The 70561-nt window shown below is 38.5% G+C and overlaps 6 protein-coding genes, 1 long non-coding RNA gene, 1 other non-coding gene and 2 pseudogenes across 18 annotated transcripts in view; 6 read left to right on the forward strand and 4 right to left on the reverse strand.

Annotated features, from left to right (window-relative positions):
- The first annotated feature begins 10612 nt into the window (after window positions 1-10612).
- On the forward strand, window positions 10613-21026 carry LOC121331153 (testis-expressed protein 2-like). The gene is made up of 10 exons (XM_041278366.1): window positions 10613-12005; window positions 12365-12407; window positions 13155-13396; window positions 14527-14676; window positions 15428-15527; window positions 16137-16269; window positions 17715-17849; window positions 18078-18290; window positions 18648-18768; window positions 20252-21026. The coding sequence occupies exons 1-10, from the start codon at window positions 10629-10631 to the stop codon at window positions 20342-20344; spliced, it is 2607 nt and encodes an 868-aa protein (XP_041134300.1). The 5' UTR covers window positions 10613-10628; the 3' UTR covers window positions 20345-21026.
- Window positions 21027-23308: 2282 nt separating this feature from the next.
- LOC121294099 (40S ribosomal protein S2-like) lies at window positions 23309-26150 on the reverse strand. The gene is made up of 7 exons (XM_041217666.1): window positions 25999-26150; window positions 25739-25828; window positions 24606-24713; window positions 24347-24520; window positions 24086-24245; window positions 23724-23815; window positions 23309-23423 (listed from the first exon to the last, which is right to left on the reverse strand). Exons 1-7 carry the CDS (start codon window positions 26128-26130, stop codon window positions 23343-23345), a joined length of 837 nt encoding a protein of 278 aa, XP_041073600.1. The 5' UTR covers window positions 26131-26150; the 3' UTR covers window positions 23309-23342.
- A 1216-nt stretch (window positions 26151-27366) lies between these two features.
- Window positions 27367-27494, forward strand: LOC121294208. Its single transcript, XR_005946724.1, has one exon. It is a non-coding gene; the product is annotated as a small nucleolar RNA ACA64 (small nucleolar RNA).
- A 1083-nt stretch (window positions 27495-28577) lies between these two features.
- On the reverse strand, window positions 28578-29660 carry LOC121331109 (RING finger protein 151-like). Its single transcript, XM_041278313.1, has 3 exons — window positions 29460-29660; window positions 29159-29255; window positions 28578-28897 (listed from the first exon to the last, which is right to left on the reverse strand). The coding sequence occupies exons 1-3, from the start codon at window positions 29507-29509 to the stop codon at window positions 28598-28600; spliced, it is 447 nt and encodes a 148-aa protein (XP_041134247.1). The 5' UTR covers window positions 29510-29660; the 3' UTR covers window positions 28578-28597.
- A 2450-nt stretch (window positions 29661-32110) lies between these two features.
- Window positions 32111-44711, forward strand: LOC121330586 (annotated as a pseudogene).
- Window positions 44712-45870: 1159 nt separating this feature from the next.
- On the reverse strand, window positions 45871-49622 carry LOC121331154 (NADPH oxidase organizer 1-like; the record flags this gene model as incomplete). Its single annotated transcript, XM_041278367.1, has 7 exons — window positions 45871-47109; window positions 47227-47344; window positions 47460-47576; window positions 47781-47986; window positions 48462-48642; window positions 49272-49347; window positions 49470-49622. Coding segments are annotated over 7 exons (1524 nt in total), but the record flags the coding sequence as incomplete, so codon positions are not given.
- A 10429-nt stretch (window positions 49623-60051) lies between these two features.
- Window positions 60052-65661, reverse strand: LOC121294115 (glucose-induced degradation protein 4 homolog). Of its 2 annotated transcripts, none has more exons than XM_041217691.1 (6): window positions 65285-65661; window positions 64419-64478; window positions 63370-63477; window positions 63126-63227; window positions 62513-62585; window positions 60052-62215 (listed from the first exon to the last, which is right to left on the reverse strand). In XM_041217691.1, exons 1-6 carry the CDS (start codon window positions 65471-65473, stop codon window positions 62202-62204), a joined length of 546 nt encoding a protein of 181 aa, XP_041073625.1. In that variant the 5' UTR covers window positions 65474-65661; the 3' UTR covers window positions 60052-62201. The 2 variants fall into 2 exon arrangements, with proteins under 2 accessions (XP_041073625.1, XP_041073624.1); XM_041217690.1 differs by having other exon boundaries at window positions 62513-62643; window positions 65285-65660.
- A 582-nt stretch (window positions 65662-66243) lies between these two features.
- On the forward strand, window positions 66244-67220 carry LOC121331157 (annotated as a pseudogene).
- LOC121330844 lies at window positions 67221-68565 on the forward strand. 2 transcript variants are annotated; one of them, XR_005951906.1, is made up of 4 exons: window positions 67221-67401; window positions 67565-67676; window positions 68079-68315; window positions 68484-68565. It is a non-coding gene; the product is annotated as an uncharacterized LOC121330844 (long non-coding RNA). The 2 variants fall into 2 exon arrangements; XR_005951905.1 differs by having other exon boundaries at window positions 68079-68488.
- A 1661-nt stretch (window positions 68566-70226) lies between these two features.
- Window positions 70227-70561, forward strand: part of LOC121330843 (TOM1-like protein 2) — a 20108-nt gene continuing 19773 nt past the window's right edge. For 7 of the 9 annotated variants that reach the window (XM_041277693.1, XM_041277695.1, XM_041277699.1 and 4 more), the window contains exon 1: window positions 70227-70325. In XM_041277693.1, coding sequence (XP_041133627.1) covers window positions 70232-70325 — 94 coding nt within the window. In that variant the 5' untranslated portion in view covers window positions 70227-70231. Of the gene's footprint in view, window positions 70326-70395 lie in introns of those variants that run through there. The other 2 variants (XM_041277701.1, XM_041277702.1) reach the window with 2 other exon arrangements.

A 70561-nucleotide genomic window follows, 5' to 3' on the forward strand; every position in this document is an offset into this window, starting at 1 on the left:
ATGCATCAATGCCTCTTCATTAGCATTGACCATTTGCTCAGAGGGGAAGAGGATACATTAACTAGCTAGTTAGGGATTAACCCAGATTTACCCTCCACCCGAAGGACAGTTTGAATGTTTGTAGTAACTGGTTTTAATAGGCCTTTTTATTGGAGCGTGAAAACAGTACTTTTAAAAGAAAACAACTTTTTAAGTTAAACGTGCAAAGCAACAGTAATTTTTTTTTTTTTTTAAACCAGTGGGATACAGAACTGCACCATGGGCCCTGTCCCTTGTTAGCCAAAGCAGTGATTGATTTACATTAGCTTGTGTTCAGGTCAGGAATGTTTCAAATAAGGGAATGTGCACAGTGTTCATTTTAAAACTACATTTAAAGTTAATTTTACCTCGGTAATGATGTGAACCCCTGCCCTACAGTTCCAAAGATACTATTGCCAAAAACTGAAGCCAAATGTTTAGCTAGCAAACAGGTTACACAAAAAAACCAAAAAAAAAAAAAAAAACAATGTGTACCAAGCCTGGTTAAGATTAGATTAAAACTGCAGGTCAACACAAAGTACTGGTCAGATCCTCAAACTCCAGTGCATGAAGAGAGTCATTGTGATAAATTAAGTGAAAGTCCAGAGCGACTATGTAATCTCAATCCATGCTAGCAGCCTAATAAGCACCAAGTGCCTTTTAAGTGAAGCCCTCTTTCTTCCAGAGCACAGAAAACGCTTTCCAGCTGAACTGTGACGTGGAGCCACAGGTGATCCCATTAATCAAAAAAAACCCTGAAGTTCCAAACACAGAGGCTGTTTACATGAGTCTGACATGTGTCAACCAGGCAACAGCACAAGAGGGAAGATGGGATAGGTGCAGCTTGAGAGAGACAGAGCGTCAGAGCACTGTCTACAGAAAGGGCTGGAATGAATTCATTTTACAAGCCTGTGACAGGGTATCCCCGCCCCTCTGCGTATTTTGCATTAACCCACACCACTGTAGGATGAATGAACAATTCAAAGGCTTACACTAGAAACCGGACATGATCCAATTTTTTGGTTTGTTTTAATACATAGTATCTTATTAGTGCTTTGGCTCCACCGCAGCCTGCTTGCCCATAATCCCAAAAGCAAGGTGAATGACACATTATATTTATTTAGATGTGGTGCATGGTTTATGGACTACCCTGTACTTTAACTCCAGATAAAATAATCATACAACTAAAGTCCTTTTTAAAGCAATCTATCAGTTACTTGGAACCTGACTTGGGATTCATAAATGTAGCTAACACTGCCATCTAATGGAAAAACTGAGAACTACAGTAAAATTACATAATTTACGAATTACAGGTGGTGTAACAGTATGTTAGATTCCCAGGTATAGATTTACAACACCCAGTGTAAACTTACTATAGCCCTACTACAGTATATAACACATATAACAACAAATCAGTCACTTGTTTTTTTAATCAGAGGAGTAAGTATACAGAAGATATAGCGTAGTTTTACTTCAGTGTTTTAGAATGAATACATTCAGATCACTGCAAAACTCAAGCCAGTTTTACATATTTAGAGTGTTCCATGATTTTCTCAAATGCATTTACTTTGGTGATACAAATGCATGGCTATAATGTAATCCTTCCCCTGGTTTTCTAAAGAGAAAGGGTCACTGCTAGAATCTGAGCTTCAGCCATCACATTGTTTAGTTAATAATTAAGAACTCTGAGCCTTTGTTTTTTGCTAGTACTACAATAACTAAAGGATAGACAAAAGTATTCGGTGTGCACATTTTCCCTTTTTTTAATTGCTTAAATAAAGCTGTTTATTTTTTAATTATGAAAGATAGATATATTTACTTTAAACTGCAAGACAGAAACAAATACACACATTTCCAAATTCCCTCCATATTTTTATTCCCAATAAATTTATAACAGCATGTCGTCGTTTATTAGTCTGTTTTATTATGCATAGCTATTGTTGCTAATGTTGACATGATTTTAGTCAATAAAAGGAGTTTCCCCGAGTTACTGAACAGTTAAAAACCCAAAGTGTAGAACACTTACAGCCAGGGGTAAAAAAAACTGTGTCACAAATAAAAAAAATAACAATAAAAATTAACTCTTAGATGATTTTCTAAAGGTGAGAACTTTTTGTATCCACTTTTCCCATGCAGAGATTTTGTGCGTTAAATCCAAGCTGAACAAAAATTGTTTGATCTGCATATGTTAGGTCAAGAAAATCTTGTACTCACTGAGTCTAAGCAATCCTTCATCCATACCCTAGCTGACCTTAACAGGGTTTAACCAGATTACTTCATATACTGACCAAACACTTTAAAAGCACATGACTGTCATTCATGTTCTTGTTGATGTTACTTCCCATCTGGGTACCAGCGCTTGCCTCACTGCCTTAAGACTTTGTCTAAAGAAGAGAAACAAAACAACAAACAAGGTGTTTCAGTAAAACCCCCAGCCCAAGGAGAAGAAAAAAAAAAAAAAACATCACATTTGTGATGAAAGTTTTCTGATGAACGGCAGACTATTGTTTCAATATCTGTGTAAACGCTCACAAGTTTTTTTTTTTTTGTTTGTTTTTTTTTTTTTACCTTTGGGGACAAACTTCAACGAGCTGCTGAATTTTCAGAAGCGTGACTGCCCATGCTGGGGCCCATCACTGAGAAACCCATGGCCCAGACCATTCCCACACTTTCCACAGGAAACCTGGAGAGCAGGAAAACAGAACCGGGTACTGCTTGCAGAATAGACAAGGATGTACATTGGAACAACAACACACACTCAGAACCCTTACACAACACCTTCCGACAATCAGTGTAAACTATGCGTTGTCCTTATTATCCCCTCTTGTCAGATAGGTGCACATTAATTTCAATATGCCTTCCTGGGACATTAAAAGATCCTGGTTTTTAATGTTATCCTTCCACATCCATATAGATTATACAGCAACACCGCAATGCTAGCACTGTAAGTCAAGCACAATAATATTGCTGCAATAGACACACAATATTAATTGGTTGTCAATTCTACTATAGTAATATTATCAATGCTACCTATTGGATGACTGTAAGATTTCTAGATTTTAAACTTTCCATTCCGATCTCCCAGTTTTTTGTACCCCAGAGGTCTGTCTTTCGTTTTCTTTTATTTAAAACAGTCCCAGTTCTCACTAGATGTCTGATAACCCTACGCATGTCAATACCCTACCGGTGACAATGTGTTAAACTGTGACGTGTCTTCTCGCTACACTCACACAGAACATACTGTAAAAGAAACAAAGTCCTCAAGGTACCCTAAGTGCATCCGTCATTTCTTCATAATTGGACACGCTGCCTTCGTGGACAGTCTCTGTGAAGGCTGGCCACGGGGAGGAATGCTCAAATTTGCATCTACTGGAAAACAGCTCGTAGCCACATTTTGCACACACGTATATACCTGGAGAAAACAATATTGTACCCAAACCATTTCAGTACTTTTAAAGACAAAAAAAAAAAAAAAAAAAAAAAAAAAACACTCAACAAGATGTATTTGTCTGTAACAGTAGTCTTGCAGTCCTAATCTGGGAAAAAACAATATTTTATTACACAGTAACATTCACCCGAAAATGGATCAGGCGGCCAAACAACAGATCACATGATCTGTCTTCAGTGGAAGTTGTAATACACAGGTTTCCCGCTGGAGGGCAACAACGTCTCATATTTATTCTTGCACTGTATAGACTCAGAGTTAGCAACGTTTGTTTCAGGGAAAAACAGTTTAATCAATCTGCCTTAAAATACAGTATATAGTAATACAACTTGCAGATTTAGTTCAAATACAGTATTTTGTTTGTCAAGAAATTCGGGAATGAAAAGATATATTACCATACCAATAAATTCACAGTTTATGCTTATGTTCAAAGCACCAGTGACAAGAATCAGTAGATTTGTGCACTCTGCCACACACCAGCACTGTCTTCCAGGATCTGTGTTCTGGGATATTTCATGCCTATACTATCACATACTCACATGCACCCTGTAAAACTAAAGCAGCTAGAAGGAATTAAAAATCCAAGTTGCCATCTGTCTTTACAGTAATCCCATGTGCCAGATAGCGAAGGCCCAGACAGCTTCCTGAACTCAGTGATTTCCATTGGCACAAGAATGAAACGAGGTTACCAAGATAGATCTCCTGATGATGCTGTCCTAATTAATCCTGCTTGAGGCTTTAAAAAACCTGTCAAAGGACCTTGACAAGTTACCTCTTTTACTAAAAAAAGATCAACATAAAAGTGTCTCTAGGAAACCATTTCTCTTGAGCTGTCTGAGATTTTAATAAATATTTGTTGTCATGTTTGAATAACATTATTCTGATCACAGTTACATTATGGAACCTCAATATATAAGGCTTTGTATTATATGAATTGAATGTGGAATGCAATTTTCAATAAATAATGCAGGTCATTCTAGCAACCATTGATTCTATTAACCAGTGAGGCTATTAATAGGGGTTCACAGTAACACACTTCAGTGTAAACCCACAGCTTCACATATGAGGGCTTATAAAGGAGTTGTACCTGTTATCTCAGTCTAATCAGATATCTATTAAATACACCAAGCCTCAGAATATGCAAGAGAGCTATTCACACAACAGGCCGATCAGACCAGGCTGTTTCCCATGTCATGCTCCAAAGCTGAGAGACCCTTCTAGCCCCTAACACTAAAAATGCCGTATTGTAAAATATACAGTCCTTTTAAGACTAGGTCTGGAAAGACTAGTAAAACACTTTCAAATGTTTTGTCCATACCCTTGTGAAACTGTAGGCCTCTTAAAATAATTGGTCCCGCTGGATTACCGTCAAATTTTGTCCTGGGGCTCTGTTCCTTCTTTCTATGACAAAACAATTGCATTAGCAAACTGAAATATAAGTTTAAATTATTAAAACAAAGCTGGGGGTCCCTTCTAGATCTAGTCTTTCAGGGACTTTAAATAATATCTATGATATAGATAATCCTATGGCAATATTATGTGTCTCTCCATGCACAGACAATGCTGATTTGAAATCGACGCATAGAAAAGAATGGAAAACAATTTTCACTCGCACACAGTACACTTTTTTTTTTCAATGACAGTACAAAAATATTCTTTCAGACAATTGTCAGGTTTCTCTGGGAAGGAGCCAGTGTTATACATCCCTCATGCCCCCACGATCATAGATTACTATTACCATGTTATTAGAAATAATATCAATCTATAAAATGAATAAAACTGCTTCCTAAATAATAAAAAACAACTTCCATGTCTCTTACCTGAGTGTTTCCCCTCACGTTCAATTTGCTTCAGTAAATGGTATGCACTTCTATTCATGTTACTTTGTACTGTTTATTGTAAATGTCATTTATTGCACAGCGGCTTGATTATAAACATGAGCTTTCCATGACATTGCATCTGTTAGGTCTGTGTTTGGATTTTAAGAGCCCCTAAGCGGGAGATGAATAAAACATGATCTAGGTAACAGTGCAATTGCATTCTTGCGGGTTTACAGCAAACTATTTTCTCTATAGCACCTGCATCTGATGTAGGGCCACTGTGTTGTGCAAGGGAACACATGCATTTTGTACCTTTCTTACAGCTATCTAGAGTGACAATTTAACAAAGTGACAGACACCAGAGTTCAAGTCCCCCGTGGATATTCTGATGAAGGAATGCTTTAGCGCAATGAATATCATGTTTACTTCTGACCTGTTTAACAATTTTGACCTGTGAGAAGGTGCTTATTTATGCTTATTAACATGAAAAAAGAGACATTGTGTCTTTAAGAGACTGTTTAATCTTCTGTTAAATTAAAGGGATTGGCTTTAAGGGGAGGTGGTGGGTTGAGAAGAGAGGGTGGAGGGTGGCAGTGCAGGGGGGAGTGATGCAGGGGTTATCATCATTTAATCTGGATTAGACAGACAGGCAACCATCAGGGGCTGGAATAATCTGATGGGAGTAGCATGCAAGCGCAGCAGCTGCAGAGAAAGAGAGAGAGAGAGAGAGAGAGAGAGAGAGAGAGAGAGAGAGAGAGAGAGAGAGAGAGAGAGAGAGAGAGAGAGAGAGAGAGAGAGAGAGAGAGAGAGAGAGAGAGAGAGAGAGAGAGAGAACTGGTCCGATGTTCAACCTCGTCGTTCAGTGATTCACACCACATTGGGATGGGAAAGAAGGAAAGTGTGCTGCAACTGTGATGAACCAGTACAATATCAGTCAGTAAGAACTGACTCTTATGAATTTACTGGACTGAACTGACTGATGATAAACTGGATGAGAGGAAACGGAGATTAGCTTGCAGCTGTTTAACAGGATGGGACCAGACAAGTACTCCTGCTGCTGCAGCTAGGAGTGGAAAGCCAGAAATATAGCTGCTGTTATATTGTGGCAGGGGGAACGGACACAATTCATTTTGCTGCACTGAATTTCGCTGCTCTGTGTGTGTGTGTGTGTGTGTGTGTGTGTGTGTGTGTCAGTGGAGCAGGTTACGTGGTAGATGATGTTTGCAGTGAGAGGTTCTCAGTATAGCTGATACTGCAGTACAGTTGGACTACTCTAAGCAGATAGGGAGTTATCCTTGCAATCCCAGCAAGGGTGCAAACAGAGTTCATGCACCTCACCTGTAACTGGGGAATCTACTGCAAAAAAAGGACACGCGTCTTGTGGTAAAGTTAGCAAGATTCATAACTAATTCTGAGCAAAGGGTATGTATAACTTGTATTATGGATTAACAGTCTGTGCACACAATGAAAAATGATTTGATCACGTATGAGTAATGGTGCTTTAACATAGCCTCTCCTGAAGGGGGCAGCATGCTGTATTCCAGAAACAGGATGACCTGTTTCATGTAGTGTGAAGTAGCTGAAGAATAAATGTTTTTTTTTTTTGTTTTGTTTTGTTTTTGTCTGGTTTCAAGACTAGATGCGCAGTGGGCAGCTTCATTGCAGTGTCAATCCCTTGCTGTTTGTGATACATGGCTTTCTAGTCAGGCTCACGCTTTTTAATAAAGAGATGTGGTAAATGACATGGGTCAGATCATTTTGGGTTGCAAGTTAGGATAAGGGGAATTTCTCCAAAGTCCTGCTTTTGGGTAAGGAAAACCATTTACTTAAAAAAAAAGATCTACAAACAATGTTTATTAGAGACTCAAAAGTGTGTTAAATAATTTGCAGGGGGGGGGGGGGGTTTGTATCTTCTTAGATACACAGTGGGCAGCAGTCTTTTCTAAAGAATATTCTGTAATACTCAAAGGAACTAAGTTAAGATAGAGAAACAAGAATCTGGAGCCAATGATAAAACCACTGCTACTTTACTATTTTTTTTTCTAATACTACAAGATATATTATAATACATTTTTTAGGCACAAAGGATATCCTTCAGAATTACGACTGGAGTGAATGATTCTTTGTATATTTACTTAACAGACAAAAGCCAATACAGACCGTTAAACTATTACTCCTGAGGTTACAGTCATTAGATTAACTTTCACACTGTAGCCTCAGTTTACCTACCTGCCTTCCCTGGGCTTTTTTTGTCAAATCTGGCAATACAGTAACCTCCTGTGAACCATGGCTTATGACCACGCAACACTTAAATGTGAAAAGCCTCTATCACATATATGTACGGTTTTAATGCTGAGCTTTGCAAGTTGATATTAACTGAGCTTTGCAAGCTTATGTAAACCAAACCTGTTCAACATCTTCATCTCATGTAATCATCTGTCCGATTGCCCTTCTTTTACCATACTGATCTGTATCAGCAATGAAAGATGATGCAGTCATACCCACCTTGAATACACTTGCATTCGGTATGTTTTGGGATTCAGGTTCTGACTTCAGGCATATACCTAACAAAAGTATTTACTGCAGAAGCTTCAAAAGGCTTTTAAGTCAAGTAAGGCACTGATTACCTTGCATGCTTGAGCATTTATAAAACCAAAATTTCCTTTTTAAAACATCTCAACTAGCAAATGATTGTAAATGTGTGTTTGAGTTTACATAAATGTAATTTCCACTTCTCCCTCATGTCTCCATGCTGCTGAACTGTTCTAACTCTCTGAGAGCTTGTCATTTAGAATTAGCACAGCCAGCCCTGCTTATCCGTTATTATAAAGGTTTCTAAAGTAAACCAAGTTCTGGCACTATAATAAACATTGCAGATCTTTTTGCATTTCCGAATGCATGTAACAGAGTGAAGAATTGCAACTCTCACTGCTTCTGTGCATGGAAAGGATGAACTTTAAAAATAATAATAATAATAATAATAATAATAATAATAATAATAATAATAATAATAATAATATTTGTGTAAGATCAGGGGTCATTAAATTAGAAAACCATCAAAGGTTTATTTATAGCTAAAACAGGATGAAAGTTTGACAGGGCTGAGTTTTAAAAGTATGCCTCCGTTAATTTAGTTATTGTATTTGTGTATAAGGGCAGCAGCAGATCTACGGGTTATGTAACAAGCAATACTCTGGACAGGAGTCTCCCACCCTGAAAGGCTGATGGTGACACACAGTCAAGCTGTTTGTTATAATAAGAGACAGAGACTGCCCGTGGCAAGTGCATAACGAGGACGCAGCAAAGGATTTGGCTTCTTGTTTGTTGTTGTGAATTAGTGCTGGTGAAAAGTGTCGGAATGACAGTGTTATTGATCTGATTATCAACAAATCAATAGAGATCTCACCAGATCCAACCCAATGAAATATAGATTGTTCTACTGGGAACCAATTCAAGCAGCAAGCTATTTTGTGAAAAAAAAACAAAAAACAACAAAATCAGATCCAGCTTTTAAGGAATCTGCTTTATTAATGGAAAAAAAGGGAATTGGGTTCAGATCCTTTTAAGAGAAAAAATTGGCTAAAATATATGAACATCTTAAAGGGTAAGTGGTTTTAGCCATACAATTGTGGGTGGAGGCACATCTGTTTGGGATCTCACAGGAGTGTAATAACTCTAAAATCTGAAAATCAAACAAAAATGTTTACATTGACCTTGCAAATAACTCTCAACACACCCATTTTGCCGATCTATAATACCCATGATGCACAAATCTAGATATGTGAACTAAAATGTTTACAATTCTCAATATCCCGAGACAGCTTGTGCACACACATATATGTTTGCACTGCTGTCTTTCTGGGGGACATTACATTGCCCCAGTTATGCCCTTGTGCCAGAGCTGTTGATTAGGGAAATAATATAATAAAACAAAGATGCAATTTTTAAACATAAATTTTTTCAGTGCTTGTTAAAATGGGCAGATTTGTTTATTGTGTTTGGAAGGACAATAACATTCTGTAGCTGTGAACTGCTTGGGGACAGCTTGCCATTAAATTTTGGCTTTATTTGAAGAGATTACATTACATTACTGCTGCGGTAGATATTGGTCTAAATGGACTGTGGAGCAAATTGAAAACAATAAGGCCAGCCGCAGCTCAGCAGATTAGTCCTGCTGCAGGCTTCTTGACTCTGCTGCAGCAGGTCATCCTAGTCACTGCTTTGTCACTTTTTCATTTTGACAGCAAGCCATCATGGAAATCACGTATTGTTTTCTGACATCAAATGTTTATCAGCTGCAGGGAACAGGGTGATTCTACTCTATCAGTCACTCAATGGATGATCAAACATTGTTCGAGGCTTTACTGTCTCCGTTCTAACCTGTACAAACAACAGCTTGAAGGTGGTAATACTGTGGGGTTTGTTGTAATAATCCAAACTGCAGCAGATCTAATTAACAGCAGACTAGATTTATTGATTTGTTATTGAAACCTTCCTTAACATAAATGCAATAAGCATTGTATTAGTGCGACTTAAATCTTTCACTGTTTAAATTCAAATAGACCCCTTAAGTCTTGTTTGCTTGTATGTCTCTGCAATTATGGTTTGTGCTGATATTGCATCCTCTACTGTGACCTTTTATCGCTGTTTGTCTCCCCCCCCCCCCCACCCACAGCCCGTACCCAGTTATTCCAAGCTCTTGACATTATATAGGAGATGACATTTCTTTAAAGCAGTCTTATAGTGTGTATGTTTATATCCCAATGGAGAGCTGCAATGTATTGATGAAGAAGTGCACTACCATGGTCACAATGCAATATCAGCTGGTCTTCTCCTAGCAATTAATAAAAATAAATAACTATGCAGAGGCATCAGTAAGCTTTGAAAATTAGAGCACAGCAGGGTTTGTAATGCTGCATAACTCTGGATGATAAAGAAAAAACACAAACTAATAAAGGAAAGCAGCTTTTTTGCCAATCGTACTGGTTCATCCTAGCTTGCTCGCTATCCTATTTCATTTACATGTTCCTCTGGCCTCTGGAGAATCATGTTTGCCCAGATTCTGATCACAGGCAACTGCAGTCAAAACTAAATTAGATTTGTTTCATTTCCAGGTCATACCAGTTTGCTCATGTATAATTCCATCAGCTGTTCTGGCACATCAGACTCATTTTGTTACTCTTTCTCCAATACAACCAAGTGAATAGCATCCTTTTGAGCTATAAATATATGTTACAAGTGATTTTGGTACCAAACACAAACAATAAAAGAACACATCTTATTGTCCCTTCTGTTTTTTAATTTTTTTTTATTTTCAGGAATAGCCTGGGATGGGAATGTAACCAATGGCCAAGTCTGCTGAAGACAAGCAAGTCTTAGGACTTTCCTTTGACCTTAATAACCAGTCACTCCTCCCCACACAGCAAGAACCGCCAGCCACCACCAACCAGGGCACTGTCATACAGCTGACCATGGCTGGCAAAGAGGAGGACTGGGACAGCCTGGAGGACAATGAGCTAATCTTCTCACTGGACAAAGACGAGGATGGGGGGGAAGTCATCTTCACCAAGGAAAAAGCACCTTCAGAAAGTGGAAAGAATTTTGAAGATGGCCTGGGTTCCACCTTCCACATACCAACCTCTCCGTCCTCCTCTTCTCTTTCGGGGTCACTCTGGGACATTTCCTACTCCACTGGCTTCTTTTCTCCAGAAACGTCTCCAGGCAACATCTATAGTTCCTCGGTGCCCAAACTGTACATGAAACTTGTCAAGTCTCTTTCCACTGAGCTTGAGTCCAAGGAGACCACCTCGCTCAAACCCCGGCCTCTGCTCAGTCTTGTGAAGTCTATATCCACAGAAATCTCCCGGCATGAGCCTGAAATCACCCAGTCCAAGTCCGACTCCAAACTTAACACCCACCTTTGGAGGCAGCTAACCCAGCCCAAAGGCAGGAATGGAGATTTTAAGACTGCTCCTTCCTCCCCCAGCATCTCGCCATCCAAGAGCAAAGGAAGATTCTTCAAAGTGCTGGAAGTTGAGGCCAAACTTGAAGACACCAAGAGGAAGTTCTCAGAGGCCATGCAGGAGCCCCTCAGCATGCTGAGCAAGATCATTGGCGAAGAGAACTCAAAACAGAAGCTAGGTGCCAGCGATTCTCCTGGTGTCGGCAGTCAGACCAACAGGGATTCAGGAGGGGACCTAGCTAGGAGCAAAAACGCCAGAAGAGGAGGGGAGTGCGACAGGCTGTCTGTTTGGGAGACTCCCGTCAGGCATGCCAAAAAGAGCCTGTCAGAGTCATGTTTGTCACCATATCCAAAATGCAAACTGGGTAACGGTGGTAGCAAGTATGAAATTTGCACCTATGGGGACGTCATGCAGGTAGTAGAAATCAAACCCAGTACTGAAAGCACAGGGGTAGAAAGTGGAGAATTGTCTCCCAAGATGAGCAGAGAACTTGGTTCCTTACAGACTTCTCAACCTGTGCCAAGTAAATGTTTGTTCTGCATCGCCACACTGGCCTACGGTTACTTTGTCCTGCCTTTGCCCTCTTACATGTCAGGCCTCTGCCTGGGCCTGGCCTGCGGGGTTATGGTGGGCTTGGTGGTTATCTTGCTTCTAGTTCCTAGGAACTCAGTACACTTTGCCAGAAAGCTGCCATCAGCTCATGATTGTCTGCAGTCAGAGCTTCTTATAAAGGAACACAAGCAGCCTGATGTATTGAAGGTACGTTCATAGAACCAAGGAGGTGTATCGGGTTTAAGGGAGGTTGCCATTACTTGGTTGTCATCTTTGACACTCTCTTCGTTGGAACGTGCACTCTTTGATTTGATTAACAGATAACTGGTTTCTCTTTCGGATCTCACGTTTCATTTCCGTTGATTTATGCCACTACTATGGAAATCAATGTTTATCACAACTGCTAAAAAAAAAAAAGATCCAAGGTATTTTTCATTACAGTCATACACTCAGCAATACTGTCATTCAAACTGCTTTTTAGCTGCAATCCAATGGCATGTTTGTACCAGATACCAGCCTATTTCAGGAAACTAGTTATTCTGTATTCTCTGTTGGTTTTTTTTCAGTTCACTTGCATCCCCAGTGGAGTTGAAAGCAAGATTACACAGAGTAATGCTTTGCATATCCAGCCCAGTTACAATTTATAAAATTAAATGCTTGTCTGTTGTCTAACTGATTTTAGTCAGGATGCTGTGATTCTGTCTCCACAGGCTTCAGTGGTCCTTCAAAGCCCCTTAAGTCATTTAAATTTCAAACTGCCTGGCCACCGTGTCGTTCATTGGATGATAACAGTAATTAGTAACATTAAGCTGATGAAAGCTGATGAGAGCAGGAACTCAGGCCACTATATCATGGTCTGGATTGATTCAGTGCAAGACAGTTGAGCCATCATGAGAATTAGAGAAGGGAAGGCTGAAAGCATCTATGTGGCTGACCTTACCAAGATGGCTACCATAAACCAGCCATAGACACTGGTCTGTTCCATTCTGGCAAGGGAAGGATTAATGGCTTTAGCACTTACGTCTAAACTAAATGTCCCTCACCCTGTCACACAAAATGTGGTGCAAAATGATGAGGCCACAGTTAAGTTTCCACATTCTTATTCTATTTTAGAATTCTAGTTCTATTTCGTCGCAGGGGTTTCCCTCAGAGTGGCATTATTAAGGACAAAATGTGGGCCACAAGATTAAACTTGTATTGTATAACTGTACATTCTTGGCAATGTATGCCAGTTTCCCCCTCCTATATCCTATCTAGACTTGTTTCCCTCTATATAGAGTCAGATGTTGTTTCTTGTTTAGTCTGACTGAAAATCCACTTGTGTTATTAATATGCAATGCTGTGTGTGTATGACAGGTGTGTCAGTGAGCCACAGCTCCAGCTCCTCAGGTCAAGTCTTGTACAGTGGTGGCTCCAGCAGGGGGGGCACTGAGGATATCGCCTCCCTGTTCGGACTCAGGGACCTAGCTGGGAGTGTGCGCCAGAAGATAATTCTGGACTACAATACCTCTATGGCCCACTTCATCATGTCAGAGAGTTCCAGCCCACTGCTCAGCCCCTGCCACAGTGCAGCCAGCAGCCCCAGAGTCAAGACGAAGGTACTGAGCACGGCTTCACACAGGAAACTGTCTTTAGATTTGTTATTATGAACTGTTTCTAATAGGCGTTGCACTAATAGAGGGGTCATTGTTGTTTGCCATTGTCTGTGATCTATGATACAGGTGGATGTCTAGTTACTAGTATATCCTTAAAAAAAACAGTGGAATTGGACTTGGGTTCAACTTTGTAAGTTAGGTCTAATTTTGTATTTATATTAACCAGTCAGCCTACAGAACTGTTGGCAAAACATGAGATTTTTTTAAATTTATTTTTTTATGATCAATTATTAATATCCATGGTCAGGCTGTTCAGTCATTACTTAGGAGAATGAAATTGATAACACTATGTAACACAATTTTTGTTCCTGGGTAGTAAGTGTTATTTCCTAATTGCTTATGCCTCATAAGTATAGAAAATGGCTATTATTCCCCACAAACTTTGCTTTTGTGACCAGGACAGTGATATTTCAAAATATCACTATTTCCAATGGGAAAACGGGCAAATGTGTGTCTTTTCGTTCACATAAAGTCAGAAAAAAACAACATATGAATCCAAATTAACATGAGTTTATACTAAAGTAATATAAAAATGACTACAAAAAATTTAGAAGTGAGTAGTTTTTCGAGATTTACGATTATACTGTATTTACATAGATCGATTCAGATGAAAACCTTATCAGCAGTCTGGAGTATTAAATTACAGGGGACAATAATTCGCTGTCTGTTTGTCACGTTGAGTGGTGATATACTAGAATTTGCTTCATCATCACCAGACTGTTAATTTGAAAGCATGTATTGGATGCCAGCTTGAGGTGACTCCAAAGTTTTCTCATTGTTTACGAGCTGTCTCTGACCTGTGACTGGATGTTTGCCTATTCAGAATCAGGCACACAAGTTTTCTGGCCAGTCATTCAACTAAACAGGCTTACTCCAGCTACTACCATTAACAGAGGATGTGTAAAACAATACCAACAAACAATCTGAACCCTTGGTATTGTCATTGCAGGAGATGCATGTATTGATTTTAACTTCTTGAAACTTCTTTTACTTGGTCCCTGTGCAACTCTGCAGGAAATTGTTGGATTATTTTTACAATAGTGACCTCTGACCTATGTTTATCTCGCCCACAGTTCCCCAGTGACCCGCTAGGAGGCAGCAGCAAGGCTCACCCAGCCTGGATCAATGCATTGATTGGAAGGATCCTCTGGGACTTTCTGAGGGAGAAGTACTGGGCAGATCAAGTGGCATGCAAGATCCAGAAGAAGTTGAGCAAAATCTGGGTGAGATAAGGGGCAGACCTCCCTATGCCTTATCCTCAGGCTCATATAGTTATAAAATAGTTTAATTTTGTGCTATACCCTATATTTCAAATATAGGCTATAGCACTTTAGTATAGTATTCTCAGGAGTCTTTTTATCTTTTAAAACAGTAAAAAAAATCATGTTTACTCTGTCCATCTATAAAATATCTACAGAGCAAAAAAACTAAAATATTGTAACTAAAATAAGTTTAAGGAGTTATTATTGATTTTACATTTTGCCACATGGTGGCTGAATTGTGTTATTATTTTAGCATTAAAATATATTTTTAAAAAGCATTGTAAAATACAAATCTGTTTTTTTGGGGAGTTGTTCTTTAACTAAATAACTCTGTGCTGTACCACGGCTAATGTACCACCTAATGTCTATCTGTTTATCAATGCAGTCAGGAGATCAACCAAGCCCAAAAGCTGTTTTAGCAGCTTCAGCCTTGTACAACCCGGCTTGTTGTAGTTTGTTAGACTAAACAAGCTGTTAGCAGGTTGCAGAGGTTTGTTCTGGGCTGTGATCTGCACAGACCACCTGTAAATGAGTTGCAGACAGTTACAGACACGAACCCAGAGAGTCTGAAGGGAGATCCACTGGTCTTGTCAAGCTTTCAAAGCTGTCAACTTATCTAACAGCTCTGTATCTTGTCCTTACATTCTTCAAAATAATTATAGTAAAGTCATAAAATCCTTATATACTATGTTTATTTTTTGTTGCCCTGCAGTTACCTTACTTTATGAACGAGCTGACTCTAACAGGACTGGACATGGGAACATCTTTGCCTCAGATCCTGAGTACCTCAAAGCCCTCCATCAACCACAGGGGTAAGGCTAGAAAATATTTCGAGAGCACAAAGAAAGAAAAACAATCAAGTAGCCTGAGAGACTCATGCAGCGTTTAAATTTGTCTGGAACCTGATGAAAACGTCTCATGCCTGCTTGGCCCCCAGTTGGGAGCTGTTTCGTGCCTCATCTCCGCCCCCTTCGTGATTTCTATTCCTGTTCTGCTGTTCAGTTTAGTGTAATTATGCGTGCCTCAGGCTCTGAGGAAGCTTTCTGTATCTTCGGATACTCAGTCTTCTGTTGTGTCGAACACCTTCAGTCATGTTTCAGTTTGAATGTCTCAACACTGAATAAAAATGGAATTGCTGTGAGTGTCAGCCGGCTGTATTGAAGAAGCTTTAATTCATGAGGTATAAGATTTAAAGCATGTTCTGATGAATTAAATCTGACTGTTCTTCAAAAACAGAATATCAGTCAGAATTTAGGTAATAAAAATAGGCTTCAAGAAACAGCTCATGAGCTAAATTCAAACGTAACTTTCCTTAATGCACTTACAATGCAGTGCTACTTCTTCTTTGTCCAGAGGTATGCATATTTAGTACTGTATATTTTCTATTTTGTAATAGAATAGATGACCTTATGCTGTTTCAGGTCTGTGGCTGGACCTGGAGGTGACCTATAACGGATTACTGCAGATGACTCTGGAGACCAAGATGAACTTGTGCAAGCTGGGGAAAAAAGCCATGGGGGACAAAGACAGCCTGCTGGAACCTGGGAGGGAGGGGTAGGGATCGGAGCATTTTAGTACCACACTAGCATCCATTGGAACTGCAACATCCATCTGTGAATAACATCTGTGATTGTACACACATGTAACCTCTGTGTGATTTACTTGACATTCCTATGGGTGATCCTGCCTCCAGAGACTTTGAAACTGGTTACTTGGATGCTTTTTTTTTTTTTTTTAAAAGCATAGAATCTTTAAGAAGGAATTTTCTGATTTATTTTAAGCATACCAAATCATACACAATTCTGATGTGAACTTATTTCCACTGGAGGTTGGGAACACTGATTTGAACCCAGGTCTAATACAAGGTATTAGATTAGCCTGCTGCGCCACCATTACCTAATCCTGGTTAATGCATCATCTTATTCCACTTGGCCCTCTGCAGCATATGGTAATGGAGAGGCATGCTGTGTGTTCTATGAATGGTAGCTGACTGTCTGCTTGGGTTAGTGTTGCCCAGAGAACAGGACAGAGGCATCATGGGCTAGTATGGGCTGCTGGTGAAGATAAAAGCTGTGTCAGTATGCATTAATCGCTCAGAGAGATTTAGAGACTGTGGTATTCAACAGTATTTAACCTTTGTTATACTATAACGATTGTCCCCAACTTTGTATAGGTTTATGTAACATTTCTGATCACATGGCTAAGGGTACGATTTTGTGTATAAGATACATTTGATGAGGGCTATAGGGAAAATATGATGTCAGGCACAATTTGAAACATTTGCTATCCAGTTTTAACCAGGCACCCACTACCTTGATTAAATGCTTTGGAATTTACGAATAGTGTTTCATACTTTTATAAATGAATGATAAGCTTTATGGTTGGGGTTACATGGCTTGCTAATCCTTTAATATAATTACAAATGAGATCAAATAGTTTAATATTTTCTCAAATTTGGTTCCTATCAATTCACATTGGAATAGGTCAGATGCCAGTTGTGGTATTTTTATTGTGAATGTCATGTTCCAGTCTGTATGTATACCTTTAAGTCTGTTTGATGTGGCTCTTATTCTGTAAATGAGACTGGTAGACATTGTTTCGTGAATCCTCGCTCCTGTCAAAGGACTTGTAATTATTTAACATAAATAAATGAAGAGACGCTGGGAACTAAGTAGAAGGAATCCCTTGCAGTGCCATGAATTTATTACTCTAGCAACAGTGTAAACCTTTGACAGTAGTAATGGATTAACTGCAGCCCAGCCAGCCTTAGTTTGAGTCCCTGGTGCTTTTTTATTGTGGATTCAGGTCATATAGACCCTAGGGATTTAGGACTTGGTGCTGGGGCAGTGATTTTTGTGTATTATCCAATAGCGCTGTCCTATTCAGTAAAAGTACAGCCAGCTGCTGCCTTCATTCCAGATCCTGACCTGCCTGATTGATATTAATAACCAAGATTAAACCTCCGGGAATAGCCATTTTATTGAAATATTGGTTGACAGGTCGAAGACGCGAGTCTACCTGCTGGCAGACAGTGATGAGGAATCTTCAAGCGCTGGGTCCTCTGATGAAGAGGTCCCACCCACTGAACCGCATTGGCTCCTGGGAGACAAGGCCACACCCCCTGGCACTGAGGGGTAAAAATTGCACCAATCAGCCACCAGGAGTTTTCGCAGAATTTGCTTAACATTTATGCAGATTTTATTCTTTCTATCACTATAACAGTTCAACAAAAACAGAAATTTAGACATACAGCCATATATTGAAATGTAAAAAATCGGTAAAAGCTAAGGATATTTAAAATGAATATATTCTTCTGTGACACTAATTCCAAACAAAAATGTGCCTGTTTGTTCCTGGTTTAGCCACGTAGCTGGGAGCAGTACAAGCCGGAAGATCCTCCGCTTTGTGGATAAAATCGCCAAGTCTAAATACTTCCAGAAGGCCACGGAGAATGAGTTCATCAAGAAGAAGATCAAGGAGGTGTCCAACACGCCCGTGCTGCTCACCGTGGAGGTGCAGGAGCTGTCGGGGAAGCTCGCTGTCAACATCCCACCGCCCCCCACTGACCGGTTATGGTACATCCCGAAACGCAATCCCCTCCTGTCAGCTCACAATTTGGACTGCTATGTCATGGCTATGAGGCCTGCTCTATGATGTCACTGTTGTTTTTTCAGCATTATAAACCATATGAAGTAACTAACAGTTGTCCCTGTTTTGGTGATGTTCATTTCCGAGTGGTAACGCAATGACAAGCCATGATAACAGAACCTTATGGCTGGGCAAGCCGAGCTTCTCTTTTAGCTCACGCTAAATGTTTGTGAATCCTCACTGCTTGTCGAATGAGAACTGTGTCTGTAAGTTCTAGAAAGCCTTAGCCAGGAAAGGATGGAATGAGGAGACTTTGAAAACAAGGTGTTTCCTCTTTTCCCCAGGTACAGTTTCCAGATCCCCCCAAGACTGGACCTGAAGGTGAGGCCCAAGCTGGGCGAGAGGAAAGTGACCTTCTCCCATGTCACAGAGTGGATAGAGAAGAAACTCCAGCAGGAATTCCAGGTGAGAATAACAATTACCTGTAGGTTTGATTAAGGCTTAATAAATAAGAAACAAGCATATCAAGTGTGTGTAGATTGCATTAAAGCACAGCACCCCCTGCTGTTAATGAAAAATAAACATCACTGGAGTTTTAATTACATCTCTTAAAAAGAGGTAAAAAAAGTCATAGTTATAGTATCAGGTATTGTTTTAATGCTAATTTATGAAATGAATAACATTTGTTATACTTTATAAGAGATGATTCTCATCACCATTAAAGGAACTGTGGTGCACAGTTATTACTGATGCTGCTGAGAGAAAGGATTATGAACTGCAGGGGCCATACGCCTGAGACCTCTGTCTGGCAGAGCTAGGATTGCCTAGCTGCTTTTCTAACTGTGATGATGAAAGAGAACTGAATTGAAGCCTTGTGTTCAGTTAGAGACACAAAGCATAAAAACCTCTAAAGCAACACTTACCAGCCACCCTCCTCTACTACTTTGCTGGGTACACTGCTTCTCTCTCGTTTTGAGTTTTCATTTTCCAAAAACCTGTTCTGAAAACCATTCCCATTTTTGTTAGCTTTTTCATTGCTAACAGTATCTGTAACATTTACTTTAATGTGCTGTACAGTATGTTTACGGTATGTCAAGATTTCCTTGTAGCTGAACTGACATACAGCATAGCACCATCAAAGCCCATGAAGTTCCACAAATTAATTACATACAGTCCTAATAAAGTCTGGCAACATATTTCCTTTGAAAAGTGCAAAGGTTTTTATGTGAAAAGTTCATTTCAAACATGGTCTGAAAATAAGACATTATGGGCCATCAAACACCTTGAGGGTGCTCAACAGAACCTTAATTATATTACTCAGCTGTTTGGTTTTAGTTTTGTAAAATTAACAGACGTTTAAAGACTGGAGTAAATGCTTTGAAAATATAGCCCTATGTGCTATATTAAATATTCTTATGTTATATATTAATATTAATATTAATATATTCTTTAACCTGAAGCAGTGTTTTCAGAAACACTCAAACAAACATATTACATTCAATGACAAACGTTTTGACTAGATGTGTTACTTAATGTTGTCAATGTTACACCTCGGACACTGAGAACCACTTCTAGTCAAAATGATTGTCATTTAATTCAATATGTTTTTTTAAGTATATCTATATGTTTCACTATTGCGTGTTTAGAAGTTATGGATAATTATCTCCAGAAACATACTCCAACTGGAAAACTTAAGAGGCCATTCCTAAAAAGACCACACAGTCAAAACTCATCCTAGTCTACTTTAATGTGCAGACTTGAAGCATGAAATAAACGCTGCTGCTTTCACTAGATTAAACAAACACAGCAACACAAGCTGAAGTGTACCCCACAGTTCTAAAGATATTAACTGGTTAAAATGTAGGATTTATTTTTGTAGGTAGGTTGTTTTTAACTGTCCTGTTTTTATCTCTATAAAAAAATGTTAAAAAAACAAAAAAAAAAACAGAAAGTGTTTGTGATGCCAAACATGGATGACCTATACCTTCCCATCATGCACTCTGGCCTGGACAATCTGGCCCAGTCCCCAGCAGAGCCCTGAAGACAGCCTTCTGAAGAGTCTCCGGAGAAAACAGAACCTGAAACATCACCTGTTACTGAATAGCTTTGATGAGCTACTAACACTTGGTACTTTTTATATACCCAAGGCAGCTCTGGGTGAGGCACAAGAACCTACATTGGATACTAAGAGTGCCGTACAGCACTGAGCTTAGCATCTTGTTTATGGACAGATTTTAAATACTGAAATATATTTTACTGTAAAAAAAGAAAATGTAAGAAATGTGCGTGCCATAAAATGATGTCGGACTGCTTTGATGTTTTTTTATAGATTTGTTACATGCATCTTGTTAATACTGTATGTGATACTTCCAGAATTTCCTTACCTTAACAATGTACTGTGTTTCCTTATACAGTGCTCTGCAAACACAGTGGTAACCAATCATCTATTGCACAAAGCCAATAGAAACTTCACTACAGTACTACCATATGCATCAACCTCATATGCATAAATGTTCTGTCAGCAATTCTGAATATCAGTTGGCCAGTTGAAATCACTAAAATACAAATAGTACTAGGAATGGCTAATCATGCACTATAAAAAGATTATTTTTGATATCTTTTATAAATTGTGATGTTCTGAAGACTGCAAACCCACAGGTAAGTGCATGTTTTAACACTGACTTTCTGTATTTTGTCTGTCAAATGTTAATAAACGGTACATATATTTGCTGTGCATTCTTTTATATCTCTAGCAAGCTGCCATGCTGTTGACTTTACACTCTTAAAAATAGGTCCCTAAAACAATTCAGGGTAACGTTTTTTTTGATGCAAATGACCACACAACACTAAAGTTAATCATTGGTTTGATTGCCACGCAATCTAGGGACCTTCGGCCTCTTCATGAACCTCTGGGGTCTTCCTTTGAAGGTCCTCCTTGTGAAGACCCTAAGAAAGTGGAAATGAGCAAAGAGTTAGAAAGGCTTTGCATTCCAAAGGATCACCGTTGCACATATACACTTATGATATATCCCCCTATTGGTCCCTCTATCCTTTCACTCTCCCATCTACTGTAAATAAAGAGCTGGTTCTGATTGATTGTATCCCCAGTGAGCAGGACTGACAGACAGACCTTAATGGTTAGCTGGTGTTTATAGGGAGCTGGTCCCTTGGAGGTGGTTTTCTGCAATGCAGGTGTGAACTCCACTCATCATGAAGGCTCTTCTCCTGCCGTCTGGCAGCACCCATAGCCGAACTTCATTACTATAGGCTCCAGGTCCTTGCAGCTGGTATGCACGAGGACAGACTGGAAACAAGAGCAGATGAGGACAGTGAGTAATCCTGTGCATTTAGGGTCCTGACCTCAAGCTTATACCTATTGCGAGAGTCCACTTACCTTCCGGAGTGTTAGGACATGCTTTTTGGTCCCAATGACACAGCCCTTCAGCATGAGGAAATCATGGACTTCCCCGCAATTGTTTTCAGCTCCTAAACAGTTGGAAGATTTCCAGTTAACTATAAAATTGTTTGTAACTTGAAATAATTTAACCTGAAATGTTAGGGTCCTTGAGATCCAGATCAAGAGCAGATCCAAGGCAGGAACATGTGAAAATTAAGAATCCAGCACATTGTGCCCCCAAAGGTAGTCATTTTTTTATCATATCATTTTAAACATCAATAAAACTATATAGACCAGTTGATCCCAAATCTTTAGACAAGGTTCCATTTATCCCTTGTAATTGTCGTGGCAGATCATGTCCAGGAGTGACTGGGGGCTTGTCAGCAGAGGGAAGGGAACAGATATTTCCAGAACTGTGACAAGAAAAAAAAAATATTGTTGATGAACACAAAGGTACTCTGGTCCAGCTAGAAATTGTAGAACATAGAGCCTAAGTGTGTCTTGTATTTATTTCTGGAGCAGTGAATTTTACATTTATTTGTTTTTTTGTAGGGTGGTCTTGAAACTACTGTAGACAAGCTCTCCTTGTTGCGCTTTTGTTCCTATGAAATACAAATTTGCAGACAGTGATCTCAGAGCTTAGGCCAGTGCCCAGAAATGCATGATGAAACAGAAGCACAGAATGATTGATTGCAGTGGAAAGCAACAACTGCTGCTGAAGCCTAACATGAACCAGTACTTCAAGATTAACAAACTGATTTAAGAGAGTCCCTCAGCATTTTATTGTTCAAATGTCTAGTCCTGGCAACAATGTATTAATGTAATAGTTATTGGGAAAAAGGTTGTTTGCAGCTTAAATACTTTACTTTGGGTGATGCATAGATCAAAATATTAGTTGACACACAAAAGCTTGACTCTGTATTCAAATGTCCTTACTGTTCCCATACATATTGACACCCCAGCAATGCCAATTTTCATTTTTACAGGGGCAAATTAAATTGACAGCATATTTATGAATATTCCAATAGAACAAGAGTTGATAAATAGTTGTGTATACAAGAATTAACTACAGCTGTAGATGAATCTTGAATAAATGCCAAACCTAGAATAAGGCATTAATCTAAATAACAGCATGTAGCTTTCTAAAGCAAACTTGCCAGTTTCAGTACAACCACCATGGATGATTGGAGAATTATTGCAACAAAAAGCCAAATTTAAATCACTGACAAGAGCAAAGATGCGATCACTGTATTTGGTAAATTGACTACTAAGCTAATTGAATCGATTGCAGTATTTTATAGTCTGGAGCTATTTCAACATGTAAAAAGATTGTTGTTCAACAGGTTTGTAGGTATGTAAACTGTAAATAACCAGTTCATGATTTCTCTAAGCAATGTTCAAGTTAGATATGGATTACATTGTTTTTTTTAGGAAGTTACTGACACAATTTAACTACTTTAGAACTGAATACTTATGATGCTCCTAGTATTAAGTTTTTGCAAAACCAATTTAAATGCAAGTTACCGCAAGTGAAATTTACAAAGTGTATGGGCAAGTTATGAGGCATAGGAAGGTACAGCGCAAAGTAAATTGACACAAACTACAGTATTTCAGTTAAAATATTTATTTTCCTCAAACATATTTAAGAGGTTGGTGGAACAGCTTCCTGGGTCCTCTGCACAGAAACCCTGGTATGGGTCTTGGCCAAGTGATCGGTGAACTCCTGCAAAAATAAAACATTACATTAGCACAATATGGATCAAGTCTGTACACAACTTTGAACAAAGACGTAAGATTACATTTTTCATATTAAAAAAAACTGCCAATTTAAGGGACATTAAATAGGTGTACAGATTTTTATTTGGCAGACGCCTTTATCCGAGACTTAGAACAACCACAGTGGGACATGAACCCTCAATCTTAATTCATCCTCACCCTTTATAAAACATAAGCCCCGCTGTAGCCATTTAAACCATGCAAACACAGCCATTTAAACAAGGCTGTACACAATAAAAATGTTTACTTGGTATGGAGACTTGGCAAAGACAGTTTCCTTCCAGAGATCAGGGGTCAGGTAGCTGTAGGTCTTGGAGATGGCATCAAAGGTAGCCTTGGCTGTAGAAAAGACAGCACTTGGTTAAAAGATCTAGCATACAAAATTTAACACACAAAATAAACTTAAGACGTGTAGAGTTCAGAAAAAGGAACAGGAAGACCATGAAGAGGTTAGCCTGCCGTGCATTAACATACTCATTTATTTTCTCTCCTGTTTAAAGACAGTTATACCACAGTGTAGGCATATCTGAGCAGAGCTGAGGAGATTTAAAACGCCCATCATTATCAATGAAAGTTAGGCATGTTCAGGCCTGAGCAGTCCAAACTCACCAAAGTTGCCCAGCGTGGCTGTGCAGCCTCTGGCTGAAGTGTAGCAATCATCAATACCAGCCATCGTAAGCAGTTTCTTTGGTACAGGGGCAGATACGATGCCAGTACCACGGGGAGCAGGGATCAGACGCACTAGAACTGAACCACAGCGACCAGTCACCTGAGGCACAAGACAAGCAGGTTATTAAAAACAGGAAACGATAGAGCAATGGTCACACCCACAAATCGATTGATCTTGTTAGATAAGGAATTGTTTCCTACCTTGCAAGGTACGGTGTGGGGTTTGCCAATCTTGTTACCCCAGTACCCTCTCCTTACAGGGACAATGGACAGTTTAGCCAGGATGATGGCTCCTCTGATTGCAGTAGCAACTTCCTTTGAGCACTTGACACCCAAACCAACGTGGCCATTGTAGTCCCCAATGGCAACAAAGGCCTAACACAAAAGACATATAATGTTATATGAAGTACAAAAAACAAAAAAGCTTTCAAGAGTCTTGATGACAACATTGTAAACATACCTTGAACCTGGTTCGCTGACCAGCCCTGGTCTGTTTCTGGACAGGCATAATCTTAAGGACCTCATCCTTCAGAGAGGACCCCAGGAAAAAGTCAATAATCTCAGACTCCTGGAAGTAAACAAATTGGACCAAATCACAAAAAAATTCCAAACAGGCAAATTACAAATCTGTTACTTAGATTACTTACTTAATACAAACCAATAAGAAACATACATGACTTAATACCATCAATGTTTACCTTGCTAGTCATAACTTTACAACCATAACTTAAGAAAATGAGAACAGTAAGAGATTGAGCAGAATTAATGCAAGATTTAAAAACCACCATTGTGCCAGTTAAACTGACAGGCTTCAATTAAAGTTGCAAACAAATAGCACAAAGTCACCCAGTGGGGTAACATCCAAAAAACAAGCGTTACTGAAGATGTCTCCAGTGGTTCCATTTGACGCTAACAGTAACTACAATTTGAAGTCAACTGTGGCCCCATAAGCTCATTAACAGAACACTGCTTACTGCAATTACTGATCAATGATGTGCTTGAATGGGGATTGAGAATCAATTTTAAAAAAGGAATTTGAACAGGAACTGACCCCAAACCAGGTAAATCAAAATGCACCTTTGCCAGGAAGTGCAGTTATTAAAAAGGATAAAGCAATTAATGCATTTAAATCCATTAAAAAAAACCTAAAAAACACAGGATCAGTGCATCCTGGAGTATCACTGCAATAAAACGGATTGCTTAACTAGCAGGAGTACACTTCCTGCATGGCCAACCATATCAAACACATTTGTGTTCTTTTAGGAGGCATGGTGGTCCAATAGGGCTTGATTAGAGTTTCAAATCCCCACTCTGCCACTCACTCACTGTGTGACCCTGAGCAAGTCACTTAACCTCCCTGTGCTCTGTCCTTTGGACGAGACTTACCGGGGACCTATTGTAAGTGACTCTGCAGCAGCAGTTGTGGTGCATCATTCACCCCAAGTCTAAAGTCTCTTTAAATAAAAGTGTCTTAAATAATCCACAACTTCTGATTAGTTCATTGATAAACATCTAGTTAGCATATCAACCCTACATCTGCTAAGGTGTCAGTTCTTCAACTTATATGCTATAAAGCAAAAATACCCCATTTACCTTGATGGGAAGAGAGTACAGATAAATCTCCTCCAGAGACTTTATCTTCATGTCCTTGACAAGGCGACCCAGTTTGGTCACAGGCACCCACTGCAGGAAAAAAAATGGAGCTATAAAGTGAATTGAGCAAACTGACTTCTTGGTGACAATTGATTGGAAAAGCATCAAAACCAATTAGTCGTTGTCAGAAATGACAGTGTTGAAATACAAAATACATACTGAAAAACCCTGTCCAAAAACCCCGGTAATATAACACTCGCCTCCTTATCGTCAGCCTTGCCGCGAGCACCACGGCCTCTCCCACGACCCCTGCCACGGCCACGGCCGCGTCCCCGGCCCCCACTGCCAAAGCCACCTCGGAAACCTCCTCTAGCACCGGCGTCGTCCGCCATTTGCTGCAGGAGACGGGATAAAGTCAGAAACGCGAATGCATTAAGACGTTTAACACTAATATCTACTCTAGTTAGAAAACATACTATTTATTTAATAATAGCTCAGTAAGAGATTAGGGCTTCCTAGTTCTACAGAAGAAATATAGCCAATGCAAACCACTTTTACATTATTGTAATAATTACTGAATGTGGCAAAGAGCGTGCATGGTAAAGAACTGTCAAGCCGTACCAAAATTTCTCCCAAAATGCAAATACTGTCACATTAGAGATCTCCGTCATTAAAATCACTTTTGTCTACTCAATAGTTTCATGCTATTGTAGTTAAAATCAGTGCAAAACCAGTTTTACTTCACAATCTACAACGAGGCCTACATTTCATACTCTGCGTCTTTCACTTTTCTAATAATAATAATCATCAATAATAATGTAAATAGACCATCAGGGAGAACTGTAACAACGTTTACATAAGGACTAGACACATATAACCCTATAAATATGAAGGATGTTTAAGATTTTAAAGGATAGACCGGCCCCATCGTGCTCCCCACACTTGATTACTTACGTGATGTTTTTATTTAAGAAGGAGGAGCAGCAGCCGCGGTGCGTTTTTAAAGGGCCCGGCAGCTCGCGAGAGTTCGCCGCGCCCTGTACTCGGAATAATCTATACTATATCGCCGTAGCTAATACAGCTCTAACCTGTTATTCAGATTTGGGGACGGCCACACAGAATAAAGTATTTAAGTGCAGGAAGGTGGCACATGGCCAGACAGCATGGAGGAGGAAGGAGAAGGATTGTGGAGGGTGAGTTTATACACATATTGTACTGTGCTAAACTGCGTTTATACAGATCGTAAGTGCAGGTTACTAGATGTTTTGTTATATTTTAAATAATAATAACAATACAGTAGAAATACTGTTAAGTGTAGATTATGTTTAGCAGGATGTAGTGTCGTAAAGGCGACTGTGGCCTAAACCAAGGCGATGTGTAGCCTATACTGTAGTTGATACTGTGTTAAGCGTTTCACTGTTAGCATACATTTGATTTTTACATGAGGGGGGATGGGGGTAAAAAAAGCGGCACGGCATCAATATACAACATATTTATCTAATGAACCATAAATTTGTAAACTCTTGTTGACCACGTGGCTTGCACATTGAATCATGTTACAAAACGCATGTGACTTGAATTGGCTGAAATAATTATTTTTAATGTATGTCTTGTATTAGCTTTCTGGCACAGTCTGAAAATTGCCTTGGATGTTTTAGTTGTCCTTGGTAAGATATCTGTGCCTACATGAACAGTGGTACATTAAGCTTATTGCCCACTTGTTTTGTGTGGTGATTAAACCCATGTTCCTACACTTGATGTCAAAATTACTATCATTTGATATCCATTTATAATACAATACAGTAACTGTTTAACTCGCATATCGGTATCAGAGGTAAAAAAAAAAAAAAATAATACTTTCTCTCTACAGCAACAGTGTCTAATTGTAATCTTATTTTGTCTCTGTTTGCAGGTGGTGTGGTCACGACTTTGAGGAAGATGTTTACTAGCAAGTGTATATTGGATTGATAACGAGGAGCCGCACAAAAAAATAAGAAAATAAACACCCAGATTTTATTGCACAATGTAAATACAGTGAGTGTGGGTCGACACAAGTATGGGACGTGTTTGAGTTCTAGCGAGGGGTTTACAAGAAGATGCACACGTGTGTGGTGTAGGTGTAACCTGGTAGGGTTGTGTGTTTAGTATAGTTCTGGACAAAAGAGAAAAACACGTGTTTTGTAATTGCAACTAAATGTTCCACAGTCAGGTCATAGCTGGTGTGACAACAGCAATTGGTAGTACATTTAGAACTGTTTACAGTATTATGCTAAAATAAAATGTCATTGTTTGTGCATTAACGAAGTTCCACAACATATAGCTTGAGTTAGGAATATTTGAAGAGGGGGAGAACACTGCAATAACTGGTTGGTGTTTTGTGGATCCACAAGAATTACTTTTGTATTTGAAATACTTTCCATAATATACTAGAAATCTTGCCTCTAAAGAGACTTAACTGTAGTCACAAGGTTTAGAATGTGCATAAATACCCAAACAACTAACTTGTCAATTTGTAAATATGTGAGTGAATTGAGAAGTAATCCCATTTTGTGTTTGTTTGGTCTTGACGTGTATTGTGCTGACTGGTTTATACTATGTTTAATAAAATAAATATATTTTTTAATGGTTGTAGTGATGTTATTTCAAAAGTATCTACATTGGCTTATTCAATCCTCCTTTGACAGTGCCTCCTCCATTTTATATTGTTGAAAATGAAAAGTACTAAAACTGGTTTTACTTTTTTTTAATTTTTTTTTTATTATTTTTAAATGTAGTCATTCCAACAGAGTTAGGAATATTCAATGCAGTGTGCTACTTCTATGCAGAGTGAAAAGGCTGAGACAGACAGATTACATAATTTTACAGATTATATACTTTGAGTTTTACAGCAATGGCCTTGTGGGTACTCTGAGCCTCAAACTCCCTCTTCAGCTCCCAGTAGCAGTTGTGGTGCTTGTGGCTCTGAGTCAACATGGTTCCGCAGCTCATCCTACACAGCTCCGCCCAGAACTTGCAGCTCTGCAGGTGCCTCGCCAGCTCCTTCCTCGTGACCTCTGCATCGCAGCCTTCGTTAGGACAGCTGGTCACCTTGAAGTCACAGTGACCGTACTGATAGGATAGCGGGGAGATGGCACAATAGCCATGTATTTCATTCTTACACTGGAAAGGAAAAAATGGTTTTGTTACCGTAGCTGTTCTGCTCATCCAAAAATATTGCCGTAAAACACTTTTTGCAGATTGTAATTAAATAAGGGTTTTACCACCTGAAGATTTATATCCCAAAGCCATACGCTGTCCAACCAAAATTATGCCTCTCCACACAAACAGACAAGATGCAAAACATACTGGTTTCAGGTTCTGATTGTCAGTTATTCAATTGGTGGCACTCTGTCATTTATAAGCTGGCCATAGCTTCCTTACCTTCATCTTTAAACTGCGGACGGATTTGCTGAGTTTGAACAGCACAAGCATCAACTCCCAATACACTGCCTTTCTGCAGAAGGGACACGTTTTCTGCCTGGAGGGAGAAAAAAAAAAAAAAAAAAAAAAAAAGTTTCATGGTTAGCCACGAGATGTCGCTATAACCACAGCAATGTAAACGAGTAAGTGCATTAATAGAATAATATTGTTTTGCCCACTGTTTTGCACCAGAACCATTATATTTATATACGTAAACATTTAAGCCACGCGGTTACGAATATCAATGAACAGCATTCATTACCTCTTCAGCCATTGCAAAAAGCATCTCTTGCAGAAAACATGGCTGGGCATCTGAAAACCCCATGGCAGATGTATGCAGACAAGATTTTGGCCTGGCACCTTTACAAACTTCTCACAATCATAACCACCGCTCTGCAAAAAAACAAATATACCAGGTTACATCACATAATTACACACAGGTTCATACGGGTGCTTAGCCCATTCCAATATGACAAGGATACACCAGTGAGGGGACTCGTCCCGGTACAGCAATTAAACCATGTTGATAGGCTCAGCCCAGGGCTCAATCAATAAGCACTCAAAACTTGTTATGTAAGATTACAACATAAGGTTATTTCTGTGCCAGTAACAAATCACAACACATGGAATATGCACTAAACACAGGCTGAATGTGACAGTGACTGATGTGGTTTATCATGGGACTGATTCCTAGGACTTCTGGAGAGACCATATGACACAACAAAACACTCGCTTTTCAACAGTTACGTTTCGGGGCCCTTTTGAACCAATTCTAAAATGCAAATAGTGCAACAGGAAAATGCATTTAGAAAACCATAGACTTTAAGAAATGCATACATGCTTTTAAAATGTCAGATTACATTGCATGATAAGTTAGGCGTTCATTAAACAGCCCATAAGGTACACAGGCTTGCATTTCATTCATGCTGCAATACTGTAAATTGAAGCATTTTCAAATGATGCAATAGAAAGGTGCAAACTTAACCTTGTCTCCATTTCTGTTTGTCTCCATTTCTGTTTTCAATACTCATTATTAACACATCCTACGCTACACCAGAGTCATCTTCAACAGTACTACAGGCAGCCAGGTAAGGGCGAGCTTACAACATTAGTTGTATTCCTTTAAGTTTACTGTTAGAGTTCCAGTTTATATTTTAAATGACTTTATAACACGTAGTTCTAATTCAGGTATGTTAATATAGCAATCTCTTATAAACTGCAATTCTATTTTACTTCACTGATATACACTGAAGGCAAGAGGCTAATTTTTAATTATTAATATTAACTGAGTATTTAAAACTTAGGACTGCTCATACATTTACTCAATGTTATTATTTTAGGTTTCTTATTTATTTAAATACTTTAGTTTTTTCTTACTATAAAATCAAACCTAGTTTGATTGCTCCTGGCATATTAATTGTGCTCCATAGATTATTCCACTCTACTCTTGCTGGATCAGAATGTTTTGAGGCTCTGAGTCTAATTAAAAAGATTATTTTGCCTGTTAAGGGAGGTTTGGAACTTTCAGTAGACCAGTCTGACCTTCAATGCAATGAACCTCTTCACACAGGCCTTACACAGATCTGCTAATAATATTTTCTACTGGTTTCATAATCTTTAAAACACATTACAGTCATTACAATATTTGTTGCAGTTTCACAAATGTTAAATTTGTATCCCAAAGATCAGCCTGCTTCCAGTAGCTGTGACAGTCTTGGGTCAGTTTCTGCTCTCAGTGAGTCAGTTTCTGCTCACAGGTGTAGGTGACAGCCTTTAAAAGACTGATACCTGCAAAAACTTCAGTCTTGTTATCTGGGCTCCCATCTCTACATTCTCATTCCCATCGTCAGTGGGCAAGCACATTTTAACTGAATCTGGGTCCATCAAAGAACCGCACATCCTTGCAACCGAGGCCTTCCATGCAGAAGAATCTAATGACTTATAACAAAAAGAAATTGGCCAGAACCATCTGTGACAGTACTGAAACATCAAAACTCCTGACCTCTATTTAGGCTGTTGATTTTTGCAAATTTACTTGTTAACATTAAAATGTTGTCATGCTTTATCAATGCTTAAAAAACATTGCACAAAACATAACATATAGCAATACTAAAACAACTTATGTTGTTAAACATAAGTGATACTATTACATTACAAGTAAAATCAGTTTTAATAAATAACTCGCCGTCTTTCCAAAACCACGGGCACCTGACTGGATACTAGCACTGTTGCCATTTCCAAAGGGTGTGATGTGATTGTTCATGGTGTGTTTTTAACAGCTGTGTTCTCATGAGCTCATCCTTCCAGCAAACCAATCACAAACTACGACGTGAATAAAACTGTGAAAAAAAAGTGTGAAATGACTGCGTGTAAGTGTTTCAACTCTTTGTTTAGTTTATATTCTAGTACAGACAAGGTACCACAGACCCGTATTGATTGATCTACCTGGAAAAGCCTCCTCTAATGAGATGCAGTATAACTAAGCTGCAAATTAGCATTAACAGTATGAATGCATATTGATTTGTAGAGGGGGAATGCACAGTTTACTATGTAATGATGGTTCACCAATGACTATTTACATATGTTTCGCTTGATTCATTATATAATAATCTAGCATGTTACGTACACTTCAGAGGGCAAAAACGTAAAGAAACGTGCATTTAATAAAATGTAGCTGCAGGCAGAAAAGTTACGCATTTTTATAAATGTATATATATATCTACAAATATATATATAATATATATATATATATATATATATATATATATATATAAATGTATATATATTTTTTTTTTTTTTTTTAGTTATCTACTAGTTCCCTAACCACGTATCATTTATGGTTTGCAGTTCGGTACGGGGGGGGGTTTATGACGTACAATCTGTGAGACTGCCAATGAACTGTTGTTAGAAACACATGGCAGATAGCGAGCTCGTCTGAGTTTTGGGGGTCCAGAATTAATCATAAGTATTTTAATATCTAATGGGCTGCTGAGTATCCCGGGAGTACATCAAATAATGGCAAGCAACACCCTGCAGTTCAAAACTAAGTAAGCCGCTCAAGATAGTAAAGTACCTAATGTTGTACTCAAAAGTAAATTTCAATGAATTGGAAAGTAGGATAAAAACATTATAATGATGTTAAATTGTACACCTTTCTGTTTTAGCTTCGCTGTTTCCAGCAGAATCGAACCGTTTTACAAAGGCGGGAAGGTTCAGGTAAGAATTACAAGGAATTCGCTGGGGATTATATTGTGCTGTAACAATTATCAGTAAATAGATACCTAGATATAAGTGTCAGTGAAGTTTATTTGAAGCAACTCTAGTGAGTCCTTATCAGCAACCATATACAGGTAGATTGCTAGACTAAATAATAGATTTAATAATTCTAAAATAACCTTGCCATACCATATTTTGCTAATTGCACAGTCCATTTTACTAATGTAATAATGCATCTGACATAATTCTGCAGGTATTGGTAAGAACTTTAAGTATTCTGTACTTATGGGATGGAAGTAAGACTCCATTTGCATAGCAGTTTGATCCAGTCCTGAGCATGTTGCCTGTACACTGGCTAATCAAGCTGTTATTAAAACCTGGACTGAGTGAAACTGCTAGGCAATAGGAATCTTATTGCCATCCCTGAACAAATGCAATGTGTTTTTTTCCCTTCTGCTTTAGATCAGTAAAGATGGAAAATACATTTTCTGTACCTGCGGCACAAAAGTCAATATCCTGGACATTGCAACAGGACGAGTCTGTCACAGCATCGAGCAGGTAGAGTTGCAGTACATCTGGTGCCTGGTTTATTTGTCTAGTATGTGTGATGGCAGATAGATATAAAAACCAGTCCACACTCCAGACTTGTGCGGCAGATTACTTCAAGTTAATTATATATTTTTTTGTAATAGCCTGTTTTTTTTTGTATGCATTTTGTAGCTATTTACAAATGACCTGTAACCCTTAAGTACTTTTTTTATTAATAAATCCCCCCCCCCCTTCACCGCTCCCAATAAACCCAATGTATGTTTTCACAGGATGACTAAGATACATCATTTACTGTCAGCCCAGATGACGAGGTAAACTACAAAAACAATCAAAGCAATAGTTAAATACAGTACTGTATAGAACAAGATAAAGCGATAAAAATATGAATTATCAAAAATGATAGGGTGACCGGTGGCTCATCCAGTAAGGCACTGTCGCGTGATGTTCACTGTGATCAGGTTCAAATCCAGGGCGTGCCAAGTTTAAGATCTTGGCTGCATTGGCCAGTAACCTCCCTCTCCCACGAATTCCACTGTAATTTGACCCCATTGTACATACTATACTTGGACTGCTTGTTTTTACTAAAAGCTCTGTCCTTTACCTGCTTCAGACACTGGTGACAGATAGCCGTGCCCTGCTGCTGAAGCAGCGGGACTGGAGAGAGAACAAATGCACTCGCACCTGGAAAGCTATCCACAAAGCTCTAGAGGCCAGCATGACCTTTGACCCCACTTCTACTCTCTTGACCATAGGTACTATGTTTTTTTTTTTAAATCAGAAAGCTGTGATTGATGTCGTAGAGTATTATAGAAAGAGGCTCAATTTAGTTGTTCCTCTGTTTCGGAATGTTGCCACTTTATAAGCCCATGCATAAAATACAGGTGTTCCTCACAAGCAAAATAAAGAATGCAAAATGGTGTTTTCCTTCCCTTTTAACTCCGTATGCTATCGATGCAATAATATAGCGAATATGTTTGTGTAAAAATGCTTGCAGATTGTTGTCCGATGTCTCACCTTGTAACTGCTGCGTTTGCTTTGTGTTTTTAGGAGGCTGTGACAGCATCATCAAGGTCTGGGATGTGGTGAAACAGTACTGCACTCACAACCTCAAGGGATCCTCTGGAGTCGTTCAGTAAGACATTTATATTCAACACCTGGAACTTTTGTGTGTGTTTTACTAGCTTATATGCAATATATATGAACATTCAGGCCAGGGTTGTGAATGACCATGTGTAATGCAATCCTTTTCTTTGAAACCTCCCCAGTGTTGTGGAATTCCACCCCGATGTCTCCCAGCTGCAGCTCTTCTCCTCAATGGATTGTAAGATCCGGATCTGGGACCTGAAGTCCAGCAAGTGTGTGTCTGTCCTGGAGAGCCACTACAGTGCTGTGACCTCGCTGTCGTTCACTCCTGACGGCAACACGCTTGTCAGGTACTGTTCTTCTGTCTGATTGGCTACAGTCGCATGTGTGCACTTCAGAAAAGAAAGGGTGTATTGTTAGCTGTGTGACCTTGTGTTCCAGCTGTGGAAAAATAGTGCCAGTTCTATCAAGGTCTGGACTCCGTGATGCAATTTTCCATCTACACGATTATTATACACTGAGCCTAGCCTTTGAAATATCGTTCAGTTTCTTTAGTAGTGTTATTTAACATTTGGATTTGTGTTTTCAGTTCTGGCCGGGATAAAATCTGCACCGTATGGGATCTGAAAACAAAGATACCCACAAGGACTGTACCTGTTTTTGAGGTAAGGACAATGATAGATAGCCCGCTGTTCAAGCAGTGGAAACACACTTTGTGTATCTGTACCTCGCCCAACATCTCTATCCCTCTCCCAGACTGTGGAAGCTGTTGTTCTGCTGCCAAACCAAGGGACTTCTCCAAACTGGGAGTGAAGAGTAAAGACCCCCATTTCATCACTGCTGGCAGCAAGGGTGAGTGTAGTCATTGATTCACTATGGAAGAAGACAAAAAGCAAAAAACCACAAAGGGTATTTTACCTTTTTTTTTTTGTAATATCAAGGTCTTCTATCTTGCATGGCACAACTGTCATGCCGTGTTAGCAATAATCCTAATTGGAGTGCCAAACCAATCTAAGTAGACCTGCATCTATAGTAGGCATTGCGATTTATTTTGTAGCTTACAGGATGTGTGTGTTTTTTTTCTTTCTTTCTCTTAATTACTCTGCCCCCAAGTGTGCTGCGGGTGTGGGAAGCTAGCACTGCCCGCTGTGTCTTCACCCTGACTGTACCAGCCAGGCCCCAGCCAGAGGAGGTGGGGGGAGGGGAGGAGCCAGATGAGCACAGCCTCACCCACTGCTTGCTGCTGCCCGCTACCAATCGGATCTCCACGGTGATCGCTGAGCACAACTTCCTGCTGTCCAACCTGCACACCCTGGCTCTGGAGCAGCAGGTGAGGAGCGCTGATTGATACTTCTCTCATCGGCGTAGTGATATATGGGTTTCTTCTGCCTTCTCAATGCAGTTTACTAAATTATAAATTCATTTATAATGGCTGTGTGTTTTGATTAGAAGTACGGTTATTGTAACAAGGAATGCAATTAAATAAAAAGGTGCCATTTTTATTACCCCTTTGTTTAGCTTAACTATGTATGAATGAAGAAAAACTGAATGCCATTGTGGGGTGCTAGCGGCTCTAGCCTGTTCAAGCCTTGGCTAGGAATCCACATTTCTCCTGCCTCAAGAAAGCATGCAGCTGTTTTGGATGTGAAGTTTCTGGGCTCGGCTGACTCTCATATTGTCGTGGCCACAAACAGCCCAAAGCTGAAGGTCTTTGACCTGGCCACGTCAAACTGTCAGATCCTGCACGGGCATTCTGGTGAACATTCTTCCAGCGTAGCTGGTAAATTAAACACATAGGAATGTACAAGACGCGTGGTACGTACAGATCTTAGTATAAAAAACTTTTGGGGGCATTTGCCAAAGGTGAACCTGGGGTCACTGTGGAGAAATGAGCTGACACTGTCTAAACATTAGGTGGCACAAGTGATCAGTTTTAAAAGTATAATGTATGAAAAATTTCTGTCATCACGGCACAGTTTGCCCATTCAGGTTTAATGTCAAAGCAATCTTTTTTTTTAATCTTGTTAATGCTGGTGGTGGGTGCTGAGTGGAGGGGTAACAGGAGCTTGTTAATGTAAAGACAACATCCTCTGACAGCAACAACATCAACTAAATCACCTAAAAACAGCACACAACTGAAACCTTTTAAATTAAGCCATTTATGTCAAAGGTCCCTAGAAATCTCTGATAATTTATGGAGACTACCACACAACATGAAATGTCACGTTACAGAGTGCTGTAGAAGATGCATTGCTTGCATTCGTTCACAGAAATACTAATGTCTTGTTTCTTCTTATTTTTTTCTCTGCAGAGACTGTTCTAGCATTGGATGTGTTCAGAATTAGTTCCATGTTTGCAAGCTGTGCAAAGGTAACCAATCAAGAAGTATGCTGCGTCCTGCTCCATAGCTCTGACTGCTTGAATCTGTTTCACAAGATAAGACAACGTTAGTATAAAAGCAAAAACCCTGAAATGAAAATATTCTCAGCAAATCAATTAACAAATACATTTTCTTTTACAAATACATTGTTTACATAGGATTTTACCTCTGGGATCTCCCAGAATCCCTGGCAATTAGAGGAGGGTTAGGGTTAGGATTGCTTACATAGGATTTTACCTTTGCAATTATTTAAAAAAAAATAGAAACAGGGGTGGTGTGCTGTGTAGCATGGGGATCTGGTCATGCAAATGCCATTGGAAGTATTTCCTGCTCCAGGTGTGGTCTGTTTCTTGGTACAGCTATGTACTCCTAGCTACCTGACAACAATAACATTGCCCCTTAGGGGATGAATATCCCTGGTGACTGGTACAGGCACAATCTGTGTCACACTTCCATACAGAATATTCTTGAGAATTGCTCTATTTGTGATGAAACTTTGTTGGGTTTTTCAGAAGTTTATGTTGACCCACTTTTGCAATAATTTATTTATAGTCACCTGTTTCAAAGTAACATTTCAAGGAAGGAAGTTTTAAAATAAGTTGGTAAATGGCCAAAGCTATCTCAACCAAAGTAAATTATTGGTAATGTGCTGTCTGCTCAGAGAAAAGGTTCCTTTATCCAACACTAAATTCAACAGGGGTGAATCACACCTGCGCTATTTACAGAACACAATCTTCAGACTTCCTTTATGGGCTCCATTGCATTTCCATGTATTGCGAATACACACATTCACTGTTTATTGCCTGAAATGTGTCTTGTGTCACAAGCTGTGGCATCTCTTATTTTATCGAATTGTAAAGCCCAGAGCCTTTCAAACTGACAGCCTTATTCCTTTAGATGCTAATATATAGGGCTAAAGCAAAACCTGTGCCACGGATGCTCTAGTTTAAAAAAAATAATATTTCCCTACTTTTGTCGGTCTTCTCAGGATGAAGCAGAGCTTCGTGGTGAGTGGCAGTCAGGACTGCACGATAAAGGTCTGGGATCTCCCAGAATCCCTGGCAGTTGGAGGAGGCAGCCCTGAATTCCTGCATGCACGTGTCACTGAGAAAGGGCACGACAAGGTAAGGCAACACTTGAGCCGTTGGTCACATTTTTTAAAGCGTCCTGTTCTCATCATTTCTTTTTGTTTTCTCTTATTCTCTCCAGGACATCAATAGCATTGCAATCTCACCCAATGACAAGCTGCTGGCAGCGGGTTCCCAGGACCGGACTGCGAAGCTCTGGTCCTCTGCTGATCTCTCCCTTCTGGGGGTGTTCAAGGGGCACAAGCGGGGCATATGGTGCCTACAGTTCTCTCCCATGGACCAGATCCTGGCCTCTTCCTCTGTTCTTCCTCTGCCGACAGCACCGTCAAGCTATGGGGGCTGCAGGACTTCAGCTGCCTCAAGGTAGCCTTTCCTTATTTAACAGTGGAGTGTGTTCAGGTGCATTGCAGGTATATTTGCACTTGGAATATTAATGAATTCTTACATTACGTCCTCCAGAAAATAAATGTGTTATTTATTTTAAACCAGAATTCTTTTTATTCTCCTGACATCCTATATTTTAAGTTTTGACTGCCTGTAGGCAAAATATTTTTCATTTCTTAGAATTTACAAATAATATATAATATATATATATATTTATATATATATATATTATATATATATATATATATATATATATATATATATATATATATATATATATATATACGTGTTAGTGTGCTAACCCATTGTAATGCTATAGTGGGGATATTGTTACACATTTGTTCTGCCTTATAATGAGTATTAAAGGGCGATAACATGCCACGACTCTATTAACATTCTGCAATATATGAGGGGGCGGTTATATGGGTGAGCACATCATAATTTCCACGACATTACCGTGATATTTCGGTGCTGGGATGGCACAATATTGGATAGGACGTTATATTACTGGCAATATTACCCACTCGTGGCATATATATAATATTATATACCGGAATATTATGGTTGCTGGGCTCTATGATATATTGTGGATATAAGACGTTATATTACTCCGCGACCCCAGGCATACCAATAATACTCTGTACATGTCTTATTGTCAAAAGAGACATGTTCAGTTGGGAGAACTGCCACTTGAGTTTGTTTTTTTTTGTTTTTTTTTCTGTGATCTGCTGTAAATGTATCGCAGGTAACCTGTTATATTTTGCTGTCTAGTACCTGTAATAAAAACAAGAAATGGTCTACAAATGCTCTTTCTTGTTATGATCAGAGGGTCTGACAGGCTCTTGAAGTTGTGGACAATCAAGACGAACGAGTGTGTGAAGACGGTGGACGCACACAAGGACAAAATCTGGGGGCTCCACGGCCACAAGAAGGATGACCTGGTGGTTACTGGCTCGGCCGACTCCTGCATCACTCTGTGGAAGGTTTGTGCTACACTGCAGGAGGAGCCTGCTGATTGTAGAACAGTTGGGCATGGCTAGTGTTAGTTACCTCTAATGCCTCTGAACATGCAATTTTATTTAGACGCTGTCAAGGAGTTATAAATTGCTAGTACTATGTGCTCCCATAGACTATGTAGGTTCAGCACAGCTGCCATACATCTGGGTTGCCATCATTGTTTATTTGCAGATGCACTTATCCAGGGCAACTTAAACAGTTGTTACAAAATATCACGTTATAAAATATCACATTACAGGTCAAAGCAGTTACTAAATACAATAAATTCAGTAGTAAATAAGAGCAAATTCAAATAAGTTAGTGATGGAGAGAAGAGCAGTTTCAGTGGAGTGGCTTTGGTGCTCCCATGGGTTAGGGAGGGAAGAACTGTTTCTCTTCATCGCTCTACAGCGAACCCTGCTGGCCAGGCGCCCAGTGAGCTCAGAGCGGACACCTGCAGGGCTGGCCTTTGTCCTCCAGAGGATGGTAGCTCGCTGAGATCCTCTCTTGAGTACCTGGGTGAAAAAGGAAGCTAGCTTGGTCGTGGGATCAGAGGACGCCCGCTGACCCTTCATATAATATGTGTTGTATGCAACTTTTTTATTTTTATTTATTTTTAACAAAAGGATGTTACGGAATTTGCTGAGGAACAAGCCAAGCAGGAAGACCAGGTCATGAAGTAGGTGTTTAAATACTGTATCTGATGAAAAAGAACTTTCTTTTCAGACTTGCTCTCCTGGCTGACTTTTTGCAAAACTATCCTGTAGTACCAGTCTAACATGCTATTTAGGCACAATAAAGACAACACTCACAGACAGCCTCTGAGCCCTAGTCTTATGTGTGTTGAGATTGCTCCAGGTGTTTTGAAATGAAAGCACTAAAAGACATGCTGAATAATAGTAAGGTCTGGCTTCTCCTTGCCTGCCCTTTCTCATGCGCAGTTGTTTTTTTGTTTTTTGTTTTTTTTGGAGAAACACACCTGCTTTTGTCTTAAACAAAGGAGCGCTCAACTAAGAAGGAGCCTCAGTTGTGGTGCCAGATCTCGCGTGTCAGGATTTTGAAGAATGATTTGTGCTTTTTGCGCTCTTCAGTATAACCCTTTTTTTATTTTGATTTAACCTTTTATTGCCAAGCGTTTGCATTTAACTCGATGCAGTGACCTAGAGAGATGCACAGTTTTCATACAGCAATGTGCACGACCAGGATACAGTAATACAGGGCTATGAACAGCAAATTGTGGATGCAAGTCGTTGGCGTTACCAAGTTGCTCAATGCCCTGATCTTGAGGACGTCATGTTTTTCTTAAAAATTCCTGTGATCAGAATGGGACATGCGGGTTTCAAGTACAGTTGATTTGCAATGCATGCTTTTTAAAAGTTCACTTACAGCCTTGTTTCCAATAAAATGCACAGTAGTTTTAAATGTATAATACTTTTCATTGTTTTGTAACTTAAATGTTACTGTAATTTCAATAAAAACTGACAGTAGGTATTTGGCTTTAGTCTCCTGTTAATAGGAATTACTGAGAAGATTATTTGTTTGCTGGTCCCTTGAAGTTTGTATTAATGAGAATTGACTTTCTTTTTTGCAGACAGCAAGAGCTCTCCAATCTCTTGCATGAGAAAAAGTATTTCAAAGCTATGGGCTTGGCAATCTCCCTGATTCAACCTCACACTGTACTGATGGTGATTAAAGGTATGTTTGGAACTTGGGTCAGTTTAAAAAAAAAAAAAAAAAAAAAAAAAAAAAAACATAATATGTGTGTGAGGATTAGTGTTTTTCATTCTGAACTCAACTCTACAAGTCAAAGAATAACAAAACAATAATAAAAAATACTTATATTTTGATATACTATCGATAATTTCCTTATCGAGATCTCATCGGATAAAAAAAAGAAAAAAATTATTTACACTCGCAAAGACATACTTTTTACTTTACTTGCTAATACTGCTAAAAATACAAACTTTCTGCATGGATATTGCGAATCAAAACACCATTAAGTTAGTAAGTTACTGCCTTTCATATGTAAATATCTGTTAACATTTATGTATGTTTGATATTGCAATTGTGTTATTATATTTTTGTGTTTTGGAAGACTTCAGTATTATCGACATCGAAATACAATTTTCATATCATTGCCCACCCCTACAAAATACACTCCTTGGAAATATAGGTATAATATTGTGCCCTGTAGCGCTCCTTGTGTGTCTGTAACATTCTGTGAACTGTGATTTCACAAAACCAAATAAAAAAAGTTTTTCCATTGTAGCACAAACATTATTACTTTGAACTGTCTGTAACCTTTAAGGAACTTGATAACTGTGCATAACAAGAGGTTATGGCCATGACTTTAGTGATTGATAAAGCTGATAATGTCAAAAGAGGGGCGCTGCAGGAGTGCTAACAGTCTTCATATCTTAAGTCAAAGAATTTAGTGTAATTCTTGCCTAGTTTATTCTGTGGCATAGCAAGCTGGATTTAAGGCTTCTGTGGGGATATGTGGAGATACATGTCTTCCGTAACTTCATTACAGGTGTTGGAAAGGTGTTATTAGTTACTTCACGTAGGGCTGTTTTGAACGTTTGTTCGCTAGCCAGGAATCCAAAGGTGGTTTTAAACCTTCGAAGGTTTGTCAGGTTCATTAACTCACTGTATGGCTTTAATGCTGTTACTTAAACAAAAGCTGTTGTGTTAAAGTCCACTACCAAATCGGGGGGGGGGGGGGGGGGGGGGGGGGGGGTTAGCAGGTGCACTGAGATCCCTGCCTCCTCCTGAAGTATTGAATTCCTGCAGTGCCTTGAAATATCAGTTCCTTTTGTTAATAATCTGCAGCATGCCACTGAACACTGCTCAATGAACAACAGGAAAAAGCATCCAATGCATGGCCTTTTGAGATAATAGTTCAAAATTGAAGCACAGGAGTTGTATTGCGTTCTGCTTCTTCAGAGCTTGTTAAGAAGGGGAGAACAGTGTTGACTATTGAGTCCAAATGATGCCTGGACACATTAGCAATCCACAGTACTTTGAGCACTGTACTGCTACAAAACAGCCTGAACCATCACTTGCATTGCAAAAGGCCTCGATCCTTCATCATATGATAGGTATCGCTGATAAACTGTCTTTGTTTATGCTTTATTTAATATTGAAACCCTAGTGTCTTATTGTATTTCTGTGTGCTCTTCTTCTTGTCATCAATCAATAGGCTTAGCCAGCGCTTGGTGCGTTAATTTGTTTGGGTGTAGCCGGGAGGAATGGAGACTGCCCTATAATTCCCAGTGTTGTGTTTCTGGGTTGCAGAGGCTGTGCTGCGGTTCTGTGGGGTATGGAACACCAACTGCAGGAACTGCCAGGAGGCCCAGGTGGTGGTGCAGGTCCTGCTGCAGCACGAGAGCCCCGAAGAGCTGCTGCAGTACAGCGGGATCAGGGCAGCACCGGAGGTGCTCCTTCCACACACCGGTGAGCAATCGGGCTGGAAGTCATGTCAAATTGGACCCTGTGAATCATCCCTATAAAACCACTTCTGTGAAGACCACACTGCATGCTTTTATTTTGCGAAAACGGGTTTGTTTTCCCCTAGGCTGCTGTTGTCTGTCTTGTAAAAAAAACCTCTTTATCTGTTGAGGAATGCGTAGATTGTGCTAAAAGCAGTAAATGAAAGGAAAGCATTATATGATGAGGAAATGCAGGTATTTAGGTGCTGCAGTAGAAGGTTGTATGAACATCATTAAGTTGAAGCATATAAGGAACCTGGATTGTTTTTTTGTTTTGTTTTTAATTTCCTTATCTATTCCTTATCCCTGAATTGTAAATTCTGGGTTAAAGGTGATTGAGAGCTAGCTACTTTGAATCACAGTGGTTCCTGAGCTGCTGATATTGGTTAGAAGCCTTTGTGCTCTCCAGAATTGTTCACTTCATTGCGCTTCAGCCAACTAGAAAAACATTTAAGCTAATGCATCTGACTTTATAACTCTTTTATTGCCCGTCTCCAGAGCGACACTTCCAAAGGGTCAGCAGGCTGCTCCAGGCCTCAATGTTTGTAGATTACATGTGGCAGAACATGAGACTGATCAGCAATGTCAAGTGAGCTCAAGGGAATACATTTTCCTGGTGAGTAGCAGTTCACTGAACAGACCAGGGATTTGTTTGCATAATGTGATAGCTATGTACACTCTAATAGGCACTCAGTACAATTGAGAATAAATTCCTGGCTTCATTGCTGGATTGATTAATTTTAAAGGCAAGTGCATAATGCCTCAATAAGGAAGTAAAGTCATTTCCAAAGTTACCCTGTTGCCTATTGCAATTCTTGGCACACCTTTTTTTCGTCTAAATACAAATGTGTCTATTGTCCTTTGTTCTTGGAAATGTTTATTTTCAGCTGTGGGGAAAACCAGGGTGAAGAAATGGAGGCCTCTCCTCTGGGAGGACTGGCACAGTCGTTCACAATCAATCCAAATCCCAGTAAGGGCCTGGATTCAGTGGGTGGGGACTCTGCAAGACTTGAGGAAGCTGAGTGAAGGGGACAAGGCGAGGAAGAGGAGGAGGAAGAGAACTCTCAGCAGGAAGATGGAGAGAGATGATGATGATGATGATGATGTAAGCGCTGCCAACAAAGGTGTAAAAAGCAGGCAGATGGGGTCTCCAGAGGAGGGTAAAGAGAGCCAGAGTCCGGCAGTGAGGGAGGTTCGGACGGTGAAGAACCGATGGACAACGAGGAGCAGAAACTTGTTAGATGGGAAACGGAAGCAAGAGCGGGGAAGATGACTGCCGGGAACCAAGCAGAAGCACAATCGGCAACCCTCCGCACCACGGAAATGAGACTGAGAAGGTGAAAGGACAGGACTGACAACCATCCTGGAGACCCTGGGATTCTACCCCAGCTCTGTCGTTAACTTAGCGACTAGTCAGTTTGAGCTCCTTGTCAGTCACTGCCACCATAGACCAAACAGAATGTAATAAATTGACTAATAGTGTCTCACCTTATGAGATGCAGTGTCAAGAGGCAGGAGGTCCATTGCAAAGGTTTAGTTGTATATGCTGTTTTCCTGCTAGCCACACAATTGAAATGACTGAATATTGTACCATAAGATCACAATTGTAACCCTTGATACCCCAGTGCAAGACACTGGCTATTCTCTCTCTCTCTCTCTCTCTCTCTCTCTCTCTCTCTCTCTCTCTCTCTCTCTGATATCCATCTCAAAACTCTTCCACCCTCATTTTTTGACAGTGGCTAATGATTCTTGGAACAAGAGAAAGCATTACTCATATTTCACAACTAGTTCTACTGTATAAAGTAGTTAAGCAAATAGAAAGAAATTACACTGTTATATTTCATGGATATACAGCAGCACTAAGAATTTTAGTATTGAGACAGAATTAAAAATTAATACTGTAATAGTAGTACAGTATTTAATGTTAGATTTTGAAATGTCACATTTTTCATTTTTTTTTGTTGTATTGGAAACCTATCAAGCGGTATGTAATTCTAAATGTTAACGTAACATTATTCAGCAGGTTTCATTGACTTTTATGAAGAAAAATTAGTTAATTATATTGGGCGATGCAAAACCTTTAGTTTATCAAGTTTAGAACATTTTAAAAAATCATTGTTTTAACTTTGGAGGTTTTAGTTTTACATCAGGAGCAGGATTCATCTGTGAATGTAATTCTTATGAACAATATAATATTTTAATAAACGCTGGGATCCAATTTGTCTACATTTTTGCTCTTCTCTAATAACATGTATATAATATGCTGTTTCTATGTGCTCAAAAGTTTGGTTTTGGTTTGTTTGATCAGGTTTTTAGATATTGATAGACTGGAGATAATTTCCAACAAAAACAAGGGTGGAAATACAAATGAGGGAATGTCATGTTTACAAACCGGTTTGTTGAAAAAACTTATAAGAAAACATTAAACAACTGAGCTATGGAAATCAGAAATACTTGAGTTTTTATCAGTTATGGCAGGAGGCCATGACTGTACTATCAGATGATCATTTTATACTACTCTAAAGGAAAACTAACTAAAATTGCAATGCAAAGCAATATAATGTAACTGGTGGACAACATCTTAACAATGTGTTTGGGTATATTGCTATAGGCAATTGTCAAGGTTGTATCTGCTGTAGCTGTGAGTAGAGGGCTGTGAGTGTTTTTAGAAAGGTGTGTGTGTGTGCTATAGGAGGAAATGATTGTGATTGAAGTATTTGCCCTAGTGTGGAGTTATCCCATTGGTGGGCACATGAGTGGCCACCTACAGTAGTTGTGTGGTTTGCTGACCATAGCGCACACTTTGAAGAGTCTTATTACATTTATAAAGCAGTCCTTCAGAAAACAAGGTTCGAGTCTAACTGCAGCACCCTGTTTGGCATCTTGTTCGCCCTATCCATTTTATAATACAGAAATACAGAGGATCTAATTAATATTGGAGTCGTGTGGAGTTTGGCTTTATATTTGATGGATCATTAACTTTTTAGGATTAAACTTGATTGCCCAACCAGCCATTCTATATACAAAAGTGTATTATGCAAATTTTTTAAATGACATTAACTAAATATATTATTTAAATGAGCAGGAGCCCAGAGTTTAAGCAAGCTGATTCTGTTAAATGAACTGTACCTTCCTCTGTAGCTGTTTGAACAACTCCTCATAGTAAAACTACAGAAGCAGGTGAGTTTTACTCTTGCTGTCGTAAGTGTGACTGGTTTCAGAGATGATTTAGGAGGGGGTCTGACGTCACCTGGTCATTTCAATGTACCAAATCAGAGAACTCCTGAAACCCACGACTGGCTGCAGGACCAGTGTGAGGTAGTAAAATGTACCTAGATGCTTCCAATGACTTAACATTCCGATTGCCTTTTTGATATCAGGCAAGTGTACAGGAATACATAGTTGAAGCCACAATAAGAAGCTTTCCAAAACCAGAAACTAACGTATTAAAATACTGTCACGAAAACTGATGATTAAACCCGGTCGTTTTAAAAATGATTAGGATTTTATTGCAGTTTGTATGACAGTTGCAATTATTGAACAGATGTGTTGAAAATTTACAATCAAATGCTTTACAAATTATACAGGTTTTAGAGTTTTTCAGTCTACATGAAAAGACAAGAAGCACTTATTGAAAGATGCACATAAAGCAAATAGTATTTCCACTATGGAAGAACTAGGACGCAAGCAATTTATTCATAAAATGTTTACCTTTTAAAGAAAGAGGCTAACAAAAAATATCAGCTTCAAAGTTCAACTTCATTAATAACTATAACATTGAAAAGTAAAAGGTGTATTTAATAATAATATACAAATAAAGTATTTCTATTTTTTTAAAAAAGGAAAATATTTCATATAATGTTGAAAAAAATCCAACTTACAATGCAGTTTATTACATCCATTCTCATATTACTGGTAAGGATTACTTGGAGTCAAAAGCCAAGAAGGATATATTGTGTATCTTACAGGTTTAAATATAAAGTAGATACAATTCTACTACTTTTACTTGCAGTTTATGCTGCATTTTTAAATAAAATTCCTGAACAGTTTCTTTAACGAAGTTGTGCCACTGCAGGTTTGGAACCGGGGAGCAATGGCATTGCCGCCTTCTTGGTGATTGTCGTGCATCGGGACAATATTTCCTGGACTTTGGGCCGTGGAGGCACCTTGGGCATAGAAGAGCTCTTGTAGAGGTTTGGATCAGAGTTGCTATTGGGTAGCTGTTCCGCTTCACTCACATAGTCTGAATCGCGCCTGTGTGTGATCATTGCAGGCGGGGTCCTGCTTCTCCGGAGCTGCTCTGCCATGACTGCTGGATTCACGCTGAGGAAATCACTTTCTGGTGACACTAGAGAATTTCTAGAGGAATTTGAGCAGCTGCTGAAATTCAAGCTCTCTTCACTGCTGTCGCTGAGGCTGTCGATCTTGCTTTCAGTCTTTGAGGAACTGCTTGCATCGTAGTCATTGATGGTGATCGCAGGGGGCAAAATGCAACTCAGAGACCTTGATTTCTGTCGGTCCAAAGGCTGAAGCTTCCCTTTGACAACTGGGCAAGGCTGGAGTGAAATTTGGGAGTGGCTGAGCTGAAGATTTTTTACAGTGCGAAGGTTTCCTGTGGGGCTTGCAGGTCTGTATAGATTAATAGATTGAATCTGGTATTTCTGGTGAGGGTTTTTGTAGGGCTGGAGATACATGGAAGGCACATATCCAGCTTTTCCATTGTACCTGTGGGAGTCGGGAGACAAGACATGGTCAGTTCCCTGCACGTGTATTTATCCTTTATAAAATACTTGTATACACCACAGTCATTACATATATCTCTATAATAAATGGAACTGTTACCTAATTAACCACCAGCCATTGTCAGACTTCTGTAGGACTTCCACAACAACCCCAATGTTTAGTGACAGTTCGTCCGTGTTTGTGGCTTCATAACCTCGGGCTGCATAGTACAGCATTCCTATAACCATGTAGAGCACAATACAATTAGCAAGAGAAAACATAAGCACCGCTCGCAAGATCCAGCGCATTATAGTTTTTTTTGTTTAACCAATCAATTCAAAATCAACTCTCACCTTCTTCTGGAATGCCATCAGTCACATTTTCATACTCTTCTGGGTCACAGCATTTCTCCAGATATGGAGCTGGGAACCAGGCAATATGCTTCTCCTCATTTTCCACCAGCCACCATCCTTCAAAGGAAATGCAAATAAGCTGTATTATTACAACTGTACTGTAATGTATTGTTCTTTACAACAAAGTTCTATGAATCCAAAGGTGAAATTTAAATGGCAATGTTAATAACACTGGTAAAAACAGTATGGCTACATAATCATCACTCCCCATGAGCTTAATAAAGTCTGTGGTAATCTAGTTCTTGTATATGAGATAGATACCTCCTGGGTCTTTGATGAGAACATCCACGGTTTCTTCAACGTTGACCCTGAAAGGTCTGTTCTTGGTGTCTTTGGTCTCGTAGCTGGCCACACACCGGTGTGTTTCTGCGATAAACGGCTGAGTGATGTTCCCTGCACTGTGTTGTCGTTTATCTTCGCTCACGTCTTCCGCGTTCTCCTGGTCTTCAGATGGCATGATGACAATGCTATATATATACAAAATAACATTGCTTTAGAGATAATAATAATAAGAAAATATATTGTCAACAATAAGATTTTAATTTCATATTTTTGCATAGAGGTGTTTCATTTGACAAATTAGTGAAGGTATTGTGTACCAAAAAACAGTAAATAAATAAAAGAACCACACAAAACACCATTAACTATTGTTAGAACTATGTCCTCCTGTAAAATATCCCAAGGTCCAATTATGTGAATATGTTTAACATCTTCTGCTTCCTAACATGGGCAATAAAATGGTTTGCATTATGAGAGATACAAATAAATGTTTATTTCTCATCTGATGCAATTTTTTCTTATTTTTTCTCATCTCTAATTAGGTTTTCTACATTTTTTACTTTTGTGAAACAAGAGTTGCTGTATATAGGCACTACATAATCTTTTAAATGTTTTACAGTGGTGGTTATAATATCATTTAGCGACAATACTAGTGTGCTGTACCTGTTTTTAGGAAACGAAGGCTGCAAGTCGTGATTCTGCGGTATGAAGAACTGGATGACGTCATTGCACTGGGAGATCTTGGGCTCCAGTTCCATCAATGCTGCAAAGTACTTCTCCAGCAATTTCAGCCTGAGCATCGATCTACAAGTGGCTTTCTTCCGCAGGGTCTTAAGGGGAACATCTAAACAATAACATCACGCAGTTGATTAAACAGACCTTAAGCCAGTGGCACTGGAACAATTTTTTAAATGGGGGTGCTGAAAGCCATTGAACAAAACTGTAACCCCTGCATATGATGGAAGCCATGCAAAACCAGGGGGTGCTGCTGCTGCCCCAACACCCCTAGTTCTTGCCTTAAGCTAGTAATAACAAATGCAACCGTTGTACAAGCCACCTTTTTCATATTCTGCTCTTCTCGTCATGTTGTTTTCTTTATTTTTATTTTCTTTATATGGTTTACAGCTAATATATATATATATATATATATATATATATATATATATATATATATATATATATATATATATATTATATATATATAATTTTAGGTTTACCCTTTAAGGTTTGAATCATTACCCAATATATAAAGGTTTTAGTAGGCTCTATTGTTGATTAAAATAAGCAGTGTCGACATTGACAAAACTGTATTTATCTTTTATTTATTTATTTTCTACACACATTCAAAGTCTTGAAAATGCATTTTACATCCATTTAATAGTTATGAAACTGGCTGGTATCAAATATATATATTTCATATTTTTCGTATTTTACGGAAATTGCCATTTTTCCTCACCTCAACACTCAATTTACCTTCAAATTTTGGAAGAATTCCCTCCGACTTCCTGCCGAATCCACGACCCACGAGAAACTGCTTCCGAAGCTGCTTCTGTTGATTTTATAAAAGAAAGCGACGTATACATATATTAGAACAAGGTGTTCATTCGGGCCAGTTTAATTGCTTTGTTTCGGTGTTAAACCAAAAGGAAAGTTGGGTGTAGTATTACTCACGTGCAGTTTTCTGAACTCTTCATACTTTCTGTAGACAATAATGTCATTCTGATCTGACCATAGGACTGATGTCATAAATATCTGAAATAAATCAAATACATATTTAGAAGAGGGGGGGAAACAACAACAAATAAAGTAAATACATGTATCTAGATTTTATTGTGAATAGTAATATCAATATTACTAGTGATGACGATAATGCATTATTATTATTATTATTATTATTATTATTATTATTATTGTATCTGTAAAATGTCAATAAACAAGTAATAGATAATGCGTATTATTATGTGTCAAAATGTTATATATATATGTTTAATATATATATATAATATATATATATATATATATATATATATATATATATATATATATATATATATATATATATCTTACTAATTTGGTTATTGTTTTGATAACTCCGATGAGCCTCACATGCATTGGGAGGGTACTCTGCACATGCACAGGGTACCTCTGGTTACTCATTTTTGTGTGTTTGTCGCTCAGCTTCTCCGTTCTTCTGTTCTGTTTTTCCAGCTGAGCTACAGAACGGTGTGGTTTATACAAAACAATCTGCCAATCAGACGGCAGGGCGGGGTTAAAGGGACGAAGGTGGTGTTACTCAACACAAAGTAAGGCTATGATTTTGGCACGATAGTGTTTAGTAAATTCCACGGTAAAGGTGCGGGGGAAATTAATTATGTCCGTGAGACATAATTATGTCAGTCTATCACGATATGCAGTACATTAATTTTGAATACCTAATAAAACACATATTATTATTATTATTATTATTATTATTATTATTATTATTATTATTATTATTATTAATAATAATAATAATACTAATAATAATAATAATAATAATAATAATACAGAAAACGTATAATACAAATCTATTACTATCTGCATGTTTTTAGCATTTTAAGTTTACATTTGAATATCTTTTAAAGGGATTAATTCTGGGTTATATGATGTTGCTACAAATAACTACAAACAACCCTTCACAATACAAAACACTGCAAAGTGCTACTCGTAAAATGATTCCGGTAAAGTAATACTGGGATTGCCTCCTGCCACTGCAAACGAGTAGGTAAGAGACTCGCTCCTCTTTGGCACACAGAGATGCTGTTTTCCATCAGTACAGAGGGTTCAGTGCTGTACGTGTTAAACAGCTGACTGGAGCATATTCACCCCAAGAGTCTCGAGGAATACTTGACAAGCTCTAAAGCCGTCCTGATGCTCCAGTTGCCATAGAACCATCCAAGGTTGATAACCTCGAATAGGAAACACAGCGGCGGCACATCATGAAGCACAACTCTACTTTTTACATTTAATAATGAATAAATTGTACAGGTTTACTGCTTTACTGGCCCCTATAACTATTTAAGACATATGTGTTGCAACTAATTGCATGGGAAATTCCCCCAAATTAGTGTGGCACCCATTGTTGTTTGCTCCACTTAAAAGTTATTATCACTTACGGAAACCGTGCAGCATTTTCTATGACAGTACAAAAAAATCATTTAGGTTACCTTAACTTTTAATTAATTTCAATGTCTTGATTTTTTTTTGCACTGGTAATTTTCTAGGTTGTATGTTTCTAGATTATAGAAGGCATATGATTTTTTTTTTTAGTTTATTATAATGCACTTTGTCATTATGGTCAGCATTGAGAGCACCTTCGTTTTTTTCTGTTTTCTCAAAATGGGGTAGCATGCTATATCCTGACATAATTCCTCCAGGTGTGCAAACATACTCTCTGTATTGCTATCAACTGACGGAAAGTTAACTCTGGTACTGACACATCAAGGAAACATGACTTTCTTTTTCTCTGCTAATGTTCTGGAGATCGAAACCGCGCTTTCCTTCTCCAAGGTCATCTTTGTTAAACAATACTATGAGCACACGTCAGCACCCCAAATGAAAATTCCCACTGTCTAATAAAGATAAGTATGCAAACTGACAGACTCCAGCTGATAACCCACTGCTATCCTTTAGGCTTCCTTCTCGTTAGGAGCTGACTAAAAGTCTAGTTTAATTAAATGGAAGAGTGATTTGATTTGCTTTATTCATTTAGTTCATTAATTATGTAATGTGGCAGCTGAATAAAAAAAAAATGAAGCACGTAATACTGTATATCTTATTATTGTCGATTTATTACAGTGACTTGTAACATTTGCTGTCATCATACTATTCCTGAATATGAATATGTTTGCATTATAAGATCGCATATTAAAATAAAGATGATATTAAAATTACATTTTATAAAAAAATTAAAAAATAAAAAATCATTCTCACATTCTGATTATCTACTAATTTTGCTTTGATGAAAAGAAATCAACCCTTAATGGTGCACGCTTTTTTATAAAGGCAAATGCTATATTGATCAGTTTCAAATGCTATGCATGATCTGTCTCAGATGCCGAACAGAAAGTTATTCCAGTTCACGCGTCCGTTTGTTATTTAGCTGGAAGAACAATTCTCCAGTTCTTCACGTTCACGTAACTTGTTTATTTTACCTTTGGCTGCATTGAAACTGGACACTTGTTCTGTTGTTCTGGATTGAGTGGATTCAATTTGCAGTATACACCAACACAAAGGGAGTCAATTCTCTGAGCAAAACAATCAAAAAGCAATATCCAGTTTTACATCTTGCAGGCAGCATTTTTGAGTATGACACCTGGAAATTATGACACTTGGAAATTCCCGTGTTGCAAACAAACATACGTTTCCAGTTTCAGGTTTCGGGTCCAACCCGCATTAATGAGATATTTTTGTTTGTTTGTTTGTTTGTTTGTTTGTTTTTGAACACTAAATGCTAACAATCTTTATTTAATACGCAATGTCAGTCATGATTGCTAAGATATGTCGTATAGTTTCCAAGGGATTTAGGTGTGCACAGTCTGTTGTTTTTTGGCTAAGCAAAATGTTAAAGGTCACTTGACAACTAGCATCCTATTCAAATAATTACAATGAAACTAGATACAATTCCAGGAACTAACAGACACCAGGAACGTCACAGGAACGTTATTCTCCTCATCATGTTGTGATTCCTGCATTGTGCAAATATAGAGCATGGCTCTCCTTTGACTGTAAATGTTAATTTGTGTAGTTCAGGAGGCCTGCAGCAAGGGGGTTTCCAATTTCCTGGCAGTTAGTACCTATTTTCTATTTAAGCCTTGATCACTTGCACCTTTGCTGTCTAGCGTTTCGTTTTCCTCCTCCACCTTCTCATACATGCCTTCGCATCGGGCGTCTCTGGGGGGCCAGTCATCTCACTTCCCCGACCTCAGGGCAGGCTTCAGCCTCCCTTGACCTTCAGGGGGGTTCTCACCGTGTGAGTCAGAGCGGAGCCCCGGCCCCACTCTGTTTTTTCGCAGCTCCTGCACTTATCTTGCCTCACTCAAGGCTGTTCTATACTCTGTCTCAGTTCGGGATGTGGCTACTCATGCTCTAGTCCCATACTAACCTTTATGCCTTGTTCTTATCTCAGGTCCCAGCCAGCGTGAAATCTCGGCCAACTGGGGGTCTAACGAGCACCCCTTCACAGAAGTCTTAGATGCTGGGTACCTCTCCCTCTCCATCTCCTTTCGTGTTCCAGTCTTCTGGGACCATCTTCCTCTGAGGGGCGGCTCCCCGAGTCATAACCCTCATGTATGTTTTCGGTTGCTAGGCCCTTCGGCCCTGAGCTCATTTTGGCATCGCCGCCCTCAGTCAGTGACCACTTTCTGTATCCTGTCTCTGGTTGCTAGGTCCTTCGGCCCTGGGCTCGTGTTGGCATCGCCGCCCTCAGTCAATGACCACTTTCTATCCTAGCTTCCATGTCCAGCTTCGCTGGTCTGCTACTAGAGTGGACCTCGCCTGCTCTTCTATCCTAGGTCCGGTCCTTTCTAGCCGGCACTCTGTCCTACTAACCGATCCCTTCTGCTTATTCTACCCTATCTCTACCCCCAGCTCAGGCCTCATGAACGCATTCTTAAAATGCATTCTAACCAGGACCTTTGACTTTCTTTGATCAATCAAGTAACTCATGTAGCATGTTCTTTTTCGGAGCTAGCAGGGTCGTTATTTGCTATAGGGCAGTTGCCCCATCCCCCCAAAATACGTTTTTCAGACATAATAATGTTTTCGAATCTAAGCCAGATCAAGAATAAAGTCAATGACTTTTGATGTAATTGCTACTGCTCACAGTCTCAAGGCCTCCGTCGTTGGCGTTCATTCATTATTTATTGATAGCACTATGTAACACAATTTTTGTTCCTGGGTAGTAAGTGTTATTTCCTAATTGCTTATGCCTCAAAAATATAGAAAATGGCTATTATTCCCCACAAACTTTGCATTTGTGACCAGGACAGTGATATTTCAAAATATCACTATTTCCAATGGGAAAACGGGCAAATGTGTGTCTTTTCGTTCACATAAAGTCAGAAAAAAACAACATATGAATCCAAATTAACATGTATTTGTACTAAAGTAATACAAAAATGACTACAAAAGATTTAGAAGTAAGTAGTTTTTCGAGATTTACGATTATACTGTATAATCGTAAATCTCGAAAAACTACTCACTTCTAAATATTTTGTTAAGCAGTATAATCGTAAATCTCGAAAAACTACTCACTTCTAAATCTTTTGTAAATACAGCATAATCGTAAATCTCGAAAAACTACTCGGTTCTAAATCTTTTGTAGTCATCTTTGTATTACTTTAGTATAAATGCATGTTAATTTGGATTCATATGTTGTTTTTTTTCTGACTTTATGTGAACGAAAAGACACACATTTGCCCGTTTTCGCATTAGAAATAGTGATATTAAAAAAAAAAAAAAAAAAAAAAAATTGTTACACGGTGGTTATTGGTTATAATATTGATGATGCACGTGTACAATATGTATACAGGCTCTAAAGAAAATTGATTTGAAACTAAGATTAGGCTCAAGTGTAGGGTGTGGTGTTTGAGGTGGTACACTACAGTATTCGATTCATGTGCATATATATAGAAAGAAATGATTATGTTATAAGCCTACATGAAAATCAGTGGATTTCTTCTGTAACATATTTCCGCCGTATTCAAATGTTGTTATTAGTTCGGCAAAAACATTAGACTTGCAGGCTGGTGTTGACAGATTTGCCCAGATGAAAGCAAAACGCTACCCCCTTTTAGTTTTGTTAATGCTTATCTGTGTAAACATGTTACTTAAAAACTATGCGACATATTAATACTTTAGACATTCACAAAATGGTGCTGAATAGTTAGCAGTTTATGTTCATTGGTTTATATTATACGAAGTGCCATTCTTTGTGGAAAGCTGGTGAAATCTAATTTAAGTTTCGTGTTACTTTTCATGTTTTTACAAATAGCAACTTATATCTCTTGGTGTTACTCACTGTTTTGTTTGTTGAAGCTGGCTGATCCTTTGTGAACTATATGCGAATCGACTTTTATACTGTGTCGATATTTAAATTAAATAAATCAGCTCTCCAAGCCCTTTACACTGAAAAAGTTGAATGGATAAATATTTGGGCTTTCCTCAGGTAGGGGGTTCATTGTTTGAAGTGAGAAAAAAGTGGAAAATTCCTCACGGAAGTAAGTGCATTTTCAATATCAAAAACATGCATTCATATTCACTTTACAGTGGGTTACGTCATGTAATGGTTCATAGCTCCTACATAAAAACTCCCAAAATAATATTGCATTGTTATTAGTCTCGGTTTATTAACACAAAATATACAAGCTAAAATTCATAGCATGCGTCACGTGTTATTTTTTTAATGTGCAAACTCGCACGCGAATATAATGCCGTGCCTTTGCAGCAAATGCACAAAATACATTAATTCTTAATGTGTGATGTGTGTGTGTGTGTGTGTGTGTGTGTGTGTGTGTGTGTGTGTGTGTGTGTGTGTGTGTGTGTGTGTGTGTGTGTGTGTGTGTGTGTGTGTGTGTGTGTGTGTGTGTGTGTGTGTGTGTGTGTCTGTGTGTGTGTTAAATGTTAATGTTCAAGTGTGAGAAAAATTGCACGTATCAGGTTAGAGAAATAGGACAACAAACGAATATGCAGTATCAAACAACATGACAAAACACGATTAAAGTACTATATGTTTTTAGTTTTTATACAAAACAAGAATGGGGATAAGAACAAGAACAGCAAAAGCATCATCATCAACACCAACAATACTACTACTACTAGGACTACTACCAAGAAGAAGAAGAAGAAGAAGAAGAAGAAGAAGAAGAAGAAGAAGAAGAAGAAGAAGAAGAAGAGCTAGGTTTTGCTTTGATACGTAATGATTTTCCTATAACTAAACAAACAAAACGTTTTCTAAAATATAGAGAATTTATATAGAAATAGCATGGTTGTTGATGCCCAAATATGTTGCATATACAGCACGTCTTAATACAATGCTTGAGAAATTCGTGTGAACAAAAATAAATATACGAGCTATTAACCATTATGTGACGTACAATGTAAAGTGAATATGTATTACTTTCCGTCTTCATAGATTGCTAACTCGCAAATCAACGAGACATGGCTTAATTACTTCTTAGCATAACATCTTAATATTAGTGTTTTGCGCGAATATCGAATATCCAATATCAGCTTCACCTTGGTAAATGTATCAGGCTTCCATACTACGCCCCTGTAAAAAGCATGTAGGGAGATGACCTGGAATATAATCGCACTGCAATCCCTGATGTACACCAGTGTGTATTTTTAGTAGTACTTTCTTTCCAAGCGTCAAATGCTGTGGATTTGTATTAATAACATTAGCTACGTGTTAGAATAATTAGCCTCACTATATTGGAAAAATGCCTATGTGCAAGGTCTTACGTAGGCACATTCATTTTGAGTATCTACGTGTGCTTACGCGTAAATCAGAGTTTAACAGGAAATTTATCCTACCACTCCCTTATAGCATTTAAAGTCGTCGTAGCTTTATTAAGTTTTGGACCCCCCCCCCCCCCCCCCCTTTAATTGGAACAAATAGAACATAATTGGACATTCTCTTAAACATAGAGAAGCAGACACATTCCAGGTTTTTTTTTTTTTTTTTTTGTTGTTTTTTTATTGCAGAACAAATATTTAAAGCACTGTACCCAAATAAAGATCTGTATATAACACTGTTTTATGTTTTGCTTAACGATAAACATGTTTTGCTTAACGATAAACATATAATATATATTCCGGGCTTAAAAGGCATGTCATATGCAGACAGGCTAAAAGAATTGAATCTGTTCAGTCTTGAACAAAGAAGACTACGTGGCGACCTAATTCAAGCATTCAAAATTCTAAAAGGTATTGCCAGTGTCGACCCAAGGGACTTTTTCAGCCTGAAAAAAGAAACAAGGACCAGGGGTCACAAATGGAGATTAGACAAAGGGGCATTCAGAACAGAAAATAGGAGGCACTTTTTTACACAGAGAATTGTGAGGGTCTGGAATCAACTCCCCAGTAATGTTGTTGAAGCTGACACCCTGGGATCCTTCAAGAAGCTGCTTGATGAGATTTTGGGATCAATAAGCTACTAACAACCAAATGAGCAAGATGGGCCGAATGGCCTCCTCTCGTTTGTAAACTTTCTTATGTTCTTATGTTCTTATAATGACATTACACGCTTTGTAGTATTCCATATCCTTAACGAGAAACTGACATAGAAAAACTTGACATTTTGAAATCTAACAACAAATACTGTACTATAATCATGGCTTCCGGTAGACTTTTGCAATGTCATTCTGTAGTTTCTTTGATTACATAATGTTCGTAGTTTTTTTTTTTTTTTTAAATGATGTCTCAATACTAACAGTGCCTCAGCGGTACAAGATCACCTGGACCAACCCAATAACCCCAGAGCATAGGGGAGAGACCAACCCAATAACCCCAGAGCATAGAGGAGAGACCAACCCAATAACCCCAGAGCATAGGGGAGAGACCAACCCAATAACCCCAGAGCATAGGGGAACAATACGAGGGAGCATAGAGGAGAGACAACCCAATAACCCAGAGCATAGGGGAGGAGGACCACACCAATAACCCAGAGCATAGAGGAGAGAGAGACCAACCCAATAACCCCAGAGAGAAAAAAAAACTGCATGTTTTAATACAATCATTTGTCTTTTGAACCTCCAAAACTGTTGCATTGATTCTCTGGGCTTCATTTTTCCATCTACTCCTGAAAAGTGGAAAATGGCTGCCAGCATACCAAATGAGTAAGACACTGGTCACGTATCTGGAGAGATGTCAAGAATTCTCTTGGCCCATACTGACAATGCACTTGTTGCTGTAGTCTTCTTCCAGGAAGTGGGCGATTTCTGGTAAATGTATTTGCATTCATTTAAAATAATGTGTCAATGATTAGGTAGGTTTCCATGAAGGAGCCACGCAACTGAAGCGTGCCACATCTTTTAATGAAGGCTTTCCATTCTTAAAATTAGTCCTTTGTTGCATCTCAGTGCATCCCAGTGAGTCCGTTTTTTTTTTCCTTTCTGTAAGTTTGCTACCCAGGTGATGAACCTCGCTTGATATGGATTCCAGATTTTCACTCCAAATATGGAAGTTGAGAAAATTTAAAACCAAACCTAAAAAACTAACATAGATGGATCCTCACAGTCTTTCAATAACCTAAAAGGTGAAACAATTGTATACAAATCAAGGGTTAACAAGCTCACACCCAAATGCAATTGGAAACTTGCATGGGAAGCTATACAGAATGTGACAGGCAGACCAATGAGACCAGCGCCTAAGAGTCCCCAAAAAAGTGTTTCCTTCTATCACACTTTCCTTCTGTCATTTTCATGATAGAGAATTGGTTTCCATAACATCAGAATAAAAGCTATGTTTCAGAGACCAGCATAGAAATAGTAAATGGGAGTCAAAAAACAACAACAAACCCCTCCCCCAAAAAACAACCTGCCTATTTAAAGTAAACCAGGAAAAACTACTAATTAAAGTAGCACCATGACACATTTTAAAAACAATTCTGATCTTACATACATGACATGGCTGTATGTGGAATTACTCACGATGATGTGTTTGGAACGGATTACATAATGTAGGTCAGCTTTCCTTAGCATTGGCGGTTAGACATGCACTAAACAAACCGCACAATTTTAGACAAAGTGAAATGGGTAAAGTTTGCACTGAGACAAATGGCTTATTAAATCTGGGAAATAAAATCTTGGGAGGAGGTATTTTCAGAGACTCTGTCACATTACAGAAGACATTAGCCATTTGTTTCAGTGGCATATGTTAACAAGATGGTTCAGCATTTTTTCTAGACTTGATCAGGTATTCAAGGTTGTCTTGCAAATTTGGAAAGTCTTATTGGCATGGGAGGCAGACGCCGCATGTCATGTGATCTGTCTGTGTACGTTTCTGTGTTCCTGGAACCCACAGTTTCTATTAATACAAGACACCTGTCAGATACAATACATTACACCAACTTTTGTTTATCTCAATGTTGGTATTTGTAAACCCTCTTAAAATATGTTCTTGTTGGATATCTGCTATCACTCTGAATGGTTCCAAGTTATCCTGCTTCAATTTTGAGCTATACTATTTCTATAAATCTGTATATGGCTTTGTTTGGAGCTTGTCTTAAAAACAAAAACAAACAAATAAATAAATAAATAATTGCAGGGCCTGAAGACACTTTCTAATTCCCTTTGAGTTATGAGACAACCTGATCTTTAAACTTTGCCCACCCATCCACACCTTACTTCAGATGACTGGTAAAGGCAGATAACTCAGTACTGGAGATGCAATTACATCACAGTAGAAGCTAGTAGAATAGAAGCTACTTACTCAAAATACACATGTAGAAGTTGCATATTAACTCAATTGAACTGGTCCATTTCCTTCCTATGCAAAAGTAATTCAAACACCTGTACTTTAAAATACAGCATTATGTATTATAAATCAGTCCAAAGTATAGTATCTAAAATGAAATGGTCACTACATAATGTTCTTTCTGACAGTTGTTACAGCAAATCACACTAAACTGCACAACATTCTGCAAGGGTTAGTGATAAGAACACTTTTTGGCTTGGTACTCATTTAAGTGTTTGTTCAAGTTTATCTGTTAAAAAAAAAAAAAAAAAAAAAAAAAAAAAAAAAAAAAAACATCCACAAGTTGTTTTAACAAAATTCCAGCGAACAGTTTTTCTAAAAAAAAAAAAAAAAAAAAAAAAAAAAAAAAAAAAAAAAAAAAAAAAAAACAAAACATCCACAAGTTGTTTTAACAAAATTCGTTCCAGCGAACAGTTTAATTTCTTAAAAAAAAAAAAAAAAAAAAAAAAAAAAAAAAAACCAAAGAAAAACAATTGGTCTCCATGCAGATTCCTCCAATAAAGATCAACTCCTCTCAAGATGACAATCATAACTTTTCTTCTTTCTTCTAACACTTACACGTCATTTTACACCACTGTCAATTCTCATTTAATTGTGTTTCTTTGCATCATTTTAGTACATGTAGTTGATTCAAATCAGTTATTGGCTTGAATAATAAAGAAAACAAATCTCCTTTGACCTTGCAACTCATTATATATATATATATAGAGAGAGAGAGAGAGAGAGAGAGAGAGAGAGAGAGAGAGAGAGAGAGAGAGAGAGACAAACGAAGTAGTTCCATATTTACATGTGTATGTATTTTATACAGTAACTTATGCATTGAAGAAAATAATTGTTCCTGTATACAATTAATCTCTGTGAAGGTTGGTAAACTACAGCAATCAACCAATAGTGTTGGTCTGAATACAGTTCCCATTGTTATTCATTCAAGGGGTCCCTATGAATGTCCACAAGGCCCCCCCCCCCCCAAAAAAAAAATAAAATAAAAATTAAAGTTCAGATAATAAATTGTTGATTTTAAATTAATAAGCACATAGTTGGACTGTGTCGTGTTACTGATTGAATGATATGTAAAACACTTTTATAGCAGTCTGCTCAGATGTGACAAAGCTTAAAATGCATCAATCTTTATTCTTTTTTAAATCTATATATTCTCTATATATACACTTTATAGTTGAACACCAGGCAAACTTATTTTCTCTGCTGTCACCTGTTAGCAGTCAATATAAAGAGGCACTTATTCATTGATTCTTGAGGTAGGTAGAGCAGAATTTAACTTCCACCTGCACTAGCTTATAATAGGAAAAGTGGGTGTAGGAGTTGTACCTATAGTTTGGGTTTCTGGAACATTTTGACAATTTAACGTGATGCAAAAACATATACAGGAGAAAACTTGCTTAAATTCCTAAAACGTCAACAATTTGTAAGCTTAGTTTAAAAAAACAAACAAACACTCAGTTGATTGGATTTGATAACACATTCAGCCACCTTTGTGAAAGTACTGTAATCATTCAAAATAAAATGAAGGCAGTAGGTTTACAGGTGAGATTGTGGAAATAAACCATAGCGTGCCAATTTTAAACACACAATCCCATGCAAAAGTGGATGTGTCCTGATAAATCTCTATTAAAGAATGGAATCTCTACAGTGCTATTTAAATGTAATTTGATCATCAGCCACACCTCTAAGTATTATTTGTATCAATTAAAACAGCAAATCCCCACCTTAGTGCAAACTGTGCTGTTCGCTAAGCACTAAGAATTAACATATAATAGCTGATTAGCGTTTTAAATAAAATGGGTTTTGTAAGGCAAACATTTTAATTAATACCTTGCCTTGATACCAGTTTCTAAAAATTAATTACGATAAATAAAACTATGCATAAAGGAGCAGAAAATATCAGTATTTCCACAGTGCTTGTAAGTATTACAATGCATAGATGAAATGTAAATAAAAAAAAAAAACATGTTACTCAGCACGGGTCCAAGAACCTTAAAATGAATGCCTATATGGACTGGTAACTGGCGATTCTTTTCAGATTGTCAGCATTACACCTCAAAAGCTTTTCTTTGTTTAAAAATTAAGTAAAATAAGATACATAACCACCACCATCATCATACCATGACATCCTGGATAGGCAATCTCAGGCCATTTCAAACAGATCACAAATATAAATGGGGGAGGGGGAAGGGTGGATACATTTCAAGACCACAAAGCTTCTGAAGCCTCTACACGGTTAAAACATGAGGGAATTATTTCTAAACCCCAAAATTAGTTATGAAGGTTTCTTGAGAAGCAAGCCCTACCAATTTATTTTCTAAGCAATAATGAAAAAGTCCTTAAGGCGCAAATCAGATAGACTGCTTTGCAGCCTTAACACATTTGGTGCTAACTTATAATATAAACGTGTCATGCTTTTAAACATAAAAAGTGAATTATTCCATGACGCACAGTCGCAACTAAAATGTGCACAGGGAGAACAGAAGACTGTAGGCACCATTCACTGCTTTTCTTTCTTTCTTTCTTTCTTTCTTTTCTGTTATGGAAAACAACTGAAGGACCCAAAATCTACAGCAGAGAGATCGCTGAAGAGTGCGAATAAACAAAAGTAGCTTTAAAAACCCAGATAAAAAAAATAAAACTGCCCCGTCCATCCTGGTTCTCACATTCCAGCTTGGTCAGTCGTGCGCTAAACACTCCTGGGAGACAATGCCGTCTTTCAGCACAGAAGACTGGCATGTCCTTTATCGTGATCAACAGTTTGTTTACATTATTTTCAGAACAGTCCTGGAATCTGAACATTCCATTCTCCGATGATGGTCCAAAACTGCCACTGTCACCGGAACTCATATATTGGGGCACTGTGTTCAGGAACGTGGGTGAGGTTTAAGGACTGGTACCTGTGGAGGTCAACAATAGAGGCATCATGGAGAGTAGGTGGAAAATTTCATAAAAACAATGATGACCAACATCTGCTTATCATAAGTAAACATTGTAACATTCACATCGGAAATATTTTGGGGCACCTGACTTATGTACAGTGTCTAAAACAAATGAATCATAGACTGCAGTACATGCATCAAATTTGAAAGAAAGTGTTTCATCTTCGTGATCAAGAAACAAAAAGTTCCAATTAAGTCTGTTGTTTTTATATGAGAAGATATTCCATATATCTCAGTCTGATTGTGACATCTCACCATTCTGAACTTCTGTGGTAGTAATAGCCCTCAACGGTAGCTGTGGATTTCTGGAAGCAGATGTAATAAAACCCTGCAAAAGAAGCACCACTGATGTCCTTGATTGTGTGATCGGGGACTAAAAACTGTTCCTATGAAATAAATGAAATGGAGCATTACACAACTGCACAAAAGGAGGAAGTAAGCCACCAAATAACAAATAAATAAAAAAGAACCTTTCAGTAATCTTTAAAAAAAATGATCTCATCCCCTCCCCTCCTTCAAAAATGCCCTGTATCAAATCATCTGGTGCTTTTGCAAACAGAGTTCCTTAGGGCTGATTCATTTAAGTTTAAAAATTCTACATTACGTATTACCATTTATTCAGAAACCATCAACATTAAACTGATCTTGCCCCAATTTTTTATAGCAGTCATCAAATCTTCAGTTTGTGTAAAAGTGTAATACTTTTATTTTCAAAACCTTCAGTTCCTTTTAGGGTCCGCCCAATGTTAAAAATCCCCCCCCCCCCCTGACGACCTGGCCCTTTAAAGTACTTGATGCGCTGGTTCTCAGTAAACACTGCCCTCTACAGGATATGCAGCAAAAATACACAGGCAGAAAGTGGAATTACCTTCCACCTCATGAAGACGTAGTCACTGTTCTTTAGTTCTTCATAGTCAAATTCATCAGAGTTAAATGTTTTTGCATATTGATAAAAAGCCTGAAACTTCCCCTAAAAAAAATAAAAAAAATAAAATTAGAATTTTTTAAAAATAAAAATATTGGTTTCTGTGTTTGATGCAGACTTTCCTGCTCAGGACAAATGAGTTGGAGGATGGATACAATAAAGAATATGCAATAAAGAATGTTCATACCCAATGTTTACGGTCTACATCCTCATCTGCGTCCCATTTTCGTGTTAAAAAAGGATGTTTTTTACTGATTATTTCCCCTGCAAAAAATGTGGTAAGCGTTGGGTACTCCTGTTGAGAGAAAAAGTTTTAAAAACTGGTTTGACCAAAATCCTTTTGCGCAAGATGCATACGTATTTTTAATTTTATTTATTTATTTTTATTGACCTTTCCACTTAAATTAGAAACAGTAAGAACTGATTTTATCTGGGTCAGAGGGAGAATAACTATTTTCTATAGCTGTTTTTAAAACAAAGGGAGTTCCAGTACAACATGAGATTGATATACACTACAGAATTTCATAACAGTTAAGCATTGGACTTTTCTAGGCAATAATAAGATATTATAGTATTGAGTGACAGTTACACAAATCAGATCATCCTGGATGATGGAACTGCAGTATCTCCTTAGAGGACAACTCACCTATTTTTATTTAGTAAGAGCTCAGATACAACACTCTACACTGTTAATAGATTTTGCACCTCCAGGTATATTCACCCACCAATACAAGCCCATCGCTCATTCTCCAACTCCCATCTAGCTAAAGAACGATTGACATGCATGTGTACCAGCTGTGATAGTCACATGAAATCGTACAAACACATAAAAGAACTGCACACAAATCCCAACTGGTAAATCTCTCTATTGTGGTTTTCATTAGAAAATACAATGCAGAACTATGATAAACAATTAGTCCCCTGAAAGGCATTGAACCTCTGCCACGTCGGATTCAGTCAGGGTGATGTCGGTTGCCATGGTTGCAGTTTTTTCCTACCCAATTCAAATCTTCCCATACCACTGCTACCCACCTACCAATAAGGATGATTGAAGATAAACAGGAAACCTCTGTTCTTGCTTTTAATGGGAAATTTGCAATAGGAAATATGTAATGGTGGCCCTGCAAGTGAATGTAAAGTGACAACGCAAAAAAAAAGAATAAAAAATGATATATTTTATATATATACCACAATCCAGTACGGTTTAGTTTCTTTGCAAACCTCTCAGCATCTTACCTCTGTAAGTCCTTTGATCTTCAGGTACCCACACAAATAAGAGTCTTCCTTGGTAACATGCTGAAGAAAAAGAAAAAAAAACACATTATCTTCACATCACATCTTAGTGCCTGACAGTGCCGGGTTCAATCCAATAGCCAACCAAATGAATTGCTAAGTGATTTAGTTTGATTGAGATTGTCTCTTATACTTGCATTGTGGTGTCTAAAGTCGATACATCTTTTTGACAGGAGGAACCCTAATATCATTAACAGAATAAAAAATAACATTTGATCGCTCTTTTAACCAAAGCCTTCTCTAGTTCTTCTAAAATGGCACAAAATCGAATTCTAATCAGGCTGCAGCAAATTGGGATTTACCCATTGGCATGTTTTTGTTATACACCTATAAATGTGTATTTAAGCTCTTAACATGAAACACATTATATTTACTGATCTTTTGCTAATTAAATTAACCATCACTCCACACTTCTAACAATCAAAAAGCAGTCTTCAGTGCGCTTTGATTTTCATTAACCCTCAAATGTATAAGCAAAAAAAAAAAAAAAAAAAAAAAACAACAACGTTTAAATAACCGCTCAATTGCTTGTGTTCCTGTGGGGTTAAGGACAGTCCTGTCATGAGGTTAACAGAACGTAATGAAATGCTACTCTAACTGTAACGTTGAAGTACTCAGTGCAGATTGTCCTTAATTATGGTGCAACACAATAGGATCGGCACGACTGTTTTTCGTCTCCCAATGTACTGAATTCCAATTACTGTAACATGCAAAATGCAAATCGTTAAATTGCTGGCACGGTTACTTATACAGTCGTAAGTAGCTAGGAAAAAACGGGGTCAGCCAAAATTAGACCGCTCTCAGCTTACCTGCAGCACTACCTCCACATCGTATGAGTTGCCTTTGCTCTTCTGGTGCCCGCGGAACTTGGAACCGCTGTAGAGGAGTGAGGTGGCGACGCCGGGCTGCTGCGTGTTGATCGGGGGCGGCGGAATAAGTGAAGCCGAGGGGATCAAGGCCGCAGAGCCGTTGCTGCAAGACTCGGTGCGGACCGGCATTATTATTCCTCCAGGACGGATAGCCCCGAACACTGTCGACGCTCTAGGGGGAACAGCCGAGAGAATGGAAGGAGGGGAAATTGACAAGCCGGTTCACAGAACTCCCCAAGCCGCCAGAATCTGCGTTACCAGGGACCACTGCAAAGCGACATAGAAAAACATCCTCCCACATGATTGGTCACGATGAAAAACCTAGCACTAAACCTTTTCATTCATTGGCTGGGTGGCCGAAATGTATAATGGGATTTGTAGGTTCTTGGGCGCAGATTTGTAGTTCTCAATTTCGCAATATAACTACACATGTGGCGTTTCAGGTTTTCAGCTAAACGTAACCCCGCCCTTCACCTATGCCAATTGGAAGCGAATGCTTACGCACATTTTGATTGGATAGCGTGGTCGGCAAAAAATACTAATGCCAGGTCCCAGGCAGGGTCAATGCTATGGCCGCAGTGTATTTTGAATGACACGGGTTTTCATCTTGATTTCAATCAAAACAAGAAAACAGCGAATTAATTAAAAATATACAGTGTTCAATTTGAATGGATTTACAAACGAAATAATACGTGTTTCTTAATAGGGACGCCAAATTCAATATTGTTGTAATGTACCTGTAGCAGCATATTTATAATATTATTAATACGTCTACATTGTTTGCTAGAATAAATTCGCTGTTTTTTTTTTTTCCACCAAAGGCTTATCTAACTAGTTTCAAGTAAAAACTTTATTTATAATAGTTTGGAAGCGTAACGACCTTGAAAATATGTTGAGGAATGCGCGACGCAAACATGTACAGTAATGGCTAGCTAGCGACCGTGTGCTACTGTCCAGTGATGACAAGACAGACACCTTTCGAGTCGTGTTCGACGAAAGCTGAACGTTTAAGCTGCGTAAGGGCTTGTAAAATTGCAGTTGATTCCAGCGTGTGACAGTAAAGTACAATGATATCATAACGGTTCTGTTACTATATCTGGCTAAGACAAAATTGTACAGGATAAACAAGTCATGTTATGTTAAAACGTACTGCACAGTCTTTACAAGCCTGCATTTTTGCAAACATTCCGTTTTCTTTTTTCTCTACAAAAAGAGTCCTTCAGGAAGTCAGTATTTCACATGGAGAAGGTAAGTTCTTATGTCTGAAAGACTTTCTGACACACTGATTTGTTGATTTACATAATTTATTATATTATTATTATATTATTATTATTATTATTGTTATTAATATTATTATTATTATTATTTGTCTCGAATATTTTAAGGTGGAGTGTTTGAGATCAATCTGGACCGCAGAAAGTTGAAAACTCTGGGTGGAAAGTTGTTCACTGTCCCCAGTAAGGCTCTGGCTGTGGCACTGAGTGGGATGTGCAAAGAGATACACTCAAGTTTTACACAATGCATATGGTAGGTCGAAAAATCCAATTTGAGGTGGATCTTCCTTATTATATCAGAATCTCTTGTTACTGTGACCTACATAGGCACAACTATTTTAACCGGAACAGGAATAGAAATTGGCCTTAAAGGTGACATCATTGCCCTCCTCACAAAAGCCTTTACCAATAGTATCGGTAGCAATTTTTTGGACAGGGTTTTATGCCATTCTAATAATGTCCGCCTATTGTCTTTCACAGACCACCTTGTGTAACACAAAGCTCTGGATAACCCGACACAGAGGGATAAGGATCAGATGATCGCAGATGCACTCAAGTATACGGAGACAGAGACCTCTGTCTGTGTAAGAGGTGGTGGTGAAGATGATAAACAGCTTTTTTTTTCATTTTATTTTCTTACTAGTTTGCTTCTGAAATTGTATCTAGTGTCACACGGATTCAACCATTTTCTTGTATTTACAGCTGTAGGGTTGAAGAACCCCCAGGTCTGGTGCAGCTTCAGAAGAATGAATGGGACCCTGTTCTGGATTGGATAGAAAAAAGGTAAATCTGAGTCTATTTTAGGCTCCAAAGTACAGTATCCTGTGTAGTGCATAAGGACTAAAAGAACACAATCCTAGCAGAAAGAAATGATATACTGTAAAATATCATATACCCAACATTATCTAATTTCCCATTTTGTTTTTATTTTGCTGTTATTTGCAAGTACAACGTGGTGATAGGCTCCTCTTCAAATATAATGGGACCCACAATCCCAGAGGAGACTAAAGATACCTTTCGACAGCACCTGGCCTCCTTCAACTTCTGGGCTTTAATAGGTAAGAAGATGGGGCTCAGTTTTATATGTTGCACTGTGAAAGAATGATACGACAGAATTGCGCAAAGTCAGAAAATGTAATTTGCAAATAAGCTTGTGTTTTAGAAATACAATGTAAGAAAAAAATTAAGCCAAAAAAACAAAAAAATGTGTTTCATTTTTTTGTTGTCAAGATACTGTGTCCCCTGCCTTTAACAGTACCTAGGTATATTTATGAATATCGTGTTGTTTTAATCCCCCCCCCCCACTTGTCATTTAAAAAGTACTAATACATGCAGGGATGGTGTATTAGTGGTGAGGAAGACTCTATTCCACTAGTACATAGTTTCTAAAAAGTATTGTTATTATGATGTCTTGAACCCTTGAATATTTTAATTTTGATCGTGTTCCATTGCCTTCCCAGATCCACCACTGGGGCAATGTGGAGTGGGCCCATGAATATGACCTGCAGGAGCTATGCTCTCGCACTGCAGCCGGGACCCTGTTTGTGCACCTATCTTCTGAGAGCGCCACTGTGAAACGCAAACTCCTGCAAGACTTTTGAGCTTCCCCTGCCCAGAAAACCAGGGGACTGAAACACAAACTATAAGGACCCAGGCCCCTCACCCCCCTGTTCAGATGTCATTTTTTTCATTTAAATGTATGTGGCCTAAAAGTATACTGTCACATTTAGGAGGGATTATATCAACTAAACAAACTATATACTTTAATAAAAGTAGTTTAGAATTCAAATATATCTAGATCCAACAATGCTCTGTTTTGAGAAATGAGTCCCAAACAAAGTCATCTGTGTATTAATGTCTTACAGGATTAGTGTTCTGGAAAGGTCCACTCTGTCCAGTACAGGTTTTACACAGTCAGGGAGGTCCAGGTTCTCCATCTCATCCCACAGGTAATCGATGTAGATGTTGATCTCTGAAATCTGCTTGCAGTTCCGTTTCACTTCGTCACTTTACACCTGCAGAAGCACAAACAAAATGTAAGGTTATATCTTTAGAAAATGTTCCAATACATTTCTTTAATAAAGAATTGAGGGAATGCTACATTTGCAAAGGAAAACTAAACAAACAATGCTTGTCATGGCCATGGCTACATTAAATACACACACACACATATATAAAACAAGCCTTGGTGCGAATCAGTCTCAAGCAGTCTGTGTCACAGTGAAAATAACAGGTTTCAGGGGGATGGATACAATGTGTTACATTAGCCAACTGTGACCCATTACTGCTCTTAAATTGTTAGGTTATGGTTTTCTGGTGATCAGAAAATGCTGTGCTGTAGAACCAGAAAAACAACAGCCACAGCAGAAAATATTGTTGTCTGTCTAGTATAGACAGTGGGAAAAGTTGATTTTTTTGTTAACAGATGCCAAAAATGTTAATCATAATTGGAACCAAAAAGGTGTCACAATATATTTTAGCTTTCTTTTAAAATGACTCTTGCAAAAAATCATTCCACGCAATAATTATCCTTCTGAGAGCATAGCAATTAGCAGCAGTACTGCAGACCTCGACGTGCTGGTTAAATATTAATGCAAATCAGCAGGTACCAGAATCCATTGTAAAGACTTTTCTTCCATGGAGGAACTTTAACGAGACATTATTATTATATATACTGAAATATCATTTTGTACAAAATAAAAATAAATATCTTGAATAAACCTACACAGATGTTTATTCAAGATGCTTTTTTTATTTTGTAAGATTTGTATTATCACAATGATTTGGATCATTAAGAAACAGTATAAATTAAGCAAGTGCTTAAAAACCATGTCCCGTTCCAAAGTGTTCCGGAATTAAGGGGCCAGGTGGCAACCCTACCCACAACTGCACTGAGAACGGCTTAGCAAAGCTACATACATGGAAGTTTATTTAGTTCAGTTACGCACGTTACTTTTTTTCCATGTTTATTTTTTAAATCAGACATTTCTTGGCATTTCCAACTGTGGGGTGATTTATATTTTCCGGACTGAGAGTTAACTGGAGATAATTTTTGTATTAAATATAATGTTTCTAAAATCAGACGCACCGTCTACTACAAAAGACTATTTACCTGTTGCTAAGAGACCTAGGCTGTACCTGGAAACAAGTAAAACTTATAAATATCATATAATTTAATAGTTTTCAATTGCACAAAATCCCGAAACCCATAACTGCATTCAAATTTACATTGGGAACAGAAATACGTATTTTAAGTTCTAAAGGGCTAACATTAATAACATGGGATGTGGCCTATTAAAAACGACATAACACGAATACGTTTGTTTTGGCGTTAAACAAGCCAATCATATACGACATTCGCAATGTTTTGAGCCAATCGCTAAAGAGCAGGCGACAAACGGAAAGAATAGCGACCAATTAAAACAACGTTGCCTGAGAAGCTTGCCCAGACCAACGGACCTTTGTGAAAGCAGCAACCAATCTACATTATCTGAAGGCGGTTTCAGTTCGGAGTTTTCTTTTGATTGACATCAAAACTGTTCAATGAAACTCACATTGCTAGGAAGTTGTTCGATTATGCAGCTCAGTGGGCTGTCCTTGAGCGACAACCTCTATGCCCAGTGACTGTCAATGCGGATTGTTTGTTGTCATCAAGATGGAGTTTTTATTGGGGAACGCGTACAGCACTCCGGTTGGGCAATGCACAGGTAATACGTACTTATTTACACTAGTAATACAACATATGTAACCACAACACGAGACTGTTTATTTGATTTTCTCTACATAGAGGTTGCTTCAAGGAAAATTATGTTTTTTTTTTATGGTTGTTGGAACACGCAATTCATACACTCCCTGCACTGTGTGTTGATAATAACAGGCAGTGATAAAAGGTTTTCATCAAGTTTGAACGATTCATTTTTACAACATACTGTCCAGGTACTAG

This window comes from Polyodon spathula, chromosome 18 (genome assembly GCF_017654505.1).
Source record: "Polyodon spathula isolate WHYD16114869_AA chromosome 18, ASM1765450v1, whole genome shotgun sequence".
Lineage (NCBI taxonomy): Eukaryota > Metazoa > Chordata > Actinopteri > Acipenseriformes > Polyodontidae > Polyodon > Polyodon spathula.

Excerpts from the sequence above, each read along its gene's own strand:
- LOC121331153 (XM_041278366.1), top strand. The coding sequence starts at position 10,629 with ATGGCCAAGTCTGCTGAAGACAAGCAAGTCTTAGGACTTTCCTTTGAC. Across the intron at positions 12,408-13,154 it reads TGAAAGCAAGATTACACAGA|GTGTGTCAGTGAGCCACAGC; the intron begins GTAATGCTTTGC and ends TGTGTATGACAG. Across the intron at positions 14,677-15,427 it reads AGAAGTTGAGCAAAATCTGG|TTACCTTACTTTATGAACGA; the intron begins GTGAGATAAGGG and ends GTTGCCCTGCAG.
- LOC121294099 (XM_041217666.1), bottom strand. The coding sequence starts at position 26,130 with ATGGCGGACGACGCCGGTGCTAGAGGAGGTTTCCGAGGTGGCTTTGGC. Across the intron at positions 25,829-25,998 it reads GCAAGGCTGACGATAAGGAG|TGGGTGCCTGTGACCAAACT; the intron begins GCGAGTGTTATA and ends TTTTTCCTGCAG. Across the intron at positions 24,714-25,738 it reads TGTACTCTCTTCCCATCAAG|GAGTCTGAGATTATTGACTT; the intron begins GTAAATGGGGTA and ends GTTTACTTCCAG.
- LOC121331109 (XM_041278313.1), bottom strand. The coding sequence starts at position 29,509 with ATGCCCAGCCATGTTTTCTGCAAGAGATGCTTTTTGCAATGGCTGAAG. Across the intron at positions 29,256-29,459 it reads TTTTTGCAATGGCTGAAGAG|GCAGAAAACGTGTCCCTTCT; the intron begins GTAATGAATGCT and ends TTCTCCCTCCAG. Across the intron at positions 28,898-29,158 it reads TCCGCAGTTTAAAGATGAAG|TGTAAGAATGAAATACATGG; the intron begins GTAAGGAAGCTA and ends TTTCCTTTCCAG.
- LOC121294115 (XM_041217690.1), bottom strand. The coding sequence starts at position 65,473 with ATGCCGGTCCGCACCGAGTCTTGCAGCAACGGCTCTGCGGCCTTGATC. Across the intron at positions 63,478-64,418 it reads AGATCAAAGGACTTACAGAG|GAGTACCCAACGCTTACCAC; the intron begins GTAAGATGCTGA and ends TTCTCTCAACAG. Across the intron at positions 62,644-63,125 it reads ACGTCTTCATGAGGTGGAAG|GAACAGTTTTTAGTCCCCGA; the intron begins GTAATTCCACTT and ends TTTATTTCATAG.